The sequence below is a fragment of the Durio zibethinus genome, chromosome 2 (genome assembly GCF_047325235.1).
Source record: "Durio zibethinus cultivar Kanyao isolate XHJ-2024 chromosome 2, ASM4732523v1, whole genome shotgun sequence".
NCBI lineage: Eukaryota > Viridiplantae > Streptophyta > Magnoliopsida > Malvales > Malvaceae > Durio > Durio zibethinus.
The window spans coordinates 10,086,126-10,158,214 of record NC_143163.1 but is presented as its reverse complement, the minus strand read 5'-3'; the positions used below and the strand labels follow the sequence as shown (position 1 = coordinate 10,158,214).

The following is a 72,089-nucleotide window of genomic DNA, read 5'->3' as shown; positions in this document are numbered from 1 at the left end:
AACAAACTAAATGAGCTATTTTTAATTTCTTTGTTAGCCTAATAAAAAAACAAAAATGAATAAAAGATAAAAAATCTTTGAAACCTAGTCATTTTGTGTATTTTTTTTTTAAATAATATAAAATGTGTATTCTTGAATTTTTTTCTCTTTCTAGAAAAAGAAAAAAAGAAAGTTATGAGTTTAAATATTATTTCATCCTTTGTATTTCATTTGATCATTTCTACATACTTTTTATCATGTTTTGAAAGTTGGAAATAATAAGATATTAGATGCACTCCATCTAATGCACATCTTGATAGTAATACATGCATTCTATCTCATGCACATCTCAATAATTAGTACATGCACTCCATCTTATACACATCCTAATGGTAGTGTCAATTTCATTAGGTTTGTGTTATACATGCATTGCATTTCATGTAAACATATCTCATGGATAAAATATATTAGTGTATTTTGTATAACTATGTTGCATCAGTCATAGGTATATATCTCATTACTCATGTAGTATGTCATTATATTTCATATAAGTGGATTCATGAATGATATGATTGTGATAAAACATGCATTTGTTCAAATTGCATTTCATATGAACAAGCATCATTATTAGTATAGCATGACATTGCATTCTATGTATACACATTTACATAGATGGTACAATTTTTTGTCATTTAGGCATTGTATTTATGTAATATTAATCTTTCAAGCATTTTGCACCACTTATGCATCCATGATCATGTAATGCACATTCATCATCATATAAAGTAGGTTTGATCTCACTTCTTCTGATGAATGAGGGTTCAAAAGTGCTAATTCCTTGCTAAATCTTTTGAGAGTAGTTTTATTCATGACATGGAAAATCGTAAGGCCAAAATATAAGGAATTGAGAAAACCTAAGAAGAGACAAGGGAAATGATGGCTAAAATTCAAGAAAACTTTGATTGATAAATGGCAAAATTAAAACCAATGTTAATAGGTTTATCAAAAGGTAAATGAGATGCTAACAATTCTAAACCAAGAGACAAGGCGAACATTAGTAGATATGAACTATTGTATCCATTAAAGCAAACAATTTCACATCCCCAAACTTTTCAAGAGGTGCATCCTCCACCAACAAGCGAACAACCCTTTGTCTATATGAATATAGGTCCATCTACAAGCCAACAATCTACTATAGTACATGTTAACCCAAGATCTAATCCTATTGACCCTGTTTTAGCCTTAAATCTAGATGACCCTAGGGAATAAGAAGAACTGATAGTTATGTCAGAGCTAGGTGGAACATTAAGAAGTGAAACAAAATACCACATGTTAAAGGAATCACTTTGAATAGAGGAAAAATGTGATGTCTTTGGAAGCATTTATGCAAATGATTAAGTTGGTCCTTGACCTGATCCTCTTTGCAAAGTTCAAGCTCCTAGACTTTAAAAAATATGATAGAACTAAATGCTTGTCCCTACATCTCGTGATGTTTTGCCATAAGATGACAAATCATACCATAATGACAAACTCTTAATTCACCACTTTTCAAATAGCCTAATAGGGTCAGTAGCAAAGTGGCATGCCTAAATGGATAGAAGTTGAATATGTTCATGGAAAGATCTTATGCATACCTTTATCATTCAATATAAACATATAGTTGACTTGGCGTTTGACAGATTGTCTTTATAAAACATAGGGAAGAAGGCTAATGAAAGTTTCAAAGAGTATGCCTAAAGATGGAGAGACATGACTATTTAAGTATAGCCACCCTTTATGAAGAAAGAAATCACCTTCTATTGGTCAACTCTCTATTACAAAAGAATGATTAGGAATGTCTCTAAAAACTTTATTGACATGATGATTTTTTAGAAAAATGATAGAAAATGCAATCAACAATGGCAAGTAAGTTAAAAAATGTGACTAACATTGACAAAAGTTGTACATCAGAGAAGAATAAAGGTGAGATGAAAATAGTCACACTTGAAGGGCATCTATCCAAGAACATCATCCTATGTAGTCCTTATCCTTTTCGTTAACTTTACTTCCTCGTCATAGGCAATATCTACCACAAACCATATCTTTGTCAACCAAGCCAGCATTTAGACTTTCAAGCAAATCCTATCCTCAAATGACCACTCATGATCTTATCCCTACACTTAAGCCTACTACTCAACCAATAAGGAACCAAAAAAGACCATGAAATGACCAAGAGAAACCTCTAATCACAATTTCTAATCTTTTATTTTTGCTAAAAAAAGGTTGGTACCTTATTCCCATGCCTATCAAAACAACATCAAATCTATTGATAATGAGTTATGATTCTAATATTAAGTGTGATTATCATATGGGGGCAATTTGCCATTCAATTGAAACGTCCAAGTAGTTGAAAGAAAAGGTTAAGGATTTCATCAAGAGCGGTATTTTTACTTCGAAACTTATGGAGCAATGAAAATTGACTCTATCCAATCACAGAATATGAAGAGTTAATATATGGGAAAAAGTTTCAAGTTTTGAATGATCAAGATGGGAAAATTTTCTTTTAAACCTATGAATTTTTATTTTGTGCATGTTATTTATATGATGTTACTCGAAGATAATTAGATTAATATTACTAGATTTTATTTTAGAAAATGAATGCATTGGAGCTTTTTTGGGAAATTTGGTTTTATGCAATTGTTCATACTAAAACCCCATATGATAAATTTGCAAAATATGAAAGTTGCAAAAAAAAATTTTTTTTGAGATTTTTCTTAAATTATGAAAAGAGTCTTAAAAGAATTGGTGATCATTATGAACCAATCCCATTTTTTCTTTCAAATATTTCATAGCTAAGTCCATTTGAATGAAAATCATTCAAGAGCCTTAATATTGAATTCCCTAAGCTATGTCTTCATTCAATCATACTATGATAAAAAGGATGACAATCTTTGCCTAGGCAATAAATAATAAAGCAATTAATTTGAGATTTTTTGTATGGATTTCCTAACAAGTAAGCAAACTTAACCTATTTTAGGTTGTAAATGCAATAATTTGATATTTTTCAAGATCATGCTAGAACTTTAATTATGAAATCCACTCATTCAAATTTCTTCAAATGACTTTAAGCACATCAGTCTTTTAACTCTTTACAAAAAAATTACCTTTGCTCCATGTGTTTAGGACACATTGACCAAATAAGCAAAACCACATATTGCACTTGAGATAACTTGAGTTATGACCAATCATTCCCACTAATGGAGTGACATAAATGATATAAGATCCTAAATGAGTTCATTAGAAGAGACATGCTAAAATAGGGGCATCTTCCATGCATTGAGTTTTGGGTGAAACGAGTTAATGTATGAGTTATGGGGACATGTAAAAAAGCAAAAAAAAAGAAAAACAAAAGAAGAAAAAATGATTATGGCATCATGCACTTGAGAAATTTGACTAAGTATAAACAAAAGCTTGAAAAATCTGACCAAAATTTTGAAAGAAACCACAAAAAAGAATAGAGAACTCAGAATAAAAAGAAAAGTTAAGGAAACTAAAAAAAATCCCAAAAAAAGAAAGAAAATTTTGAAAAAAGAGAGAAATTTGAATAGGTTTTTTTTTAACCCAGAAGGAATTACTCTTCAACTTAAATGATCGTGTTTAAGGTAAAAAATGGCCATCTTTTATTATCTTTTACAAGCAAGACGATTAATTTTTACTACCCTTTTGATCCTAATGAATTTTTTCTAACCATATTGGAGGGCTAAGGAAGAATATATTCAACAATCATGCATGATGAGGTCCTATTCCAAGTATAAAGAAAGAACTTTATACATCAAGGGGTAAAGTTCAATAAAATGAGTTTCCAAAATTTTTGAACTCATTAAATCAGAAGTGGATGTAGCAAAAAAAAAATTGAAGAGAAGAAAAAGTGAAAATAAAAGCAAAATAAAAGGCAAGAAAATAATAAAAGAAAGCAAAAAAATGATTGAATGGCAAGTGTGGAAGATAAAGATAGTTATCCCAAAGGTAATCTTGCATATGATGTGAAATGATCCTTGGATTGATCACCCTTAAACACATTTTAGGCCTATTTATTCTTTCTTTCAGAACCCTAAATCTTGGCCTATTATGTTCTCTAAAAAGTCCATTTTGATCATTGCATGAATGCTAAAATTGAAAAGCTTTCCTTCTTGGAATCACTATACAACAGATAAGTTTTTTTATCTTCTTTCATTGTTCAACTACCTATTTGAATCATTAACCTATTTTGGATCAAATTTGGATTATTAACTGCATGATGAAACAATTAAGAAAAATCCAAGAAAAATAAAAAAATAATGTGGCTCCATGGTGAAAACTCCAAAAAGGGCAGTTTAGACCAAATTTGAAAACTTTGAAGCCAATCCTAATGCTTATTGAAGTAAGAGAAGCTAAAACAATACTGGTTTAAATACCTAATTTTTTCTAAATAAAATTTGACCAGTTATGATGTTTTTAAAATCTAGCTCTGTTCAAATCCAATAATTTTTAATTTTGATAAGTTTTCAAAATCAATTTGAGACCAATTTAACCCAAATGTCTTAGGTCAAACTTGATCAAACCTGATCAAACATGATCAAACAAAGTTAAACTTAGTCAAAATCAATCAAACTAAATTGAACTTGAGTTAGTTTTTCAAAATTCACATTCAAATGAGATTAGTCAGCCATGGAAATCATATTTGTGATTTTAAAGCACAGAAAACTTTGATTGCAATTTGGGAAGGATAAAATTATTAAAACGATCTTCAAAGGTATTTTTATAATTTAACCTTCTCAAAGTTGGATTTTGTAAAAACTTTTACATCATAGTTAACTATGTTTTTATAGTTTTGATGCATTGAAAAGCCTAATCGCACCTTACGAGGCGTAAAATTACTAAAATATCCCAAGAAAATTTTTTGTAATTTGGCATTGTCGAAGTTGATTTTTTACAAAAATGCTCCAGATCATGATTTTATATTAGATCATAATTTTTAGTGCATTAAAAACCTTGATCAAATATCAAAAGTTGTGAAATTACTAAAATGCCATGAAGGGGTATTTTTGTAATTTGATCTTCCTAAGGTGATTTTTTGTTAAATGTTTTAGATTATGTTTAAAGTTATTTTATGAATTTTGGTGCATTAAAATCTTGATCACACTTCGAAATGTGTGAAATTACCAAAATACCCTTTAAGGGTATTTTCATAATTTGACCTTCTTAGGGTCGATTTTTCATGAAAACTTTCAGATCATGATTTCATAATATTTAAGATTTTTGGTACTTTTAAAATCACAAAAATGAAAAAGGGTTCATTATTTTCTCAAAAAAATGGCACATAAAGGCAAAAATTTTAACAAGGGTAATTTGGTCTTTCCATAAGGTTTCAACAGCACTTAGAGCCCATTTTATGCTGGATTTATCATGGGCCATTGATCATTTGAAAGACTTGACCCAAGGTTGAAAGACGATTGCTTGGTGAATAAGCATTGGTGGATTTTTAGGCTTAAGATGCATCTCATCATAAAAGGCCATTATTCAATTGCATGGGATATTTATTCATCTTTTAGAGCTAGAAGAAGAGAAAGAGGTTGCTCAAAATTTTTGGGAGAAAGGAGAAATAGAAAAAAAAAATTGAAAGCTTGCTTGAAGGTATAATCTTCACTAGTTTTCTTTCTTGCATTTCATCACATTTTATTGCGTTTTCATATTTTTCATATTGTTTTACCATTAATTTTTTTTCTTGAGGAAATCTGTAGTTGTTCATTTTTAAATACAAGCTTGAATCAATGTTTCATCCAACTAAAACAATAGTTGTGTTTGAAACAAAAGAGATTAAGCTCTACTCTTCCATTACAACTTGAATTAAACAAATCCACCATTAAAATATAAATGGAAGGTTCGGCCAACATCAATTCCTCCCATGGCCAAACCTTTTTTGGTTTGTTTTAATGTTTATCTTGCCTTAAATAATGTATGTTGGAGTGTTTAATGCTATATTATAAGTTACATGCATGATTGTTATTTGTTTTAGTAAGATTGCATGTGGTGTTTGGCTTATGCTTATGTTGTTATGGTTTCTTCCTTTAGTAGTTTACTATATGTTTGACAAATTTTCCTTTAAAATAAAAATATTTTTATATATAGCTCTATGAGTACTAGATGCATTTTTCTAAGCTAAATAAGATTGCAAGATAGTAGAAATGGCAATGGAAACATCTAACCAAGCTCCATAATGCTTGACCGAACCTCCCCTTTGTAAAGATGGCTAGAGGTTTCTTATTGTTATGCTTGTTTGCTTGTGTTTTTGGTTTGTTCTTCAAAATTTTTATATGTTTGATGAAATTCCCAATGAATAAGAAACATTAGATTAGTATACTTTTTTGGTGATTTTAGTTTGTTTACATGAATTTCAAAACAAAAAAAAAAAATGATGGAACATGTCTTTAAATTTTTAAAACCCTTAGTTTTTGATCCATTTTTACTATAATGTTGCATGCATGTTTAGTTACTAATATATTTTTAAGTACACCTAAATTTATAATAAGTTTGTTTTCATATATGGTCCATGCATTAAACTTTGCATTTTTATTAATGGCATTTCAGTAATTTTTGACACATTACTCCCATGCATCAAAGTTTGCATTTTTGTCCATGGTTGTTTAGTAATTTTGTTACATACAGCAAAGTTTGTATTTTTCATTAATGGCATTCTTGTAATTTTTGTCACATACATTTTCATGAAACCATAAACTAAACCCCAAACGCAAACCTCTAACTACCTAAACCCTAAAATCCAAACCTCAAATCAAAACCTCAAATCCCAAACCCAAAAACCAAAACCCTAAACACTAAAACCAAAACCCAAACCTCTAATTCCTAAAACCAAACCCTAAATCGTAAATCCTAAACCTAGACCTAGACCTCAAACTAAAAACCAAACTCCAAACCCTAAACCTAAACACTAAACCTAAAACCTAAACCCTAAAACTTAGCACTAAACCCTAAACTAGACCCTAAACCAACCCATAAGCTTTAAAACCAACTTGATCCCATTCATGCATTTGCATTTTATTTTATGATCTCGTTCATACATTTGCATTTTATTTTATTTTATTATCACATGCATTTTTTAATTATCATACATTTATATTTTATTATTCATGTTTAATTGTTATGCATTCATCATTATTATTATATTTATGCATTTCATGTATATTTAAAATAAGATAATATCTCAAGTAAATATGATCTTTGAGAATCTAGCCTAAATATAAGGGGACTCTCAATAGTTATTATTTGTGCAAGGCATTATCTCGATTTTTTAAGGTAATTTGAAAATTTCTAAGTTAGAGATATTTTTGAAGCTCCACCTAAATATAAAAGAGTGAAAAAAATGTTTTGATGCTAAAGAATATTTTAATCTTAATCCAAAAATAAATTCTTTTTGCTTTAAAAAAAAACTAAAAATGATTTATTTAAAAAAAAACTAAAAATGATTTATTTAAAAAAAAAGAAAAAAAATGATTTTTGGAATAAATGAAGGAATTAGTTTTTAAATATTAAAAATCAGATCATTTTCACCAAAATTAGAGGATAACAAGTAATTAATTGATACTGTCTTTAATAGGCACTGTAGGGGTGCTAATCTTTTTCCACGTATAACTTACTTCTGAACCTAACTTTGTTTTCATAGACTACAAATGTTCTTTTATAAAACTTTGAACCCATTTTAAAATTTTTATTAAAAGGATAAAATTTTTGGGTGACCAATCACACCCTAAAAAAGATTGGTGGCAACTCTTTTGTTTTGGTATTTGTTGAAAATGCTTTTTAGCACCTGTTCATTTTCTCATTCCCCAAGTTCAACAATCGGGTTCCTTAGGCCTATAAGTCATGATAGCTTGGCGACTCAATTGGGAACACATTTTTAGAGAGTCAAGCCAAAGAGTGATTACATGTTATCCTAAATTTTGGTTTAATGGTCCTAGTTAGTGTTTAATCTTAATTCCTTGATTTTAATTTTCTTGTTTTCTTAAAAGTGAAAAAAATTGGGAAAAATTTGGAAAAAACAAATTTGATTTTAATTTTCTTATTTCCAAGGAATTCAAAAAGATTTTAAAAAAATGTGTATGTACGTTTTACAATTCATGTGTTTTTTAATTATGTCATTTATTTTAAATTGTTGTTATTTATTCCATTTTTAATAATTATGGGGCATTTTAGGAAAATGTGAAAGAATTGTATGTTTCTTTGCACGCACTCACATTGCATTGCGTACATAAGCTTTACCCAGGCTCTACTTTTTTTAAAAGGAAGTAAAGTAGCCAAGCTTTCATGAGGTGTAAAGCTCTATAATGGCTAGTGAAACATTCCCACTCAAATGAACCCTTTTTGCTCATAGCTTGTAATGGGTGCAGATCAGGGTACCTCATTAGTTTGTGATGGACAATGGTGCGAGGAATAATTTAAAAATCTTTAGATGCTCAATTCCTAGCCCAGCATATAGTAAACCCTATGGAGCTAACCTTAGGTAGAGCTGTGCCACACCTTTTGTAAAAATTACCCTAAACAAGTCACATAAAGGGACACACTGATACAATCTGTATTTAGGGGTAATAATAGTGAGAATAAGACAAATTTTTTAAAAAAAGAATAATAAAAAAAATTCTTTCAAAAATTTTTTTTTTGACATATAGTTTGATTTATTTGCTATTCGTTCAAAATGTGCATCTTCAAGAAATGTTTTAAAATAAAATTTCTTTTTACTATATAACAAAGCCAAAAAAAAAAAAACAAAAAAAATCCAAAAAACAAAAACAAAATTTTTGAAAAAATGGGTTTTTAAAATTCTTTGTTTATTAACCAAATTTAAAAAATATAAATGAAAATGAAAAAAAAATATGTAGGATAAAAAAAATGTGTTCTTGAATTTTTCTCCTTTTACAAAAAGGAAAAAAAAAGGGAGAGTCAATGTTGTTTCATTCCTTACATTTTCATTTTATCTTGTTTGCATACACTTTCATGTTTTTGAAGTTGAAAATAATAATATAGTACATGCACTTCATTTCTTGTACATATTAATAGATAGTACATGCATTCCATCTCATGCACTTCTTACTAGATAATACATGCATTTCATCTCAGGCACATCTTAATAAAATAATACATGCACTTTATCTCATGCATATCTTAATAAATAGTATATGCACTCCATTTCATACACATTTTAATAGAAGTGTCAATTTCATTGGGTTTGCATAACACAAGCTTTGCATTTCATGTAGAGATATCTCATGCATATAATATATTAGTGCATTTCATATAAGTATGTTACATCAATCATAGGTATACATCTCATTACTCATGAAGTATGTCATTGTATCCCATGCATGTGGATTCATGAATGGTAGGATTCTATAAAACATTCATTGTACGAACTGCACTCCATGTGAACTCACTACTTTTACAACAAAACATTGCATTTCTTGCATTTGTATTTCATGCGTAATGAATTTTTTATCATTTGGGGCCTTGTACATGTGAAAATCTATTGTTTTAGACATCTTTGCATTTCATGACATTTTCTAACATCATTGTCATATTATGCATTCATAAACATGTTTGGTGTGTCACAAAATTTGGAAATTATTTTGTGGCATTCATTCAATAAAGGTCATAAAATAGACTTTTTTGTCTAAACCTCGAAATAAAATATGTCTTGGTGAGTATCAAAAAAGCAAAAATGGGAGATCAATTAGAGGTAAGGATCAATGCATCAAAACTGAATTAGGAGGAATTTGGCAAGAGTTTTAAAAAATGAAACAATAGATTACTCAATTGATAGAAATAGTAAAAGGTGGTGGTAGGGTTATGTGTCTTTCTCCTTGAAGGTCTTACTCACTTCAAATTCAATCAAATTAAGATCAACCGATCCTTGCTAGGTCCAACATCCCTAGAAAAGATACTAATGCATACAATGTTTCGAGTGAAGATCAGAGTTTGATTAAGCTTGAGAAAGGAATGGATGAATTAACCACACAAATGATTGAACTTAAAAGTTTGATATCCAAGATAGTGTCATCAGGTTTCAAACAACCCTTACCAACTATCCCAAATCCATCTTGAACTTAAATCCTCCTAGTGTCTATTTCCAACCTTGTCTTCAGATGGTTAGGATTAGACCTTCAAATTTTGTACAACCTCTAAATGTCCCACACTTAAATTCATATTTTTAGTCATCTACTTGGCCTTACATTCCACAACCACTTATCTAGCCAGCAATTCTTCAACAACCTATTTAGTCGATGTCCCAAGTTCCTACCTCTACACCTTTAAGTCAATCCCTTAAACAAAAAACAAGAAAGGGTAAAATTCAACTTGACCCCATTCCTATGACATATACAAACTTCTACCCTCTCTTGGTAAAAGCCTACCTCATTGCTCTTACCTTTATAAAACCTCTTAAGCCCCTATATACCAAGTGGAATAATGATGACACTTATTATGATTATCACTATGGTAATATGAGACAATCAAATTGTATAGCCTTAAAATACAAAGTACAAGGTTTGATCAATGTTGCCTTGCTAAATTTTAACACTAAAAAGCCAATTGTTTATGGAATTCTTTACTCATCCATGTCAAGATAACATACAATGCTGTAGGCAATAGTAAAATTGGTTAACATAAGAGAAATGGGGACAAGGTGATCCTAATAAAACATGCACCATATGCTCAGTTGAGGTTAATTTGGTTTCGAATAAGCTAATCCTTCAAAACATGGAAATAAAGAGTTGCCTGATTAAAGAAAGTGATATAGATAATAGTGAAGGAAGTGGTGCTTATAAAAAAAAATATATAGTGGCAAATGGTTACACCTGAAGAGCAATTTACAGAGGGTTTTATCCTAAGCAACTTTGTTATTCTCACCTAATCATAAATAGTGTTTCCTAAGTCTACATCCTTACACCACCATTAAATGTTTGGAATCCTAGCCAATTTGTTAACCAAAAACCACTTAAGAAGAAAAAGCATACCCAATTAGATCCCATTCCCATCTAATATAGAGAATTTTTCCCCTTTTCGCTCAGAAAAACCTTGTTGCCTTTGTCTTTTAGATACTTTGAAACCTTCATACCCTAGATGGTATAATCTGAATGTAAGATGTAAATACTATAATGGGTCAAAGGACATTCCATAGAAAATTACACTAGTTTCAAGGATACGATTCATTCTTTGATCAATGCAAATCTTGTAAGATTTAAAGAAATGGTTAATGGCAATGATAGTTGAATAATGGGAGAGTCAAGGATAAAAATTCTAGAAATAGGGTAGTCTTTTAAGTTTGCATATCCTTGAGAATGCTAGAGAGGGTTTGAATGTTTGCACTGAATGAATAGACTTTGAATTTCAATTATGATGCATTGCAGTGTCTCATAAATTTGTGAATATTGTAATTTAAGGTTTTTAATTTCTTTTAAAGTTTTAAACTTTTAGGATTTTTCCTAAAAGAAAGTAAAAAGAAAAATTGTTTAATTTTGAATAAAACCCCACATAATTAATCTCCAAAATAAAATAAAAAAGCAAATACCTTTTAAAAAGAGAAGAAAAAAATAAAAAAGATGAGAGTTTTCCTTTATAATAAAAAGTGAAAGGAGTCTTAAAAGAATTGACGATCATTATTGAAAATAAACTCATTAAATACCTTCATACATTTTTCAAATTAGCTGATTCCACTCGTTAACCATAACCACTCAAGGGGCATGAACTTGAATTCTCAAACTTTACCTTTGCATGATAATGATTATGATATCAAAGGGTGATAATCTTTTCTTAGGCAATGAATAATGAGACATCCAATTTCAAAACTAAAAGAAAATTGAAAATTTGGGATTCCTAGAAAATCTAACAAACACAACATTTTTTTAAAAATTTGGATGTGGTAATTTGATGTGTCAAGGCTATGCTATAGTTTCAAAATTTTTCAAAAAATCAAAGCCACCCAAACATTTAAAATTGACCCCAAAACATACTAGCCTCTTAGCTTTATACTCAAAAATTGTTCTTTTCTTGTGTCATGGGGCATATTGACCAAAAAAGAAAAATATCATTACCCTTTAAACAACTTGAGTTATGGTTAACCCGTTCTTTATTGTAACGCAACATAAACTCTTTAACACCTTAAACAAGTTCATTCTACATGACTTTCTTTTTTTTTTTGCCTCACATTAACCTTATTTAGGGGTTCTTTAACACCTTAAATAAGTTCATTCCACATGAATTTTTTTTTTGCCTCACATTATCCTTATTTAAGGGTGATTTATCAATAAAGCATCTTTCTTGAATTATTGTAAAGGGCATGCAAAGAAAAAAAATGAAAAGGACAAAAAGAAAAAATAAAAAATAAAAAATGAAAAAAAAGAGAAACAAAGAAATCTTTGATTTTGACTTCTTGGACTTTAGGCATTTGAACAAATTTAGAAATAAAAATATCTCAATAAATTTATGAAGAAACTAATGAGAGAAAACTCAAGAGTTCAATGAAGTTAAAGTCCAAAAAACCACCAAAAAAAAACTTTTCATTAAACCTTTTTCTTGGAAAGAATTGTTTTCCAAATTTGAGTAGCTTTACTTGAGATAATAAATGGTCATCTTTCATTACCCTTTAATAAATATAGAAATTTATCCCTTGTTACCCCTTTGAGCAAGATAAAATTCTTACAAAGTGAACCATGACCCAAGATCACCCTCCACATTAGGAGGCAAAAAAAGATGTATTTGGGGGTTAAGTGCGGTAAAGTCTAAAAAAGGGACCCTATATGTTGAAAGCAAAAGACCAATAAAAGGCTCCCAAAAGTTTTAAATCCATTCAAGAAAAAGAAAAAAAAAAGAACAAAATGAAAAGGTAATAAAAGTGAAGGAAATGAAAGAAATAAGAAAAGAACAAAATAAAAAGAAGAACAAAAGAGAAAGGAAAAAAAAAAAAGGAAAAAGAGGGGAAAAATGAATGATTGAGTGGAAAGCATGGGAAAATAAAAGGACAAATACCTAAAATGAATCCTTCAAATAAAAGAATGATCTTTGGTTTAGATCACCCTTAAATAGTTATTTTGGGCCTATCCATCACTTTTTTTGAAAACCCTGAACCTTGGCCCACATTACATCCATAGAAAAGTCTATATCGGATCATGCATGGATGCTTAAAATTGAAAAGCTTTTCTTTGAGGAATGATCATAAAACCTATGAACACTTTAGTCTTCCTTTACTACCTAATTACCCATTTGGACCATCAATCCATTCTAAACTAATTTAAATTCTTAAGTGCATGATGAAATAATAAAAAATGAGAAATAAAAAAAAAACCATGCAAAAAGGCAGTCTAGAGCAACCCAAACCCGTTGAAAGCTCTAAAAGGATTAAAGTCCCTAAAGGTTTTAAATATCATAATTGACCTCTCATCTATCAAAAGGTCACATTTGAATACTAAAGAAAGTGTTGAAGATGTTTGGTTTTCAAAAGATTCAATCAATTTTAAAAAATTTTGTTTCATTTGTGAGCCTATGTTGAAAAGTATACACCTATTTTATTCTCTTTAATTAATGAAGCCTTTTTCAATAAATTGAAACCTTTATATTTTGTACAATCCAAGCCTTTTTGGAAAAATTTTGAAAAAGTTGGTTATGCAATTTGGAAAAATAAAGAAATCATGTTTAGTACAAAAGAAAATCATTAAATTATGAATCTTTAAACCATTTCAGATTTAAGGAAGAAAAATGTTTTTCACCAATGAATTAATGATGCTGAAAAAGGAAAAGAAAAGAAAAAAAAATGTTTTTAGAATGGTTTGTCTTTTTGTTTTCATAACCAAGTCCAAAACACATGTTGTATGTTGCATGTTGCATGTTTGTTTATTGAAACAAAAAAATAAAAAAAAAAAGCATGTTGAAAATGAAAAGAAAATCAAGATAACCTGTCCAAAAACAAGAAAGCTAAAAATTAGTAAAGAAAAAAGATGAAATGAGTAAGGGGATAGTAAAATGGTAACTTAGGATCATTTTGAGAAAAATTAAAGATTTGATTGGGTAGGCAATGAGAGATCAACAAAATTGAGAAAAAACTAATCAATAGAATTAAGAAAAAAAAAATTTGAAAAAAAAGGGTTTTTTTGGTGTTTACATCTATGATTGGGGGACATACATCAACGAGTTTTTGTATGGGGATTGGTAACTTTGAAATGAAATTCTACAATGGTATTTGCATCATTAAAAAAAAAAGACAATTGAACTTGCAAAATTTGCATTTGGGGCATCCATATCACGTATAAACATTTGCATTTACATTCATAAAAGGCTTTTCCATCATGAAAATGAAATTTGTTGGTGAGAAAATTTGTCATGCATTTTTTTAGGTACATTTTTGTTATAAAAAGAAATTTGCATTTGAATCATTGTAGAGTCATCTGCATGGAAAGAATATTGGTATGTGTATCATGAAAAGTCACTAGCATTTGCATTGAGTATTTGCATCATGAAAGGTTTTGCCATGGATTCTTACATTTACATAAAAACATTTGCATTAGCATCATTTGTTGAAGAATTGACATTTGTGTCATGATTGCATTTGTTAATTTTGTAAATATTAAAGAAAGAGAAAGAAAATAAAAACACTTTAAGAAAAGTAAAAAATGGAAGTTTTTAAGAAAAAAGGTTAAAAAAAGAAAGAGAAATTTAGAAAAATAAAAATGGATAAAAAAAACAATGAATACCATTTCATTAAAAAAAATGTCAAGATTTTTTTTTATGATAATACCATTTTTATTCAATGATCTCAGTGGTGATATCCAAGTTTTCTACATGTTTTTATATAATTTTATTCATTTCTCTCGATGGTGGTAGCCAAGTTTTCTACGTGTTTTATGATGATATGTGAATTTTTATAAAAACTTATTGGTGGTGATATCTGAGTTTTCTGTATGTTTTGGTGATAATATATGAATTTTGCTAAAGCCTCTCAGTGGTAATATCTAAATATTCAAAACTCCAAATTTCATTCAAATCTTGGTGGTGATATCTGAGTGTTCAAATTCTAAGTTTTCAAATCTTGATAATGATATTTGAGGCTCAAAGTAAAAAGTTTTCAAATCTTGGTAGTAAATTTGAGTCTTTGTCATACTTCTTAGTGGTGATATTTAAGTGTTATTGAAATCCTCTAACAAAATTTTATTTATATTTTCTCAGTGGTGATATTCGAGCATTCAAGTTTGAATTTCATTAAAATTTTTTTGGTAATGAAATACAACATTTTCTTAAAACTCTCTTGATGGTGAAATCTAACCTTTCATTAAAACTAACTCAATGGTGATATTTGAGCATTCAAGTTTGAATTTTAATCAAAAATTTTTCAATGGCAAAATCTGACCTTTCATTAAAATTTTCTTGGTGGTGTTATCTGAACATTCAAGTTGAATTTTCTAGGTAGCAAAATTTGACCTTTTGAATCCTCTTCTATGGTGATTTCTGAAGATATTGCATTCACTTGATGGTGGTATCCAAGTTCCTTCGGTGGTGGTATCCGAGTTTTTATCGGTAGTGATATCCAAGTATCTAAGTTTGAATTTTCATCTCTTCTTAATGGTGATGTCTGAGTATTCTTCGATGGTGATACCAAAGTCATTTGAATTTTCTTGGTGATGATATTAGAGTTTTCTTCGGTAAGGATGTCCAAAGTCATTTATGTTCACTCGATAGTAATATCTGAGTACTCTCCAGTTGTGAAATCTAAAGTCATTTGCATTTACTCGGTGGTCATATCCAAGTATCCAGGTTTGAATTTGCATTCTTCTTCAATGGTGATATCCAAAGTCATTTCTTCTTGGTGATGGTATCTAAGGTCTCTTTGTGGTGATATCCGAAGTCATCTCACTCTTTGATATTGGTATCCAAGTTTTCATTTAGATTTATTTTAAAAAATCTCTGAAAGCAAAAGCAAAAACAACAAAAACAAAAAAAAAAGTGAAAACCTTTTCACCATTGGTCTCAGACAAAATTGATGTATTTATTTTTGCATTATTTCTTATATTCAAAAATATGTAAAAAGGATTAGCTGTAGACAACAAATTTTATCCAGACAGTTTCTAGCCAATTGTAAGGCTCTTAAAATTTGACCTAGTACAAATCCAACATTATTTTTATTTTAACATGTTTTTAAAATCAAATTAAAACTAATTTGACCTAAATTCCCTAAGGTCAAACTTGGTCAAAATTGATCAAAATCAATCAAATCATATTGAACTCGAATCAATCTTCAAAATTCACAACAAAATGGGATTAATAAGGATGGGAATTAAAGTCTATGATTTTAATGCATCGACAACGTTGAGTGTACTTTGGTAAGGGCAAAATTACCACAATGCTTTGCAAAGATATTTTTGTCATTTAAACTTTTTGAAGTTGGATTTTTATGAAAACTTTCAACTCATATGTGAATATTTTTTTATGATTTTTAATGCATCAAAAACTCTAATTGCACCTCGAAAGGTGTAAAATTACGAAAATATCCTTAGGAGTATTTTCGTAATTTGATCATTACAAAATTGGTATTTTACTAAACACTCCATATCATGGTTTTATATTATTTCATGATTTTTTGTGCATTAAAAACCTTGATCACACCTTGAAAGGTGTGAAATTACTAAAATGACCTTAATGGGTATTTTTGTAATTTGATCTTCCCACAGTTAATTTTTCATGAAACGCTATAGATCATGCTTTCATATTATTTGGTGATTTTTGGTGCATTAAAAACTTTCATCCACCTCAAAAGGTGTGAAATTACTAAAATACACTTAAAGGGTAACTTAGTAATTTAACCTTCCTAATGTCGACTTTTAACAAAAATTTCTAGATCATAATTTCATTATTTTAGGATTTTGGTGCTTTAAATTACAAAATGAAAAAAGGGATTATGGTTGTCTAAGAAAATTGCATAAAAAGTGAAAACTTTCTAATATATGGTAAAATAGTCTTTTCACATGGTTTAGTAGCTTTAAAAATGTAATTTTTGGCCTTAAACATTCTGAGCTATGGGATCATATATGAGGGGCTAAATCCAAGGGTGAAAGGTGGTTACTTACAAAATATATAAGGGAGAAAGGATAGTAATTAAATGAAAAATGGATCCAAAGGCTTGCATGCATTTTGCATGAGATATTTATTCATCTACTAGGACTAGAAGAGGAAGGAGGTTAGTGTATATCAGCTAGGAAAAGAGAGAAAAGAGGAGGAAAAAAAGAAAATTTGGGAGAAGCTTTGGAAGGGATAAATCTATATCTACTCCCATGCATTTTCGTGATAATTTCTATGTTTTTCCATGTTAGTTTTCTTTGATTTTTATTATTTTACAAAAAAGAATAACCCTTTTCCATGGTGGTTTTCCTCCATAACTCCAAGTTTGATCCAAAAACTCAACCAACTAATCAATAGTTTATGGTTGAAATAAAAAGGATCAAGAAATAGAAAAACTCAGCCATTAAATCCTTTTTGTATCAAATGGTTAAATGTTGCTTACATAATGTTTGCTTGCTTAAGTTTTTTATTTGTTCTTTATGTTAGCCATGTGTTTGATGAAATCTTCAATGCATAAAAATGATGGATTAGTAGACTTTTTGGTGATTTTATGTTGTTTGCATGTGTTTTAATTCAAAAACAAAAAAAATGGTGGAACATGTCTTTAAATTTTTTTAAAATCCTTGGTGTTTGATCTATTTTTGCTATATTGTTGCTTAAATGTTTAGTCTGCAACATATTTGTAAATATGCCTAAGTTTGTAATATGTGTGTTTTCATACATGGTCCATGCATTAAAGTTTGCATTTTCATTAATGGCATTATTGGTAATTTTTGTCACCTTATGCCCATACATCAAAGTTTGTATTTTTATCAATGGTATTTTGGTAATTTTGTCACATGCATTAAAGTTTGCATTTTTATCAATGGTATTTCATTAATTTTGTTTCATGCATTCTGAAACCTTAAATCCAAACCCCGAATTCAAACCTTAAACCCCAAACCCTATAATCTAAACCTTAAATCCAAACCCCGAATTCAAACCTTAAACCCCAAACCATATAATCTGAACCTTAAACCCCAACCTAGACCTTAACTTTAAACCCCAAAACCAAAACCTTAACCTAGACCCTAATTTCACCCCAAAACCTAAACCAACTCTTAAACCCTAAAACTAATTTGATCCCATTTATGCATTTGCATTTGCATCTACATTTTATTTTGTTGTCACATGCATTATTTAATTGTCATGCATTCATATTTTATCATTTATGTTTAATTGTCATGCATTCATCATATATTATTATCCTCATGCATCTCATGCATATGTTTTATAAATGAAGTTTTTTTAAAAAATATATATATATATATTTAAATAAAATGACATCTCAAACAAATATAGCTTTTGAAATCTCACCTAAATACAAAAGGACTTTCAAGGGTCATAATTTATGCAAGCTATCATCTTGGTTTTTATGGAGCAACTTAAAAGTTTTGAAGTTAAAGATATTTTTTAAGCTCTACCTAAATATAGGAGAGTGGAAGAAGTATTTTGATACTTTGGACTTTTTCATTTTAATCCAAAAATAAATTGTTTTGATTTTCAAAATAAATCAAAAATAATTTTCTTTAAAAAAAAATGGATTTTAGCTTTTGGATAAACAAATGAAATAAAGAAATTAGTTTATAAACACTAAAGTGAGACCATTTTTACTAACATTTAAGGATAACATGTAATTAATTGGTATCGTATTTGACAAATGCTATGGTGGTACTAATCTTTCCCTAAATATAACCAATTTTCAAATCCAACTCTGATTTTTATAGACCACAAAGTGTTCTTTTAGTAAACTTTAAACTTGTTTTAAATGTTTTAGTAAAATGATACAATTTTTAGGTGTTTAATCACACCCTAAAAAAGATTGATGGTAACTCTTTATTTTGGTTTTTATTGAAAATGCTCTATAGCCCTATTTTTTCATTCCCCAAGTCCAATGGTCAAATTCTCAAACTTGTACATCATGACATTAGGCTTTAGAAAGATTCAAGAAAATTGATGCCTTGAAAGTTTGAAATCCATTACAAGGATCACCCTGGAAATTTGAGCCTTATTTTTCCATTCCTAAATGGCCTTTCAAAATCATAAGCCTATCATGGGCTGGTATTGACATTTGTGGAAATACCACATTTGGACACTAAAAGAATGCTAAAGTTCAATTGCATTTCAAAATGATTTCAAAAATTTTGATTTTTAAGTAATTTACAGATTTCAAAAAAAAAATTGTGCTTCATTCGTGAGCCTAGATAAAAGATAATTTGTTTGTATCAAGTTATGAGATATTCCTTGATGAACCAAAATAGTGATGTGATAAATGATCAACTTGTTTAAAATGAAAATTATTACCTTTTTCATCCATAATAATGAATGCCAATACTCGAGAGACTTAAAGTCCATTTTTTGAAATATTTCATTTTCTTTAATCTTGAGATTAAGTTATGTGGGGCAATTTTAATGGTCAATTCTATGTCATTTGTTAGGCTTTCTATAAATAATAAAGAGATCAATTTTGGTGTCAAAAAAGAAATTACACTTGGTGAGAATTTCACAAATACAAGGTGAGTTTTGATTTACGAAATAAAATATTTTTCAATGAAAAACCAATCTTTTGAAAAAATAAAATTTTAATTAAGAAAAAAAACAAACAAATCATCTTTGGTGAGGACAAATGAAATCAATTTCCAATGAAAGGGTGAATAAATGCATGTGGTATTGGGGTAAAAGAAACATGAAAAAAAAAATGTTTCTTTCTTAAATGAGAAGTTATATTCCATTAAGATGCATTCAAAAAGTAGCAAGAACATGATGATTTGTTCTTTTAAATTTGCCATGAGATATAGAGTAGGCACTAATCATATTATGTTGCATGATAGGGTTTGAAAACCTGAATAAAAGTGAAAATGAAAGGACAATGAGAGAAGAAGACATATGTACCATCTTCAATTCATGTATTTGCATCATCTAGTGAGCATTTGCATAAAATTTAATAGTTAGATTTATATCTTTATAGAGCGTATTTGCATTTGTATCTTGATAAGGTCTTTTGCATTTACATAATTGAAATAGGCATTCGTAAATTTGCATTTGCATCATTTTCATCAATCACTATAGTTGTTGATTTGCAAGCTTTGGAAAAAATGAGAGAGAAAATTTCTATTTGAAAATTTACAATATTCATAAAAAAAATATTTGAAAAAAAAAGGATTGTAAAGAGAAAATGAAAATGGGATTGAGATGATTGAAAGATTTGAAAGGAAATTTTTTTTAAATAAAAAGTGATGAGATATGAAATTTGAAGAGGAAAGAGTTTTAAACTAAAAAAGGAACCATTTTATAAAAATGGCTTTGATGATAAGATCTTTTGGCAAATGAAAATGATGAGATTTTTAAAATTGTAAAACCTCTATTTGGAAGAACATTCATAGATGTTAAGATTTATAAGATCTTTGGACATAATCTCTAAGTCCTCCAAACATGATTCGTAATGATTTTAAGAAAAAGAAAGGTTGAGAATTTTAAGATATTCAAGATTAAAAAGTTTTAAAGACCTTTAGGTATCAAGATGAGAAATTTACCCCTATGACCTCCAGACATCAAGGTAAGAAATTTAATCCCTAAGACCTCAAGGCATCAATATGAGAAATTTATTGCTAAGACCTTTGGGCAAAGATTAGAACGATTTGTAAGTCTTTCGGGCATAATCCCCAAGACCTTTAAGCAAAGATTAGAATGATTCATAAGTTCTCTGAGCATAATATTTTAAAATTTTTAAGTCATGGAGCCTTTAATGAGAGGAGCATTTATAGTTGTCGAGCTTTGTAAAACCTCCAAGCATTGGCTTTACTTCCTCCAACCATAATCTCTAAGACCTCCGAATAAAGATAAGAATGATTCGTAAGTCTTTTAAGCTAAATCTATTTTAGTGTCAAGATTTATAAGACCTCCAAGCATAATCTCTAAGTCTTTTAGGCATGATTTGTAAATCTTTCAAGCTAAATCTATTTTAGTGTTGAGATTTATAAGAGCTTCGAGCATAATCTCTAAGTCCTTTGAGCAAGATTCATAAGTCTGTTGAGCTTAATCTATTTAAGTGTCGAGATTTATAAGACTTCTAGCTATAATCTTTAAGTCCTCTAGGTAAGATTCATAAATCTTTCAAGTTAAATCTATTTGAATGATGATATTTTAAAATCTTCTAGGCAGGATTCATAAATCTTTTAAGCAGAATCTATTGGGATTTGTAAGACCTCTGGGCTTAATCTTAAAAAAATTATCAAAGAAATTGGAAAATAGATATGGTATTAGTTAGAAGCGTTTGTTTTTTCTAAGCTTAATTTCCAAGATAAGAAAATTTTAAAGATATTTAGGCAAAATCTTAGAGTTGTTGTGTTATATTTCCAAAAATTGTGAAGCCTCTGATGATAGGAGTTTCTAAATTTATTTTCAAAAGTTCTGGAACCTCTGATGTGAGGAGCATTCAGATTTACTTTATCAAAATTGTGGAACTTATGGCAAAAGGAGTTTCTAAATTTATTTTCATAAAGTTGTGTAGCCTTTAATGAGAGGAGTTTTTATATTTATTCTCAAACTTGTAGAGCTTACAAAAAAAGTCCACAATAAATAAAAATAGAAAAAATCCAAAAAAAAAAACCAAAGTTTAAAAAACTCGAAAGTTGTAAAAAAAATTTTTTGACAAATCCACAAATTGTCAACTTTGAACAAAATTATTCTCTATATCTTTGCACTATTCTCAATTTTTAGTAGTGTACAAAAAATGGTAGCTGTAGGTATAAATACCTAATTTTATCTGAACAAAATCTAACCTTTTATGATTCGCTTTAAATTTTGACTCGGTTCAAATATAACATCTCTTTAATTTTAATAGCTTTTTAAAATCAAAATTAAGACCAATTTGACCCAATTGTCCTAAAGTCAATTTTGGTCAAACTTGATCAAACAAAGTCAAAATTAGTCAGATTTAGTCAAATTTGATCAAATTTAGTCAAAACATATGGAACCCAAGCACTAAAAAGTTTAATTACACTTCGAGAACTATAAAATAATTGAAAACTTCCATAGCATAATTGAATATATTTTCAAAATTTTTTATGCATTAAAAACCCAAATCACACATTGAAATGTGTGAAATTACGAAAATACCCCTTCACTTCCCAAGGTTGGAATTTTTCGAAAAGCTTTAAAATGATAATTTTATATATTTGATGATTTTTAGAGTGTTGAAAACCTTGATCATACATCAGAATGTGTGAAATTACCAAAATATCCCCTAAGGGTAATTTCATAATTTGACTTTCGTGAGGTCATTTTTCGTAAAACTTTCCAAATCATGATTTTACAATAGTTGATGATTTTTGGTGCATTCAAAATCATAGTAAAACTTTGGGAGGTTTGAATTACCAAAATACCCCTTAAAGGCAATTTTGTAATTTGGCATTTTTTAAGTCAAATTTTCATGAAAATTTTTAAATCTTCATTTCATAATATTTCATGATTTTTGGTGTTTTAAAATCTCAAAACTAAACAAAAGATCACTGATTTTCAAGAAAATCACCTAAAAATTAAAAATTTTGTACTAAGGATAAAATGGTCTTTTCACATGATTTTAATTGTTGTGAAAATCCAACCTTTAGTAGTGTGCATCTTAGACCATTGCATCATCATAGAAAGGTGGATCTAATGGTGAAAGTTGGCTCTTTGAAATGAAAACGAGGATTTTTTGCCCTTGGATGAACTTCTAATTTAAAGGCTAACATTTAATCTTGGAAGATTTGTTTTCTTTTTAATGAGTGGGTTGGAAAATATGAAGAACCAAAAGGAAAAGAAGGCTAGATACATAGAAAATAAATGAGATAAAAAAAGAGGAAATAAAAGAGAAAAATAAAAATCTTTGCTAGTTTGAAGGTGTAATTCCTTTACTTGTTACCATGCATTCTCATTACATTTTCTAGAACATTTCCACATTGTTCTTTTTCCTTTTTTTGTTGTTTTCTTGAAAGTTCATAGTTAATATTTTATTATTCTCAAAGCTTGAATTAAACTCCTTCCAACTAGTTCATAGCTTAGATTGGAGTTAGAAAATTAAGCAACAAAAATTCAAGACCACCAAACACCATTTGGAACTTTGGCCAACCCCCTTTTCACCATGGCTGACCAACTTTTTGGTTCTCCATGGATGTTTTGATTGCTTCTCAGTGATGTTCATGATGATTAAATGGTAAGCTCATTTGTTACTTGCGTAAATTTTAGTTTTTACATAATATATGCATATTGTTTGGCTGCATTATTTCTTATGTAAATGCCTGTATGGCTTTGAATGCATTTTTCTCATTATGTAAATACTTCCAATGATGGATATCATGATGATCAATGCATGCTTGAATGAAATGGGATGAAATATGCTTAAGAAAATGCCATTGGAGGTTCAAACGTAGGAGGTTCAACCATAGGAGATTCTTGGTTTGCTCGAACCTTCCTTTTCATTTTGTAGATGGTTGTTGCTTAAATTTATGCATTAGATTATGTTTTTGTATGATTTCCAAGTTTCAATGTGTTTGGACAAATTTTCAATGAAAAAGTGTTAGTTTATTTGGTTATTTTAGTGAATTTTTTGTGTTGTTTGGTTGGGTTTTTTTTTTAAAAGAAAAATTGGTGGAACATTCATCCAAATTTTGAAAATTTTCATTTTTGATTCATTTTCCTCATGAATTTTCATACACAACTTGTTTGTGATTTAGTTTTGTAAATGCATAGGCTTGTAATAGTTTGTTTATTTGTCATGCTTTTGTCACGCATTATTAATGGCATTTTTGTAATTTACTTTTGTCACATGAAACCCAAAATTCCATGAAACCCTAAACCCTAAATTCTATACCCTAAATCTTAAAACATAGATTATGTTTTTGTATGATTTCCAAGTTTCAATGTGTTTGGACAAAAGTTTTAATGAAAAGGTGTTAGTTTATTCGGTTATTTTAGTGAATTTTTAATGTTGTTTGGTTGGGTTTTTTTTTTAAAGAAAAATTGATGGAACAATCATCCAAATTTTGAAACTTTTCATGTTTGATTCATTTTCCTCATGAAATTTCATACACAACTTGTTTGTGATTTAGTTTTGTAAATGCATAGGCTTGTAACAGTTTGTTTCTTTGTCATGCTTTTGTCATGCATTCATTAATGGCATTTTTGTAATTTACTTTTGTCACATGAAACCCGAATTCCATGAAACCCTAAACCCTAAATTCTATACCCTAAATCCTAAACCTTAGATCCTAAACCAAACCTCAAATCTCAAATTAAACCTTAGACCTCAAACCAACTCTTAAACTGACCCTAAACCCTAACTGAGACCCCAAACCCTAAAAACCCAAACCAACCCTCCAACCCTAAAACCTATCATGCATTTGTATTTCATCTTATTTTCCCATTACATGCATTTTTATGTTGTTGTGCATTCATTCTTCATCAATCATGTTTAAATTATCAACCATTCATTGTATTATCATATTCATGCATTTCATGCATATGTTTTCAAGAATATGTTTTTTAAAGTAAAAATGTTTTAAAATAAGATAATATTTCAAATAAATATAGTTATTGAGATCTGACCTAACTATAAAGGGACTCTCGATGATTATTATTCATTCAAGATGTTATCTCAGTTTTGTGGGGCAATTTGAAAACCCTTAAATTAGAGATATTTTTTAAACTCTACCTAATTATTAGAGAGTAAAAAAGTGTTTCAATATTTAAGGTATTTTCATCTTGATCCAAAAATTAAAAAAAAAAAGTTGTTTTTTTTCTTAAATTTGAATTGCTTTTATTTCTAAAAAAAAAAAAGGAAGAAAAGGAATTAATTTTAAACATTAAGGAAAAATATGATTGTTTTAACCAAAATTCAAGTATAACATGCAATCAATTAGTACCATTTTCTATGGACACTATAGGGATGCTATTCCTTCTCCACGCGTAATCAATTCTTAGACCCAATTTTGATTTTCGCAAACCTCAAATTGTTTTTTTGTAAAACTTTTAAACCTATTTTTAAATATTTTATAAAAGGATAAAATTTTGGGTGGCCGATCACACCTTAAACAAGATTGGTAGTGACTCCTAGTTTTGATTTTCATTGAAAATATTTTTTCAAAAATATTTTTATCCCTCATTTTTCTAAATTTCCCAATTTGTCCAGCTTGCGGGTCACCCACCGACCCTAAGACGTCTTGATAGCTTGACGACTCTGCTTAAGGTACATTTTTAGAAAGTCAGGCTAAATATTGATTGCATGATATCCTTATTTTGGGTTTAGTGGTCCTAATTAGTGTTTAATCTTATTTCCTTGATCTTAATTGTCTTGTTTTCCCAAAAAAATGAAAAAGATTTATAAAATCAAAAAATTTTTAAAAGTTTTTAAAAAGTTTTTTATTTCAATATTTTGCTTTAAAAAATTTTTCAGACATGCAAAAAAAAAAGTGTGTGTTTTACATTTCATGTACAGTTTAATTATGTCATTTATTATATATTATTATTTTTTATTTTTTCTTAATATTTGTGGGACATTTAGGATAAGGGTAGTTTTAAAAAAATGTGAAAGGTTTGTTTGTTCCTTTGTATACACTTACATTTGCATTCATGTATAAGCTCTACACCCAGGCTTTAACCTTAATTTGGAGGAAGTAAAGTTGTTACACCCTTATAAGGTGTAAACCTCTCAATGGCCAATGAAACACTCCCACTCAGAGTAAACCTTTTTCACTCGTAGCTTGTGCTTGGTGAGAATTGGGGTGCCACACTAGTTTGTGATGGACGATAATGTGAAGAATAATTTGAAAACCTTAGATGTGTTAGTTCCCTAACCTAGCATATAATGAACTTTAGGGAGCCAGCTCTAGGGAAAGCCATGCTACACCTTCTACTTGAAAATTACCCATAACAAGTCACATGAAAGAACACACTTTACCTTTTTCTCATTTAATGTTTTATTAATTTGATAATTTATATTTGTTGCTCTTAATAAAAGAAATATAGAAATCATTGGGAATAATAAAAGAAAACAAAAAAAAAATTTTTTGTCAAATTCTTTATTTATTGGCTTAATAAAAGACATAAATGAAAAAAGATAAAAAAAAACTTTGAATTGTATCAATTCCATGTGATTCTTTCTGTGTTTTTGAAAATTTCCTCTTTCTAAAACAAAACCACAAATCCAAAACCCAAAACAAACAAAAACAAACATAAAAAAAGATAGAAAGTTTGGAGTTTTAATGTTGTTCCATCTTTTGCATTTCATTCAATTTTTTTGCATACATTTTTATCATGTTAAAAAAATGGAAATAATAGGATAGTACATGTACCTCCATCTTTTGCATCCTATTAGATAATGTTAGCCTTGAATTAATCCTTATTTTAAAATAACAAAACATTAAGCTAAATAAGCTTGATTAAGATTTTTAAAAAGATTTATTTAGTACATGTTCTTAAGTTTTATTATTTTTTGCACTAAATAAATAATGTGTAACAAACCTTTCTTTGTTTTCATATTTCTCAAACCAAATCTATCTTTAAAGATTATTTATTTGAGCTTAATTGAAAGTCCAATTGTTGTTTTTAAAGTGAATTTATTCATTTTGGACTCAATACAATTTTGATAATATTGGTTTTGAGAAATAGATTAACTTAATAAAGTTGTTTTACAAGAACAAAGTTTTCCATCATTTAAACTTGTTTTTTTTTTGTTTTAATTCACAAAGTTTCAATATTTGATTTTATATGATTGGAAAGCTCTTTAAGTCTACTTTCTAATGGATCAAACAAAATTAAAATCAAAATTTTCTAAGAAAAGATTTTGAATTTTTACTAGACACTATGCAATTGTTTAAAAACTGCATAAAGGCTAGATTTGAAATTTCACTCAAATTCTAATACAAAGAATTAGATGATGAATTTTATATGGATAAAAAGCCCTTTAAGTCTAGTTTTTAAATCTTTAAACATTTTTTTATTTGGAGTTGTATAACTCAAGATAAGATCAAATTAGTGAGTAAAGTGTAAAATAGGAGACAACCAATAGCACTGTTCATCTAGAATCATTCAGTATGCAAAATCTAGCTAACCCAATAATTGTGTACCAAAGCTAATCAACCCCTACTGTAACAGTCAAAAATTGAGTGAATTTTCAAGAACCAATTAATCTGTTATCAATACCAATTTATCCTTCCATCCCAAGCAACCTTTAATAACTACTTTCAAAAGAAGAAAACATGGTTTTTCATTTTCCAAGCATTCCTAATGGCTATTTCCTCAATTCCTATATAAATTAGGCATTCCAAAACACTAAAAAGGTTGATGAATCAAGAAACCAAGATCAAACAAGTCATTTTTTTATTCTCTCAAAGAAATCAAGAATTTTAGAACTTAAATTCAATATCCTTTATATTTCTTGTATCCAAAATATTGTTGTGTTTCACTCACCATTTTCTTTGTACTTTATTATGCAAACATTCAACCATGAGAGGTATTTTAGTTTGTAAAAATTATTTGGGTTATCTTGTAAGCAAAAGGTGAGGTATACTCTTAATTGTATAAAGGTAGAGGTTTCTATCTTAAGCCTTAGGAAGAAAGAGATAGGGTTGTATTTTCAATTCAAATTTAGTGGATAGAAGCCTTGGCATAAATAACCAAGAGAGAGGACGTAGATGCCTTGAGAAGAAGGATCGAACCTCTATAAATCTTTGTATTTGATTTTTCTATCTCTATCTATTTACTTTTTATTAATTGTTATTGCTTGTGTTCGTTTTAAGATTATCAATTTAGTGTTATTTGCATCATATTTTTATATTGGTTTAATTTCACACTCAATTGTATTGAAATCATTTTTTGGGAAAAATTTAGATAAATCCATTTCAGCCCCTTCTTGGATCACTATCTCACCTATAAAGCTAACAATTGGTATAAAAGCTTTAGTCTATTTTCATAGGTTTAATCACTTTGAGTAAAGATACTATGGCTCAATTTAGGTTCCAAGATGGAGAAAAAATCCTCAAAGCTCCCATATTCAATAAATATGAGTTTTATGAATAGAGAATAAGGATAAATATGTTCATAATGGCCCAAGATTTTGGAGCATGGAATATGATAGAAAAAGGGCTTAGTATTCCTTCGAAAGATACAAAATATATAAAGCAAATAATAGATGATGCAAAAATCAAGTGCATTCTCTATGGAGCTTTAGATGTTTACAACTTCAACTTGGTCTCAAAATGTCCAACCTCTAATGAGATATGGAGGAAGTTGGATGAGCTACATGAAAGTTAAATTTCCAACTAACATGCATTATGTCTCATTGCTATTGAAGAACCAGAGGTAACCTCTAATTCTACTTATTCAAACCCTTATACTTTTGATGAGTTACAAGTTGCTTACAATGATTTAGTAATTGAATTTGAAAATATGTATTTGAAACATAAGAAAATGATTTCAAAATTAAAAGTTGAAAATAATTTCTTAATAAATACAAAGAATGATTTGGAAAAACAAAATGATAAATTGAAAATGAATTTTAAAGCCTCTCAAAATAGAAATGAAATTTTAGAAAAAGTAAATGTTGATTTGAAAAAAAAAATTAAAGTTTTGATGAATGAGAAACAAAAGCTTTTAAATAAAAGTTTAAGTACTAAAATGATTAAAATGCAATTTTTGTCATTTTCATGATATACTTGTACTATATCTTGTTCCTTTGGTACCAAAAATCAAATGAGTAATGTCTCTTGTAATGTGCTAGAGAAAAAAGATCTATAATTTGATTTTGAAAATTGAAACTCTAAATACACAATGTAGATGGGTAACCTCTAACTAAACTTTTTATTTGAAGTGAATTTGAAATTTGGTTACCTATTCTTGATTGAATACTGAGTGCTTAATGGTTATTGGTATATGCTTTGTTGATATATCTTGAATATGCCAACTTTATTTGATATATATGAGCTTGATTGATTTTGCATTTAATTTTTGCTTTCAAGTGTATGTGATGTTTGGTGAAATTATTTTTGATATATGTATATATGAGAACTTATGCCCATAAATGTTTGATATTGATGACATCATGCCTTGTTGCAATTGTTTTTGGTGCTTAATTGCTTGAGAAAGTTTTTACAAGAATTCATAAATGCTTTAATCAGTTTGTGGGATTATATGTGAATACTCTTGAATGATAGATAAATTTGGTTTATTTGAATATTGAACATGAATGCTTGAGATAAATTTTATATATGATTGGTGCGATTAATTTTGTGCTAAATTATTTTTATATTTATGCAGAAACTTAAGGGGACCACTTCAAGCTTAATGAATTTGAAATGTTAAGTTTTAATTTGAAAATGATTTTTGTTAGAGTCAAGCTTTAAAATATGAAAATTTATTTTAATAAGTTTTTAATTGCAAAAAAAATTTGAATATCTTGTATTAAATGTTTTAAACTTGCTCAAACAAAAAAACATGATAACTTGCATTGGATTACATACAAGTTTAAAATGTTTTTGGAGCTTAAAAGATCAAATCTTGCTTTTGAACATTTATGGCATAAAAACCATTTGGACATATCCATATTGTGATATTAAACTTTTTTAAATGGTTTAATGAGCTTAAATATGAGTTTAAATACATCCGCCCATTTTAGTAGCCTTTTTCAAAGAAATATAGGTTTTAAGAATTGACTTTTAGATTTCCTTATTTCTAAGGTCAATCACCACTTGAATAATTTTGTTTTATTAATTGAAACTTGTTGAAACAGCTTAAGTTGGTTAAAAATGAGCTTGACTAGTTTTGAAATTTATTAAGGTATTTTTCAAGCAAAAATGAGTTTTAAAGTGCAAAAATCAAAATCCTAGGCATATTAAGCTTTGAATGGATTATGGGTATTGATTTGTGATTGTTGAACATGCCTATATAACCATGATGTTTGAAATTGCTATGCTTCTTGGTAATGCTGGGATCTTGTGAAATATTATTTAAACTTGATTATTTTATTCTCAACTATTTTGACTCTTATTTTGTGATTCTAGAAATTGATGATCATCTTATACTCAAATTATATATATTGATGTTTGATTGTTCATCTTTTAACTTCTTATGAAATAGACTTGAAATATATTTTAATTATTTATCCTTCTTAATTCAAGAGTTAGTTTTTTCTCTTGTATTAATGAATTGATAAACTTTATATGCTTAAAAAATACATATTGATTCTTTATTCATCTATGTTTTTTGTCAAACTATGTGCTCATATGATGATTGGTTCAACTGGACCTTAATACTTGTGATTTGAAAGTGCTTAAATTGTTTATTTCTTAATTTGTGAAATACTTTTGTGATATGCTTGTTCTTGTGCTTAAATGATTTATCTCTTGATTTGTGTTTTCAAATTGATGAACTACTTGTTTTTTAAAGGATATATATTGTTGGTTCATTTATTATTCTTGTCAAGTGTGTGCTTATATGAATATAATTGAGCTTTACTTGATATGTTTGCAATATGACTTAAGTGAATGATTTTCTTATGGTGCTTATTTTTACCTTAAGTCATTGTCCATTTGGGCCTATGGTTTGTGTTAACATATTTATTCTTTTGTGGTAAAATTTTTTTAAATATGTTTTTGATGATAAATATGTCTTTTTAAGTTTTTAGTTTTCATATGACCTAAAATTTATTTTGACATATTCTTTGGTGATTTCTTGAATAAACATGATTATTGAATATGTCATCTTTGTGTTCATAAATGATTTAGAAAAATTGATGCTTTGCACATTACTTAAGAACTTTTGCCTTAGTGCCACATTGTGCTATATAATGTTTATTATGATGAGTGGTCTATAGCTTTAGTTCATATTGAATGATTTGCTAGCAAATTTTCAACTTGTGCTCAATGAACAAAATTTTCTTTTGCCTATAATGACTTAGAATGTGGAATTCATTTTCTAACAATTAGTATAATTTTTACCAATTGATATTCTTGATGCTATTAATGAACATTTCTTTGTCAAGAATATTTTTTAAGTCTATGTTAGGAGAACTTGAAATGAGCATGAATGAACCTACATTTTTGGAATTTCAAGTATAGCAAGCAAAGCATGTCATCCTCATCAATCAAGCCTAGTTTTGCTTAATTGAAGTGGATTGGAAAATTCAAAGCCAAATGAGCACAACAACAAAGCTTGATATGAATGGAAGTAAATGTATTGACTTTATGATATGATGTATGAGTTTGAATACATATACATGCTTGCTTTGATATGTGCACATATATGATTTTGTGGTTGAATATATGAACACATTGCACAAACTAATCACCAAGTCACTTGGTAGATATTGTCTCAATATTATTGAAAATTTGGATTGATTAATTCACTTCGATTAGTATTCATGCCTAGTTTTTAATTGCTTTGATGAGATTGATAGTTTTAATGCATGAATATTTAGTCAATACATGAATCTTTGAACATGCGTATGAATTAAATTGATTGATTTCTTTGAACATGTTCATTGATTAAGATTATCAAAATAGCATATACTACATTATGTCTAAATGTTTGTGTCATTATTGGTATATTACTGTATGCGATTTGAAATGTTATTGCATATGCTTGTATGATTTTGATTGAAATAAATATATAGATACTTGCATATGTTTAGATTAAGTTCATTGTTATGTATTGAAATAAATAGGAATATATTTGAATAATTATGCTTTCATTATTTATTTGCTATAGCATATATGTTCATCATGCTTGAAAAATCATGCTTGTATAATTCTTTGCTATAACATGATGATTGAATATTTGTTTTGGATAGGATATACTTATGAAAGAATGCTATTATGCATGTATTGCTTTAACTTTTCATATGCTTGAAATATAGTGTGATCCTTGAAAGTTTATGAACAAAATAGCTAACAAATTGGTATCAAAATTGCTAAAAAAGTTTTTAACTTTCATGAACACTTGTTTATGTGCCTATCCTTGATATAGCTTATACCTTTCATGCAAAATTATGTGTGCCTAAAATTGATTATTCCTTATTTAAAACAAAAAAAAAATCTTAGAATACAATTTTTCTTGGATTAAAATAATTGTTTTGTGATAGCAATTGGTATGTTTTTTTATGACATATCTTTAACAATTGGTATCCTTAACATTTAGAATGAACTTAAATATATGTGCTTGAATTTATGCTTAATTGCTATTAATGTTTATGTTCTAAGCACATCTACAATAAACATAATTTATGAGTAGGTTACATATCATTCATTATCCTTTGCTCATAAATTTCATGTAGTAAATTTGATGACTTGTGGCAAAATGCTAAATTTGGATACATTAGAATACTTTTATGCTCTTGTGTTTGAATACATGTATTTGAACCTGATTGTGAGCATCACTTGATTACATGCATTTAAAAATACTCTTGATAATATTGGTATCAAGCATTTTGTCCTATGCCTTGAATTGATCTCTCTTTTTTCTGCTATGGCAAAAGGGGGGAGAGTTTATGGATTTTTTTTATGCTTATAGCAATTGATATACGAGCTTTAACATTTTATATAAAGACCTTAAATAAAAAAGGGAGAAATATTTCATGAATATATTTGTTAATGATGCCTTTTTGTGTTTATTTGCTTATTAATATGCTCGTGCCTTTTTTGCTATGACAAAAAGGGGGAGAAATATCATATGGACAAATTTGCTTGTGCTTGATATGCATATGTTTGATTGTGCATATTTGATATATTTGAATAACATATATTTGTTAAGTTGTGTTGGATTAGGATACATAAATTGAGGGAAAGTTTTGCCATGTATTGTTTAAAGGGGAGTTTTTCAAAATATTTTTCAAAATCTTAAATGTTTCAAAGAGTTTTTCATCAAGCATATTTATCTTTATGTTTTATCATATAAAAAAAAACGAGACTGTTAGCCTTGAATTGATCCTTATTTTAAAATGACAAAATATTAAGCTAAATAAGCTTGATTAAGATTTTGAAAAGATTTATTTAGTACATGTTCTTAAGTTTTATTATTTTTGGTACTAAATAAATAATGTGCTTTTCAAAATGTAAACAAACTTTTTTTTGTTTTCATATTTCTCAAACCAAATCTATCTTTAAAGATTATTTATTTGAGCTTAAATGAAAGTCTATTTATTGTTTATAAAGTGAATTTATTCTTTTTGGACTCTACAATTTTGATAATAGTGGTTTTGAGAAATAAATTAACGTAAGAAAGTTATTTTACAAAAACAAAGTTTTCCAATATTGAACTTCTTTTATTTTTCTATATTAATTCACAAAGTTTTAATATTTGAATTTTATATTCTTGGAAATTTATTTGAGTCTACTTTATAATGAATAAAAAAAAAATCAAAATCCAAATTTTCTAAGAAAAAATTTTGAATTTTTACTAGACATTATGCAGTTGTCTAAAAACTGTACAAAAGGAAGTTTTGAAAATTCACTATAATTTTAATACAATGAATTATATGATGATTTTTATATGGATAGAAATCCCTTTAAGTATAGTTTCTCAATCTTTAAATAGTTTTTGATTTGGAGTTGTACAATTCAAGATATGATCAAATTAGTGAGTAGAGCACAAAATAAAAGACAACCAACGACATTATTTATCCAAAATCATTCAGTATGCAAATTTTGGCTGACCCAATCGATTGGGTACCAAAACCAATCAATTCCCTCTATTGTAACGGTCAAAAATCAAGTGAAATTCAAGAACCAATTGATCCTTTCTCAATACCAATCAATCTCTTAATCCCAAACAAACTCCAAAAACTAGTTTCAAAGGAAAAAAAACATGGTTTTTCATTTCCCAAGCATTCCCAATGGCTATTTCCTCAATTCCTCTATAAATTAGGCATTCTAACACACCAAGAAGGTTGACAAATCAAAAGACTAAGATCAAACAAGTCATATTTTCATTCTTTCAAAGAAATCAAAAATTATATAGCTTAATTTCAATATCCTTTGTATTTCTTGTATCTAAAATATTGTTGTGTCTTATTCACCATTTTCTTTGTACATCATTAGGCAACACATTCAACCTTGAGAGGTATTTTAGTTTGCAAAAATCATTTGGGTTATCTTTTAAGCAAGAGGTGAGATATCATTTTAATTGTATAAGGGTAAAGGTTTCTATCCTAAGCATTAGAAAAAAAATGATAGGGTTGTAATCTCAATTCAAATTTAGTGGATTGAAGTTGTAGTGTGGACAATCAAGAGAAAGGACGAAGGTGCCTTGAGGAGAAAGATCAAAACTCTATAAATCCTTATGTTTGATTTCTGTTTCTCTATCTCTTTACTTTGCATTCACTGTTATTACTTATATTTGCTTTAAGATATTCAATTTAATGTTATTTGCATTATATTTTTATATTGGTTTAATTCCACATTCAGTTATATTGAAATCATTGTTTGGAAAAAATTTAGAGAAATCCAATTCACCTCTTCTTGGATCACCATCTCACCTAAATAGCTAATAGAATGTACATGAATCCCATTTCATGCATCTTAATAGATAGTACATGCATTCTACCTCATGCACATCTTATTAGATAATAGATGCACTCCATTTCATTACATATCTTAAAGATGTGTCGGTTTCATTAGAACGGCATAACACATACATTGCATTTTGTGTAAACAAATCTCATGCATATAATATGCCAGTGCATTTCATATATGTATGTTGCAGTAGTCATAAGCTTGCATTTCATTACTTGTTTAGTATATCATGTCATTTCATGCATATAGATTCATAAATGGTAGGGTTTTATAAAACTTGCATTTCATTTCATGAGAACATTTGTCATCACCCCTTACCCTTCTCATTTAATTTTTTTTTTATTTTCTAATAACTTGTTTCTATTGTTTTTAAAAGAAAAAGAAAAAAAATTAGAAATTGCTTGGTAACACCAGCTTACCTTTTTTGCATTGCATGTGCCTTTTTAAAGTTTTCCTTTTATTAGTTTTGCCATGTTTTTGTGTTTTTTTTTTTTTTTAATTTGTTTCATGCATTATTTTTGACATAAGACATCAAGGATATCCATTTCAAACAATTTATCAAGAGAAATTTTCATGGCATTTCAAAAGTCACAAATGGGTCATTTGGTTAATAAAAGACTAAAAGCAATAGAAGGCCAAGAGCCAAGAAAGGCATACAGATGTTAAATGTTCAGATTCATAAGGTAGTCAGACAAGTCAAGGTAATGAATAAAAGGTTGGAGCCCTAAGGCAAAGGGTCACCCCTCACCAGCAATCAAAATAAACTTTTTTTGGATTTCTTGAATAAAACGAAGTGGTAATATAAGCAAGTTTGACATTGTTACGGCCTTAGTCCTAGGATGGTTTATAATGTTTAAACTTGTGATAATTTTATTGTTTATAGAATTATCATAGGGTTTTATATTAAATTCTTCTATACTTGATTTTTTGCTTGAATTGATCCATTTTCTACTTAAATGTGTTAATTGTCCTAAATGTAGGTAAAATGAAAGATTGAGAAAATTAAATTGAAAATACACTTGAAGGGGTAAATTCAAGGTGAAGTGGCTGAATTAAATAGCTAAATGTGGAGGCCAAATAGGATGCAAGATTCTTGCCAAAGACTTGAAGAAAACAAAGCATCAAGTGGTGTCAACATTTGATGGAATTAAAGACTAATTTTCAAGGTTATTTGCAATGATATTTGCCTTGAGTTCAAGGCTGGTTTTGAGCTAAGTTAGAGCTGCATTTGAAATGTTAATTTAAAGTTTAAGTGGCTAATTTGATGAGTTAAATTTGGAAGCAAACATGGTGCAAAAGCTGGCTGGAAATTCAAGCTAAACAAGGTAGCAGTGGCGTCATTTGTTAGTTGTTTTTGGGGTTAACTCTTGAAAGACTTGAAGCTATTAAATGAGCTGAATTGAAGCTAAAATTAAGCCACATTGGATGAAGCTTAAATGTTCATTTTATACCAAGAAGAATCAACAAAGAAGGGGAGAGAGAGAGAGAGAGAGAGAAAGAGAAGAAAACAAATTGCAAGTCAAACTATAAGTGAGAAAATAATGAAAAATAAATGTCAAGCATGGCTGTTGGTTTGCATTCCTCAAGAAACCATTTATGAGCTAAGAAAAGACCTAGGATAGGGCTTGAAAAATAGGACATGTGAAGGGATAAAAAGAGAGAGCCGAACCTAATTTCTTAGATCATGATTTTTCTTTTTGCATATTCCTACTTCAACGTGACTGGCAGACAGCCTTTGTGGATTTAGCCGTGACTTTTAAAGGTTCCATTATAGTTGTTTCTTTTACATTTTGGTTGTTAAAAAATTTATCTTTAATTTAGCTTTCAAGCATTTACATTTAGTTCTTTATTTAAACTTTGTTGCTACATTTTTATGGAATAAAAATTTCTAATCTATTTAGTTTTGGTTCTGCCTAGTTTTTTTTTTTTTTCCAGCTTATTTCTACCTTATTTTAGCTTGATCTTTGTGGGGAAAGGATAGCTCTTGATAGCTGGATGAACTCTTGTTCCTCAATGGCATCTAAGAAGCTTGAATCATGAGGGTTTATTTTGTTTTTGTATTTTCAGTTAGGCTAACTTCATTTCTGCCTAGGTTTTATTTTAGCTACTGCCTTGTGGTTATGATTACGATTTTTATTTAGTTTCTATGTATTTGAGTTGAGTTAAATGAAGTTAGGTTGATGTTTTGCATGTGTTTGCTAAAATAGCTTAGACAGTTTCACTTCCATGAATTTTTCATGCATTTTGCTCATTAGTTTTTGATTTGGTTTTTCTCCTAATTTTGGTTCTATTTAGATGAAGTCCCCTGCTTATTTTTATGTTCATTTCCATGTTTATTTTAATAGTTTAGGCTTAGATTTCATGTTACATTTATGCATTTTTTTATATTTATTTTTTTGGTTAGCATTTAGCCTATTAGATTTTCAATTTATGCCTTTATTTTGCTTTCAGTTTGAACACTGTTTTACTCATTTTCTGGTAAGTTTAAGCAAAGCTTTCTTGCACCTTTTTTGCTTGTTTTTATGTCTATTTAAGGTATTAAAACAGTTTTTGTAAATTCCTTAGGTAGGATTACATTTGCCAAGCATTTTAGTTGATAGGTCTTGGTGTCCATGCATTCTAGTATTTCAGTTTGCATTAAATTTTTTGCATCTTGAGTTCTGCTTTAGGGAGGGATCAAATGTATCTTTTCCGTTCATTTTTTAGTTAATTTTAAGTTAGAAAAATAGTTTTGCAACTTTCTTAGGTAGGGTCAATTTTGCATGGCATTTTATGCCATAGGTTACATGTAGTGTGCATTTTTTTATTTGGTTTTGCACTTTAAATTTAGATTTGCATTTTGGTTGGTCTTCAAACCTTTTTTCATATATCATTTTAGTTCATTTTTAGGTCTTTTTTTATTTAGTTCTATTAGTTTTTACAGTACCATATAGATTTAGGTAATTTTTATTAGGTAAAGTAGGCTAGGTTGCATTTTAGCTTTAATTAAGGTGTTTAGCAATTTTTATTTATTTTATTTGTTGTTCTACTTTTTAATGTGTCATTTTCACTAAGATTAGCTTAGATTTAATTCTGGTTGTATGCCCTAGGATTTAGGTTAGTTAATTGAAGAGTTTGCATATAATATACTAGGTGTTCGATGAAATGCCTCAATGAAAGTTGATGGTTGTTTCATCTAGAATTTTAGTTTAGCTTGTAGGTAACCTTTAATTTTTATTTTTAGGACATCATTCCATGTATTTCCATGCTATTTTCATGTTTAATTTTTGTTCCATACATTTCATGCATTCTAGGCTAAATTAGAATTTTTTAAAGTTAATTTTTAAATTAAAATGCTAATTATCCTTTTTATATTTTGTTATGTTAATATCACTTTTTATTGCTAATCCATGGTTCTATTTTCCATCCCTCTTATCTTAAATTTCAAATTTAAATTATGCTTTTAATTATGTTTAATTTAATTTTTGATTTTGTTACTTGCCATTTTTAGTAACTTGCCATTTTAAGAAATTACTTTTTTTTGTAATTTTCTTGATAGCTCTCTAACCTCCATAATTTGTAGTTTAGTTTAGGTTTTAATTATCTAGTCATTTTATTATATTAATCTTAGGTTAATTACATTTTTAAAAAAATAATTGATAGGACCAAATATACCTGAAAGGTTGAAATCTGTGCTTACCTCTAGGTTTAGAACTCATAAATCCATAAGGAGATGATATATGGAATACTTCCAATCTTTATTACTTTTGTGACCATACACTTGCAATACTCCTGATAGATAGTGACAAGTTTTTGGTACCATTGTTGAGGATTTGGTGCATTTAGGCTAAGATTAATATCAGTAGAGACATGTTAGGGTGTAGTCTGGCATTTTTGTAAATATTTTTTAATTTTTTAATTTATCTTTTGTGTATTTTCTTTGTTGCCCTACAACCCTATGGTTGGTACATATGTAGATCTAGGAGTCTCAGTCTTCTACCTTTAGACCTAAAAATAGAAAAGGCTCTTAGAAACCTTAAAAGAGAAAGATTTGGCAACCCCTCTCTACCCAACCTATGGGCAACCCACTTGATCATAGAACTTTGTGAGATTATGCTATGCCTAACATTAATGGATTCCAAGCTAGTATCTGAAGGCCAACAATCCAAGCAAATACTTTTGAAATTAAGCCTGCCACCATTCAAATGATCCAAAGCTCTGTCTAGTTTGGGGGTTTAGCTAGTGAGGACTTAAATGCCCATCTCAAGAACTTCCTTGAAATTTGTGACACCTTTAAGAATAATGGTATTTCTGATAATGCCATTCTCAGGTTGTTTCCATTTTCCTTAAAAGATAGGGCTAAGAGCTAGCTTACCTTTATGCCTTTTGGATCGATCACCACATGGGATGATCTGGCACATAAATTCATGGTAAAGTTTTTCCTCTTGCAAAGACAACAAAATTGAGGAACAACATTACTACCCTCTCCCAACAAGAGTCTGAACCTTTTTATGGGGCATGGGAGAGGTGTAAAGAGTTGCTCAAGAGGTGTTGCCATCACGATTTTCACCATGGCTTGAGATTCATATTTTCTACAATGGATTTTTGGGACACCACCAATCCATCATAGATGCTAGTACTGGCAGAGCTCTGATAAGCAAATCCATTGAAGAAATATATGAGCTGATTGAGGAGATGGTGTGATCCACTATTAATGGGCATCCAAAAGGTAGAATCCTTGAAAACCTGCCAGCATGTATGAGATTGATGCCATTACTTAATTAACTGCCCCAATAGCATCTCTTACTAAGAAAATGGACACTTTAGGATCTAACCATACTCAAAACCCAGTCCATTTTGTTAGCCCAGTTCAATCTATTAGCATTTTTTTAAGCTATGAAATGTGTGGAGGCGACTATTAAATGGATCGTTGTCCTATTAGGATAAAGCCTATCCATTCCATCACTCAGCCTAGTAGGTAACAAAACAATCTATACTCCAACACATATAACCCTAGTTTAAAAAATCACTTGAACCTTTCATAGTCAAATACTCAGAGTTAATCTTCTAATTCTAAACCCTAGTACCCTTTTGGTTTCTCTTAGCACCCAGTTCCCTAGTACCTACCACACCATCCCCCACTTTAGGAAAAGAAAATTTCATTTGAAGACATGCTCTCTTCCATTCTTTAGAACCAAAATCACATATTGATGAATTAAGCTAATCTCATCCAAGGGCAAGTCGCTACATTTTTTAGTCAAGAAACTACCATTAAGAACTTAAAGGTGAAAATAGGGCAAATTGTTAATGCCTTTAACACTCACCTTCAAGGTAGCCTTCCTAACAACACTGAAACCAATCTAAAAAGGGAAAGAAAAGAACATTGTAAGGCAATTACCCTCAGAAATGGTAAACACTTAGCTAATCATCCTACCACAGCCACAACATCCACCTCTAGTTCAGCTACCCAGTCTAGCCTTGTTAATGAAAAAGAGCAAAAGAAGGGAAGACAATCTAAAGAGAAAAACAAGTAGATGATAGTATGAGTTCTCAAATTTCTTCGAAGAGTAGTGTGTCTATTCCTTCACCCGATAAACTAGACACCTATTGATCTTCAATACCATTTCCCTAAAGATTTCAAAAGCAAAAGACTAAGCAACAATTTGTAAAATTTTTAGAGATTTTTAAGAAATTACATAACAATATCCCTTTGCAGATACGCCACAGCAATGCCTAGCTATGCAAAGTTCATGAAGGACATAATTTTGAGAAAAAAGAGGTTGGAAGATTATGAAACCATTGCATTTGCTGAAAAATGCAATGCCATTCTCTAGTGAAGCATTCCTCCTAAACTTAAAGACCCTAATAGTTTCACCATTCCATGTATTATAGATAATCTCTTATTTGATAGAGCACTCTATGATTTAAGTGCTAGCATTAATTTGATGCCTCTTTTCATCTTTAAGAAATTGGGGTTAGGTGAAGCCAAATCTACTAGAATGACACTCCAATTAGCTAATAGGTCTCTAAAATACCCTAAACGCATTATAAAGGATGTATTACTCGAGGTTGAGACTTTTATCTTCCTACCTGATTTTATGGTTTTAGAGATAAAAAATGATAAAAAAGTACCAATCATCTTAGGTAGACCTTTCCTTACTACTGGTAGGCCTATCATCGATGTTTAGAAATGAGAACTCACTATATGAGTCCAAAATAAAGAGTTAAAGTTTAATGACTTTTAAGCAATGAAATATACTAGAGACTTAGATGATTATTTTAAGGTAGACACAGTGACCAAATTAGTTCATGATGCTTTTTTAGATGATCACCCTAGTTACCCCCATGAGTCTTCCTTTGATGATAAGTCCTATGATAGTGTCAAGTGGATTAAAATCACCACTTATGGTCTTCAAGGTCGATTTGAGCCATTAGGAATGCCTTTGTTTGCCAACCCTCTAAAAACATTTTGTAGAAAAACCTCCCTTCTTAGAACTAAAACCTTTGTCTGATCATCTTAGGTAGGCATTCTTATAAGAGGGCTCTACCTTGCCAGTTATTATCTCTTCTGCTTTAGATCTTGCTCAAGAGAGTAAACGACTGCAAGTTCTTAAAATGCATAAAAGAGCGATAGATTGGTCTATTACTGATATTAAGGCTATTAGTCTTTCTGTGTACAAGCATAATATCCTTCTTAAGGATAACTATCAGGTTATTATAGAGCACTAACATCACCTAAATCCTATGATGAATGAGGTGGTGAAAAAAGAAATCAATAAATGGCTCAACATTAGTATCATTTATCCCATTTCTGATAGCTAATGGGTTAGCCTAGTGTAAGGCATGCCAAAAAAGGGTAGAGTAACCGTTGTCTCTAACGACAACAATGAGCTTATCTTCACGAGGACTATTACCAATTAGTGTATGTATGAACTACTGTAAGCTAACAAGTTGACCAGAAAAGACCGTTTCTTGCTCCTTTTTATCGACCAAATGCTCAATCGGTTATCTGAATATAAGTTTTACTATTTCCTTAACAGTTACTCAAATTATAACCAGATAGTTATTACTTAGAAATATTAAGAGAAAATAACATTTACCTATCCATTTGGGACATTTACTTTTAGAAGGATGCCTTTTGGATTACGTAATGCACCAGCTATCTTTTAACGGTGCATAATGGCTATTTTTTTTTACATGGTAAAGGATTTTCTCGAGGTTTTTATGGATGACTTCTCTGCCTTTGGAGACAACTTCAAACAATGCTTGGCTCACCTTCGTTCGGTTTTAAAAAGATGTGAAGAAACTAACTTTGTGCTAAATTAAGGAAAATAATTTTATGGTGCAAGAAAGAATGGTACTAGGCCATAAGATTTCTTCTAAAGGCATTGAGGTTGACTGAGCCAAAATTGAGGTCATTGAGAGATTTCCAACACCTACCACAATTAAGGGTATAAGCAACTTTCTTGGACATGCGAGTTTTTATCAAAAGTTCATTAAGATTTCTCTAAGATCTCCAAACCCTTATGTAATTTGCTTGAAAAGAAGGTGCAATTTAACTTTGATGAGTCCTGTATAACTACCTTTAAAACCTTAAAAAAAAGTTGACTACTGCACATATCATTGTAACTTTTGATTAAGACCTCCCTTTCAAGTTCATCTGTGATGCTAGCAACTATGCTATCAGGAATTTTAAGACAAAAAAAGGTAAGTTGTTCCATGCCACGTACTATGCAAGTAAGACTCTTTCAGGCACTCATCTTAATTATGCCACCACCAAGAATAAGTTGTTAGCTATTGTTTTTGCATTTGATAAGTTCCATTACTATCTTATCAGTGCAAAAGTGATAGTTTACACAAATCACTCTACCATTAAGTACTTGATAGCAAAGAAAGATGCAAAGCCTAGACTTGTTTGATGGATCTTTCTCTTTTAAGAGTTTGATTTAGAGATTAGGGATAGGAAGGGGTTCAGGAATCAAGTCACTGACCATTTTTCTAGGTTAGAGAATGGTGGAGTGAGTAAAATGATCATTAATGAGACATTGCTTGACGAACAACTCTTTACTTATAGCCACTCGTACTTACCTTGGTATGTAGACTATGTTAATTATTTGATTGGTAAGGTCCTCTCTTCGGACTTGTCCTACTAGCAAAAAAAAAAATTTTTACACGATGTCAAGTATTATATTTATGATGAACCTTATTTGTTCAAACAATGCAAAGATCAAATCTTTAAAAGGCGCATTCCTATGGAAAAAGTAGAAAGCATACTTAGACATTGTCATACATCAAATTATATAAGACATTTTGAAGGAGGGAGAATTGCAGCAAAAATGTTACAATCTGGTTTTTATTAGCCAACATTGTTTAAGGATGTACACTAATTTGTCTCCTAGTGTGATTAATGCCAGCGAGTATGGAGCATATCAAAGAGACACAAAATGCCCTGAACAACATATTAGAAGTTGAAATTTTCTATGTGTAGGGCATTGATTTCATGGGACCTCTCATCTCATCTCATCTTATGGCAACTTTTACATTCTAGTAATGGTTGATTATGTTTCTAAATGGGTAGAAGTATTAATCTTACCCACTAATGATGCTAAGGTGGTTATGAACTTTCTTAGGAAAAACATCTTTACTCACTTTAGGACACCTAAGGCAAGCATTAGTGATGAAATAACCCATTTATGTAATAAACACTTTGCTAGACTTTTAATGAAATATGAAGTCTCCCATAAGGTTGCTACTAGCTACCACCCACAAACTAGTGACCAAGTAAAAGCATCAAATAAAGAAATTAAAATGATCTTTGAGAAAATGGTAAATCCCTCATGGAAAGACTGGTCTAAAAGATTAGATGATTCACTTGGGCTTCTAAGACTGCCTTTATAACTCCTATAATGATGTCATCATACCAACTAGTATTTGGAAAAGCATGTCACCTTCTAGTTGAGTTGAAAGATAAAGCTTTCTGGGCTCTACAAAATCTGAACTTTGATCTAAATACAATTGGTGAAAAAAGGTTGTTGCAACTTAATGAGCTTTATGAGTTTAGGTTACAAGCCTATGAAAGTTTCAAGTTATACAAAGAATAGACAAAAAGATGAGATGACAAGAAAATCCTGGAAAGAAGTTTCAAGCCTGGCTAGTAGGTTCTGCTCTTTAATTTTCAAAGAAAAAAAGGTTGGAAGACTATTGTACCATTATACTTACTGTAAAGTGCAATGCCATTCTACAAAGAAGTTTACCTCTAAAACTTAAAGATACATGAAGTTTTATTATTCCTTGCATTATTGGTAATCTTTTCTTTGATAGGGTTTTGTGTGATCTTGATGTAAGTACTAACTTAATGCCTTTGTTTATTTTTCAAATACTAACTTAATGCCTTTGTTTATTTTTCAAAGACTTCGACTTAAAGAGACAAAGCCTACTTCAATCACTATTTAACTTGTTCATCAATCCCTCAAACACCCAAAAGGTGTTTTTGAGGATGTGCTAGTGAAGGTGGACAAATTTATCTTTCTAATCAATTTTGTGGTGTTGGATTTGTTTGAAGATAATAAAGTTTCAGTCATCTTGGGTGGACCATTCTTAGCTACTGTAAAAGCACTTATTGATGTTCAAAGAAATGAACTCACCATAAGGGTTAAAGATCAAGAGGTGGCATTCAATATGTTTAAAGCAATCAAATAACCTAGTAGTGTTGATGATTATTTAAAAGTTGATGAGTTGAATGAGGAATTACAAGAAAAGTTTAAGGAATAAAACATTGGTGTAAAGGAAACAAGACTAGTTAAATCATATTTTGATGTAATAAATGTTAGGTTCATTAAAGAACATGTACTTAGGTAAGGAACAAGCCATTATAGAAGTGTTGGAGCAATAAAATCATTTACAAGTTTTAAGCCATCCATTAAGGAACCACCCATATTAGAACTCAAACCACTACCTTCCTATCTTAGGTATGCATTTTTCAAGGAGTCATCTACCCTACCTATTATAATTTCAGCAAACCTAGATGATGTGCAAAAAGAAAAATTATTAGATATGCTTAAAAAGTATAAGAAAGCAATTGGGTTATTTATAGCTTACATCAAGGGGATAAGTCCGTCTGTCTCTATACATAAGATTCTACTTTATGATAATGACAAGGCATCCATTGAACATCAAAGATGCCTAAATCAAGTAATGAAGGAAGTTGTAAAGAAAAACATCATCAAGTGGTCAGATACAGGCATTTTTTATATAATTTCTTATAGTTCTTAGGTTAATCTTATTTAATGTGTGTCGAAAAAAGGGGGAATGACTGTGACCAATGATTATAATGAACTCATCCCAACAAGAATGGTCACTAGTTAGAGAATGCGCATGGACTATAAGAAACTTAATAAAGCAATTAGGAAAGATCACTTTCCACTTCCCTTCATTGATCAAACGCTTGATAGATTAACTAGCCATGAGTTTTGCTATTTATTAGATGGTTATTATGGTTATAATCAAATAGCCATTACACCTAAAGATTAAAAAAGGATTACTTTCCTAGGCCTCTATGCGACTTCTGTCTTTAGGATGATGTCATTTAGCCTATGCAATGTAATTGTCACTTTTTAAATATGCATGGTGGCTTTTTTTTTTTTTTGACATGGTGGAAAATTCTTCAAGGTACTTATGGATAATTTTTTTGTTTTTGGTGATTCTTTTTATTTATGCTTAACACATATTTCTAAAGTGTTGAAAACATATGAAAAAACCAACCTAGGTGTACTAATAGGTCATAAGGTCTATTCCAAAGGGATTGAAATGGATAAAGCCAAGATCGAGGTGATTGAGAAGTTGCCACCTCAAAATTCGGTTAAGGGCATAAGGAATTTTCTAGGCCATGCTGGTCTTTATAAAAGATTTATAAAAGACTTCTCCAAGATTTCCAAGCCACTATGTAACTTGTTGGAGAAGAATGTAAAGTTTAGGTTTGATGACGCATGCATAAATGCCTTCCAAACTTTGAAAGAAAAATTGGTGACAACCTCAATCATTTCATGCCTTATTGGAGTTTTCCTTTTGAATTGATATGTGATGCAAGCAATTATATGGTGAGGGCTATTTTGGGTACAGGAAGGACAACATTTTCCAACCTCAATCATTTTCCAACATTTTCTAACTTTAAAAGAAAAATTGGTGACAACCTCAATCATTGCATGCCTTATTAGAGTTTACCTTTTGAATTGATGTGTAATGCAAGCGATTATATGGTAGAGGCTATTCCGGTATAGGAAGGATAACATTTTCTAACCCATTTACTATACTGAAAAACCTTAAATGAAGCATAACTAAATTATGCCATAACCAAAAAAGAGTTGTTTGCCATTGTCTTTGCTTTTAAGAAACTTTGATCATAGTTGATTGGCACCAAAGTAGTGGCATACATTGACCATTCAACCATAAAATGCCTCATTGCTAAGAACAATGTCAAGCTAAGGTTTATTAGTTAGGTTCTTCTTCTATAAAAGTTTGATTTAGAGATTAGAGACAAGAAGGGAACTAAAAATTAAGTGGCTAACCATCTTTCAAGGTTGGAAAAGGAAGCTTTACAAAGTGAAATGATCCATCAGTCATTCTCAGATGAGCAACGCTTCACCTCCAAAAGTTTACCATGGTATGCATATTTTGTTAATTATATAATACGTAATGTTTTTCCTCCTGATTTTTTTTTAGCCAAAAACATTTCTTAATGATGTTATGTATTATGTGTGGGATGACTTTTTCTTATTTAAGTAATGTAAAAACCAACCTCTAAATTCCCATAGTGCAAGTAAAAGATATTCTAAAGCATTACCACTCAGCTGATTATGGTGGACATTATGAAGGTGCAAAAAAGGTGGCCAAGGTGCTACAATTTGGTTCATATTGGCCAACACTTTTTAAAGATGCTTATGAGTTTGTTTTTAGATGTGGTAGGTGTCAAAAAGATGGAAATCTCTTAAAAAGACATGAGATGCCTCTCACCAATATTCTTGAAATGGAAATTTTTTATGTTTAGGGGATTGACTTCATGGGTCCTTTTATTTTTTCCTATGGCAATTCATATATTTTATTAGTAGTAGACTATATATCTAAGTGGGTGAAATCGACTATTTTTCCTTCCAATGATTTAGCACAAGATTTAGCACACCAAAGGCAATCATAAGTGATGAAAGATCTCATTTTTGCAACAAAGATTTTTAAAGCTCTGTTTACCAAGTATGGGGTCAAGCATAGGATAGACAATACATACCACCCCCCAACAAGTGGCCAAGTTAAAGTGCTAATAGAGAAACAAAGAGAATTCTTGAAAAAACCATAACTCTTTCTAGGAAAGATTGGTCAACTTGGCTTGATGACTCTTTATGGGCATATTACATTGCATTCAGGACCCCTTTAGGTATGTCTCTATATCTATTAGTTTATGGGGAAGCATGTTATTTTCTTGTGGATTTAGAGCACAAGGCATACGGGTAATTAAGAACTTGAACTTTGATGCAAAAGCTATTAGTGAAAAAAGATTGCTTCAATTAAATTAGCTAGATAAGTTTAGACTTCAAGCTTATGAGAATGCCAAGTTATTTAAAAAGAAAAGCAAGAAGCTACATGATAAAAAGATTACAGAAAAACACTTTGAGGTTGGTCAACATGTGTTGCTTTTCAATTCAAGGCTTAAATTATTCCTTGGCAAGCTTAAATCAAAATGGTATGGTCCCTTTATAGTTACCTAAGTTTTTTCGCATGGGGTTGTGGTGATTATAAATGAAAAGATGGGAAAACCTTTTAAAGTTAATGGACATAGATATAAAAAGAATTTGGGAGGTTGTTTTGATTGACAAAAAAATAGTTCTCTTTTTAACCGAACCACATGAGTAATTGATGGGTACTAGTCAAGCTTGACTATAATTAATGCTTCTTAGGAGGCAATTCAAGTTTTAATTTTCAACTTTGCATATTTAGGATTAATTTTATTATTTTGGTTTTTATTAGGAACAGGTAATGCTTGTTTTGTTTGCTTTTGCTTTTATAGGAACGAGGAATAAGAAAGCTAGGATAATGTGCAGCGCATGGATAATTCCTACAATTCCATATTCAATCTTGGTGAATTAAAGAAATATCTCTCTTCTTTTTGTGCTTTATTATTATATTTTTACACATTAAGGATAATGTGTTGATTGAGCTTGAGGGAAAAAATTTGTTCCAAATGTTTTTAAAATTTTTAAAATTTTTTATTTGGAGCTTAAGTTAACATGTTTAGAACTGGTATTTTGCTACCTTTGTTTATTTTCTCATAATCCAATGATAAAAACTTTGATTGACTTTGATTATAGTTGTTAGAAAAAAAAAAACAAATGTAGTGAAAGCATGAGATTAGTTCTTGAATTAGTTTCTTCATAATTGTGATATTTTCATATTATTGAGCACTTAGTCTTAATCATTAAGATGCATGTATGCTTAGTTAAAGTTTATGTAAATGTGAAGTTACATTTATCTTTAAGTTATATGCTTATTTTAAAATTTATTTAAGCATTTCTTAAGGCAAAATCATGGACTACACTTAATTAAAAAGATGATTTAGGTCATCTTTGGATTGTTTAAGCCTTTCAAACTAACCTTTATATCGTTATCCTTAGTCACCCTTTTCAGCCTAATATATAACTTTTTTCTTTTTAAAAAAAAAAAAAAAACTATATGAAATAACCACCCTTTGATTTATTATCTTTATCTTTCTACCTTATCCTATGTTCATATGGATCAATTAATCAAAATATAAGGGCTATGTTACATTAGGAAAGAAAGGTGGAGTTAAAAAAAAAAAGAAAGAAAAAGGGTACAAAGTATGAAAGGTAGAAAAATAGTTTGAAACAAAAAGAGAAAAAAATGCTCAAGTGATAATGAATGCTATTTGCAGAAAAGTCAAGATAAAAAAAAAGAAAGAAAAATCTAGGTTTAGGGGTATACAGTTCTCTTAAAAGCTTTCTCATCAAATAAAAAGATTCTAAGTAATAAATGTATGGACTTATCAACCTAATTACCTTTAACCCCAGCCTGACATTATAAGCATAATAAAAACACCTATTAACCCTTGGTTAAGTGTGGCTACATTAGTGGAAAGAATATGCGAAAAGCAAACTTATAAAATTTATGCATGCTTTGAAGTGATTTATTAAATTTCATGTTTGCATAACTTTAATTGAATATCTTGTGTTGATATGACTTAGATTATACAAACACAAGGAAATTTGCAATTGAGAGATAACTTTTTCATGAATGATTTTTATGTTTAATTTATGCTTATGATTTTTTTCTAAATTATATTTATCATGCAATTTTGAAGACTTATAAGAATCTAATATTGAAAGCATGCATTATGATCTCTAGCATGTTTTTCTGATTTAGCTAAGTTTTATTTTACTTGAGGGCAAGAAAAAATTTAAGTTTGGGGTTTAATAACTCTATAAAATAAAGTTATTTTTAGTGCTTAAATGAGTTACTTTTGCTTTGTTTTTGGTAAAATAAGCTTCTTTTTACTCCAAATGTGCTTAATTTGCCATTTTATAGAAAATCCTAAAGAAAACATTCAATTTTGATGAATCTTGAAGAATCTTTGAGTTTCTTAATCAATCTTAGATGATTCTTGGTACATTTGGAATAATCTTAGACTATTCTTGATGCACTTGTTGATTCTTGGAAATCTTAAAGTTAGATTGATAAGTTTATACAAGATTTGCTTTACCAAACCTATTAAAGTTAGAATTGATGAATCTTGTCAAAAATTTTAGAAAATTCATGCAAGAATTGTGTGAGGGATGTTTGGCTATAATTAGGGATAGATGAGCAATTTTAAGTTAAATGCAACTCCATGGTGTTTTATATAGGTGTGTATACATGGAATTATTATAGATGACATGGCAACAAATCTTTTCTCATTGGCCAAGAGAGATAACTTGGAAAATTATGTGGTATGTTGACTTGAAAGTTCTGTTCATACTTGAAAAAGTCTAAATAGCCTTTAATATTCCTATTTCAAGAAGGTTTTCCTACTTTGACATGAAAATCCCACATTGACTTAAAATTCTTACATTGACTAGGAATAGCACTTTGTTATCCTACTTAGAATAGTTGAGTAGGAAATTTTAGTTTGTATGGGTATTTCTACCAAGGTTAGGATTTACATGAAGATAGAATAGCACTATAAAAAAAGTGCAGCATATGAGAAGAGCGCAACTCAGAATTTTACTTCTTTTTTTTCCAAGAACTCTTTAACTAGAGAAACATAAGTCCAAGATTTAAGAATATAATATAAGACTAATTGATTTCAATATTCAAGCCCAATGGAAGAAGTTGCCCAAAAAGAACCCAAAACACTTTATGGTTTGGGGCTCCCTAAAAGAAAGGTCAATTGTTCATTCTATTATTCAAAAAGGCTTAGTCCAATTCAAAAAAGGTCAATAAGTGCTAAAATCTAGTCCAAGTTGTAGTTCTTATTCAAGAAGGCTACCAAGGGTTTAAAAGTAATTACAAAACATTCTTTTTACTTGAAGAAAGCCCTAACCGCCACCTACCTATCCTTCTAACTTTAAAATTCTTCATATTCTTATTATATAAATAACTATCTTTCTTTAGAGAAAATTTGAAGTAAGGCTTTGGGTGATAGTCTAACTTAAAATAGTTAGCTACTTTTAAGTTTTTTTATTTTTTACTTTTCATGTTTTTACGTTTTCTTTTAAGTTATTTTAAATTTATGCAAAGTTTAATTTTAATTCTCTTTTAAAATAAAGTTTTGTTTTGTTTTTAATTCAATTTGAGCTTCCTTAAATTTTTGTTCTTGCTTTCAATTCAATTCAATTTGTATTTTTCTTTTAAAATTTTTTATTCACACAATTTGTGTTCTTTAAAGTCTGTTTTTAATTTAATTTGAGGTTTGAAGTTTAATTTATTATATTTAGGTCATTTGCATTCCATTAAGTTTAATTTAGATTTTGTTTAATATAGTTTTTGCATGTTTAAGATTTTTAGATTTATGTTTAATAGTTCTTACATGTTTTAAGATTTAACTGCTTTAATTCAATTTTGTTCATTGTGATTTAAGTTTAAGTTGATTAGTTTATAATCTTGCATATTGGTTTAGATTTAATTTACATGCTTTTAAGTTTGTTAAGCAAACTTACATTCTATTTCATTTAATTTAAATTGTTAAGTTCACATTTAGTTTATTTTGCATGCTTAGTTAGTTAATTTAAGTAATTATTCAGCTATTTACATTCTACTTTCAATCTTTTAGATATAATTAAAAGTGAACAATTTCAATATTTAATTCTTTTCCATATATTTCAATTTCCGTGAGATACTCTACTCATTCTATATCACTTATTCTAATTCCGTGCAGTTGCAAATTCTCAATCAAGCCAATGTCCATAAACAATTACATTTATCTCATTCCATGAAGCAAGGCTTTGCTCAACTTATGCAAGCAACATGCTCCGGTCTCCATAGAGAAGGCAACTATTAATAAGAATGACTTAGGTATCAGAAAAAAAGATGTTAAGACAACTCTAAAACATATATATAAGGCGAAACCTAAATACCTCAACTTATTTCCAGACAATTGTTTTCATGATTTATGAACTCATTGTTGATGTGCTGCTCTTAGCCTGAGAAGTAGTTGAAATGTTGCTCCGTATCTGAGAACTCTGGCTTGAGGATGACTCTGTAAAGAAGATTATGTGCTCATGATTGTCCACAAACACTTGTAGAGATCTTGGCACAGGAGGCAGGTTCACATCCAAAACCCCCTCTAGGATCTGAGCTACATGACCCATTGAAGGCCTGTGATTTTCATCATCTTGGATGCACCAACAAGCCACTTTACATATTCTTGATAGCTCTTCTACAGGGGCATCTCCATTCAATCGGGGGTCTAATAGGCTAAGGACATCACCGCCTTGAGTTATTAGGCTAGCAGCCCAAGTTGGAAAGAATCTAACTTTTCCATCTTCAGACTGTTCAGAGTTTCTCCTTCCGGATACAAACTCAAAAAGCATCATCCCATAGCTGTAGACATCAGCTTTAGCTGTAATGGCGACTCCTGAAATCCACTCTGGTGCAAGATAGCCTCTTGTCCCTCTCATAGTTGTCAGCACCCTGCTGAAGTCCCGCCCAACAAGCTTTGCCAGGCCAAAATCTGCGACTTTTGGACAGAATTCAGCATCTAAGAGAATGTTTTCTGGCTTAATGTCACAGTGAATAATACAATCTCTGCACTTCTCATGAAGATAAGCTAAGCCTCTAGCTGTACCGAGTGCAATCTGGTACCTTATTTTCCAGTCTAAAGCTTTGGCATTCTTTTCATGGAAAAGATGGGCATCCAAAGAACCATTTGGCATGTAATCATACACCAATAACTTTCTTGTACCTTCAGAGCAGAAACCACGAAGTCGCACTAGATTAACATGTTGAATTGTCCCAATTGTGCTGACCTCTGTGCGAAATTGCTTCTCTCCCTGACTGATGCTCTCAAGCTGCTTCACAGCTACGGCACTCGAGTCTGGCAACATTCCTTTGAAAACAGAACCAAAGCCTCCTCCCCCCAGTTTTTCAGAAAAATTCTTCGTTGCACTCTGTAAATCTCTATATCCGAAAGCTAGAAGTGAACCTTCAACAGCTTTTGGAGTTATCATCTTTCGCCTCCTCCATCTCAAAATTGCAAGCATTACAAGAACTAGGACTAAACCCACTGAACCAGCAACTGCTCCAATAATTATTCCCTTATTGTTGCTGGAACTTGAGAACTCAGATGCCGCTAGCCTGATATATATAGCTTTTCCATTGCTAGCCTCTTCCGCAAGTTGTTGCAGATCCAAGAGATCTCCCATCCAAACTTTACACCCATCACTATCATAAGCATAAGCAGTGCAAGAGCAATTCTTGAGGCAGGCTGATTCACATTCCGACATGGTCCCAACGGTCATAGACTGGGCATCTTGAGGCAATACCATGTTGGGGCTTTCTAGAAATTTATCACTCTTCACATTAGCAAGTGTGGGATCTTCACACTGCAGCTTGGTTTTCCTTTCACACCCATCAGAATAATCGCTCAGATTCCAATGGCTTACTGACTTTGGCTGGAAACCTGACAAACAGTTACAGAAAGGCAGAGCTTTCTCATTGCAGATGCCAAAAGCCCCACAAAAAGCATACACCTGGCATTGTTGTCTCGGCTGTGACCAAAACAAATTCCACTGCTTGCTACTTTCCAACCATGAAAGTTGCTTAATCTGGCCCGAAACATCCATAATAAATCGAGATATGGTAGAAGGATTATAAAGCGAATAAGTAAAATAACTCTCGTTTTCATTCGAAACATAGCTGAAGTTGTAGATGTAATTCAGTCTCATTTCTGGAACTAAGCTGAAAATCCTTGTCTGTTCATCCCAAGTACCACTCGTCCAGTAATTTTCGGATCCATTCCATTGAATCAAATATTGATTGGTACCAGTGGGGTCTAGCTCAAGGGAAAAGAGACCCGGAGCAGGATCTTCTGAATTTTTCCATGAAGTAAGAAGTTGGCTTTTATTGGTTCGTTTATTTAAGCTAAGCTTACCACCGGGAAGCCATGTGTGCGTGGGATGATCAAGACTTTGCCATAACGGCGTTGATGAATTGGGCCCATCTCTCAAAACAAGATTCCCTCTATCTTCAAGAACTGCTACTACAGAACTTGAGCTGCTAGAGCTAATATTTGTGGACCAAATTGGTACTTGGGATTCATTGAACAATTCTAAGTTACCATTAGATATTTTTAATTCTGAAGAGTATATATCACGGACTGGTGTCTCTCTGTTTGCAACCCAAACTGGGGTCTGTTGAGAGACCTTCCCGTACCACATGCCTATGTAGTAGTTGGAAGAGTTACCTGGTTTGAAGAAGCCCAATACGAAGTTTCCACCCGATGAAACAATTGTATGATTTCCGGACAGAGATTGATTTGCTGACATGGTGTCAGCTCCAAATGAGAGTTGGCAGTTGAGAGAAAAGCACATGAAGATTAGTACGGAAAGCATCATCCATGGATTATTCATTTTGTCTATGGCTGTCCTGTAAGAGAATTACTGACAGGAGAAACAAGACAGATATTTCAAAGAGCAAATCAAAAAGCTGTTTAAAATACAAGACGAGGCAGAACAAGTCTCAGATTGCTAAAACAAATCAGGTCTGAGGTAGCGGCCGCTGTGGGGCAGTTTTATTGTATCTCAATCAAACCAAGCTTGTTGAGATGACAACTATGGCCTTTGTTTGCTCCCCGCAGAACAAGGGCGCTTTCGTAACTTGGAATTGAAGAGCAACAATGTCTTTCAGGTGCTGCTTTCAATCATCCTCAATCTCGTGCGCACTTATAACTAGAATTGGCGAAAAGTCAAAGCAATAGTATCTTTGAATTTTTCTGTAGAAAAGTTAGAAATGCAAAAACATATCCGAGGCCAGAACAGCTCCTCGGCTGGGTCAACTTTGAACATTATTGGACCGCGTAACGCCGTAACCTCTCCGTTTCGCGAAGCCTTGTCATTTATCAAATGCTGGTGGATTTACGCCTGCGTGCTAGCTACTCCTACCATAGACGACGCCCGACGATCACATTTTCTTTTTTAATATATTTAAGTCATATTTGATATACAATATTATCATAAAATAAAATAAAATAATATTATAAATTAAATTAAATTAAATAAGATTATTTAATTTTATATTTGATATATATAAAAATTATAATAAAATAATTTATTAATTTATCAAAATTATTTTTTTTTAATTTATATAATTTAAATTATTAATATAATTTTTAAAAATATAATTAAATATATAAATGTAATACAATAAATTAAAAATAATTTTCTCAACTTGAAAAAGATTAAATAATCTTATATCAAAAAGATATTAATCTTCCTTATAATTTATATCTTTTTCTTTAAATAAAAATTAGATATGATATAAAATAATTATTATCCAATCGTATCAATAATTTTATACATCAAACATAACTTTAATAAAAACTATACTCATTCGTCTAATATGTCTAATACATATACATTCACTTACATTTTATTTTCAAATTTGTTATTATAATAAAAAATTTTAATAATTTTCACTTAAATCTTTAAAGTAAAATTTAGAATAAGTGAATACATTATTTGAATACAATATGTTTAGTAATAAATCTAGAATTTTTTTTAAATATCCACTTATAATATATAATAATTGAGTCAACATTTTATTTGATTTTAAAACACGGTATTTTATCTAATTAAAAACACATCATTTATTTAATTGAAAATTATCGATAAATTAAAAAATAATTGACATTTTTTAAAAGTTTTAATTTTAGTTTCCGGCTTGCAAATCCATCGACACGTTTAAAATGTCGGTAGTTTTATCCATTTTTTATGTTCATTGAAGAATTGTTTATAGATTTATTAATTTTATTGATGAAAAAAGTGTTTAAAGAAATTTTTTGAAGTGTTCAAAAAAATATTTTTATTTTTTTTATTTGTCATCTTTTGAATATTAATGAACACCTTATCCTAATATTTGGATCCTTCGATAAATAAATTAATTAATGCAAGTAACACTATTCTTTTATTTATATTTTTGGATTTGTTAAAAAGTTTTTAAAATGTCTCAAGCAGACACTGTTATGGATTATTTCTAGTTTATAAATATCATTTTTTTTATTTTATTCAAATATTGATTATATAGATTTTTTGTTATCTATGATAGACCTTGTTATTATAGCAATTACTTATCAAAATGTTTATATATGATAAAATTTATTTTTCTAATAATCATCATTTTAGAACATATTTGTTGCTAATGAATAAAAAAACATGTTTAAGTTATAAGATGAGTGCTAGTAAGTGAATGATTAAAGAATTAAAATGAGAAAAGTTTTAGGAATAATAGTGTCACATCTATTTACTCGATTAATAAGCTCAACTCTTTTAGTTGCCTAGCTAACACATACTCAATTGTCATGTCACCATCAATAAAGGTCGACGTCCAAATTTTTTGATAAAGAAGTGACTCAACCCTTGCCAAAGAAAAGCTCACATGATATATCCATTAATGTCTTATCAAGACATCACTACATAACTAGATACTTGGTCTCTAACTTGCCTAAAAATATTAAATGTAGCACACGCTTGCATGGGATTATTAAATGGATTTTGTAATCACCCACGTAGACTCTCCTCAAGTTTCATGTAAACTCACATCAACTATCAACTATTTCAGTCATGTTATTGCCTTTCATCTCATATATAAAGTAAAAAAAAAAGAACCAAATATGTAAAATTTAAGCATTCCTCTCTTTGAAGCTTTCTCAATACTTTACCTTTTTCCTCATCAAATTTTAGATATTTTTATTGACTTAAGTGTCAGAACACGTCTCGAAAAACCAACTACGGTACCTTTTTACTATGTTTTCTAGCCACAAGTCTAGGTCTTCTTACTTTTAACCTTCGGTCAACTTCCCTCCAACTAAACACCTAAAAGCACCATCAACAATTGGCATTTTTATGGGAAACAACAACCATGTCTCATCCTCATTCCTATGACACAGCAACACCAACCATGAATGTAACCCCTCAATCTATAACTATCTTTGACACAGCAGCCATGCTAACCCTTACACAAATCCCATCACTAAATTTTCATTCATGGAACTCATGGTATGACCCTATTTTCCTATTTCCTAGCAGCCCAGTATCATTAAATGTATGGACTGCACAATCGATTGGGTATTATCAAAACTTAATGTGAGTTTTATCTCCAAACATGACCTTAACCCCACATTGGTTCATATTGCTACCATTGGATCTTCAAACCTAACCTCTCAACTACCTCATTTACAAGTTTAGTCTTCACAACCCATTAATGCTACTCATTATAAAGTATTCCTCTTGCCATATCCATTATGCATGTTACACTATTAGCTCCATAGATCCCCATATACCAAACGAACATTCAACAACCCCCTTGAGTTTTACCATGCACCAATGAACTAGATCCAATTATTAAATGCCCAGGTGGCCACTCAATAAAGGCTACTTCAACAGTACCAACAAGCTACCTAACAACTCTCATATGAAAAATCCCACCTAAAGGAAAACTTTACCTCTTCTTTTTAAAAACCACTACAAATCCCCACCCAACCTAAAGAAAGTTGCCCATAACCCATCCAAGACAATGCCTATCTTAATAAACCCATAATATAAAACCAAACTCTCATTAACCTCAACCTAAAAAATGAACTGGCAGTGCAAGTCGTTACTATACAAAAAGAATTGGTTGATATGAAAAAAGAAAAAAACAATAACCTACAATGGTTAGAAGATAACTACAACCCTTTAATCAATCTCATTAGACAAGCTAATATCCTTACCTTCATCAAACTCTCCAAAGAAACTTATAACAAGACCATAGATCCAAAAAATCACTTGGATCATTTTTGAACTTTTATAGACCTTCACAATGCCTTAGATGTAGTCAAATGTAAAGTTTTCCCTACAACTTTATAAGATAGAGACCATGCAGTTATACTTGATGGCCTCAATGATTATTAATGGTTTTAACACACTCAACATGCAGTTCGTAGCCTACTTCCTCAGTCACAGGTTTACAATATGCTCTTCTACAAGCTTGTTTGCTGTAAGGCAAAATCCTAATAAGATTTTGCAATAATACTTGAAAAGGTTTAATGAGATTATCTTATAGATCAAAGACCTTAATATTAATAGGCCATTCAAGCATTTTCTTTTGCAATAAGGCATGATCACCCCAGATACTTCTTGAAAGAAAACAAATTTAAACAATTGTAGTAACTTTACAAGATAGCCCAAAAATTTATCGAATCTAAGGAGTTTTAAGTTACAAATAAAGCTGAAAGGTAAGAACAACACCCTAATCATTTGTGAGATGATAGTAGGCGTATAGAAACCTCTAGCCAATGATTCCACACAGCTGTCAATCCTACGATCAATCTAAGAGAAAAAATCGGTAACATAGCACTAGTCAAAACTCCTAACAATAACCCAACCACTATCAAACCATAAACCAATCCCCTAATGCCATTACTTAGTGACTCGTCTAAACTAGCCAAAGACCTAACTAGATGAGACCATCACCTAGAAGATCAAACAATCAATCCCCACTAAAGAGACATTACAATTATTACTCAACAAGAATCACTCTACTAATGAATGCAATGCCTTCTAGAAAGAGATTTAAAGATTGAAAGGCTTTATTAATAGTTAGTCCACTCACCATGATAAACACCAAAATAACCCATCACCCCGTCCATTAAAAAACATGTTCGTCTAGGAAGAAAAAGAGTTATTACCTTTTTTAAAGGTTTTTTGAAGTGCCATCAAATTCAAATGGGATGATTAGTGTCAAAAAGTCTTTGAAACATTGAAGCAACATCTTCATTCACCTCTCTTACTTGTCAACCTTATCATAGGTAAAGCCTTATCTATTTACTTGGTTATATCAAATGAAACAATAACCGCGGTGTTGGTTCAGGAGGAAAATGAAAGCCAAATCCTAGTATTTTATGCCAATAAGGTGTTATATAATGGAGAAGTTAACTACATGAGGTTGGAAAAGATTACCTTTGTTTTGGTAGCAGCCACTCGAACTAAGATAATATTTTCAACTACACATTATTATTATGTTAATTGACAAGCCTTAAGGAAGTATTACATAAGATAGACACTTCTGGAAAAATGATGAAATTGAATGTTAAACTCAGTGAGTTTCATATTGAATACAGGCCCAATAAGGTTATCAAAGCCTAAGCCTTCACTTACTTCCTTATTGAATTCTCTTTCATACTTGAAGCTAAGACATTGCCACAATATGATGGCAAGTCCCATTCCTAACCGCTAAAGCAGTAAAAAAAAAAAAAAAAAACAAGCCAACTGATGTTTCCACCTTACCAGTAACTTATTTAATGCCCTTCTGATATAAGATCACCTGCCAAAGCAAACTTAGATGTTGTATGTTGATGGTTCTTTAAGAAAAAATAGTTCTAGTATAGGAATTTGGTTATTACGCCCTCATAGGCAAGATGCCAATATGGTCTATCTTTTGGCTTCTCTATCTCCAATAATGCAATTAAATATTAAGCACTAGCTACAATGCTAGAGTTGACCACTAGCCTAACATAGTTGGTTGTCGATCATGTGAATAGTGAATATGAAATAAAAGATCCCATGCTCACTAAATATCATGCCATCATCCATTAACTCAGCCAGCGATTGACGACCATATCTCTTGAACAAGTCCCTTGTGCTAACAACACCAAGACTAACTCATTATCCAAATTGACAGCCTGTATTAAGATAAATGAGCAGGGAAAAATCTTTTTGAAGTATATATTGATGCCTCGATACTTACAACCATCCCATATTTTATGTATAGAAAAAGAATATAGTTGGATGACTCCCATTAAAGCCTATCTCAAAAGTGAACACCTATCTGACCCCATAACAAGCAAGAAAGTCCAAAAAAAGTAACTCAATTTGCACTTTTCAGAGATACTTTCTGCAAGAAAGCTTTGTTAGTCCCCTCTTAAAGTGTCTGTCACCATCAAAGGCAGAATATGTCTTAATAAAATCCATGAAAAGGTGTGTGGTCACTATGTAGATAGGCAAGCACATACATTGAAAGCATTACGATAAAGTTATTACTTGCCCACCATGAAGAAAGATATAATTAAGTTGGTTAAGAAATATGACATGTCAAAGATTCGCCAAAGTCTCGTGACAACCTATAGAAGCACTCAACTAGATTTTTAACTTATGCCTATTGACATAATGGGCTATTGACATCCTAAGTCCTTTTTTTGTAGCAATTGCCCAAAATAAGTTAATGATAATGGCTTACTACTACATCATTAAGTAGATTAAAGCAGAATTTGTAGCCATTATTATTGTCAAAACTATAGAAGATTTTATGTAGAATTATGTGGTTGCAAATTTGATCTCTTTCATACCATTGTGGTTGAAAATGGAACATAATCCCATGGTAAAAAACTGAAATGGTTCTGCCAAAATTTTAAGATAGCTTTATTACACAGCTCGATAGTTCATCCCCAAACTAATGTTCAAGTAGAGTTTATAAATTAAAAAATCTGAACTGCCTTAAAAAATATGCTTGATGAAGTAAAAGAGGTTAGAGTTTGTCTTGGTATACTTTGGGCTATTAAAACCACTAACCACTCAATAATAAGAGAAACACTATTCACTTTAACTTATAGGACAGAGGCAATGACACTTATTGAGATGAGAATGAACAAACTTTGAACAACACACTTTAACCTTGAATAGAATGAAAAAGCCCTAAAAGCCAATCTAGATTTGTTACAAGAAACCAAAGACCTAGCCAAAGCCAAATGGTCGTCAATATCACCAGGTACTATAACTCTAAAGTCAAGCACAAACATTTCAAAATAGGGAATGTGGAACTCAAAAATTGTGAAGCTAGCAAGTTAGTTAAGGAAAGAAAAAAGTTATCACCAAACTAGGAAAGATTGTATTGGATCTCTGTTATTATTGGATTTGAGGCATATAGGTTGCAAAACATCAAGGCAATCCTATACCAAAGATGTAGAATGCCATCCACCTAAAGAAGTACTACATCTAACAAGCGTCCACCACTAAGTTATCATGTTTTTTAAATTTATTACTTTTTCAAAAGCACTTTTCATTTTTATATGTGTATTTGGGTTTTACTAGCTTCATGTATAAGAAATTTTAATGAAGAAAGATGGTGTCTTATCACTTTACTCCATTCACACTATGCATTGTAAGAATCTTTATATTGCGTAAAGGCTTCCATGCTAACACGCTCAATACACTCGGTGCATCATCTTTACATCGTGTTAAGGCTTTTATGCTAACACACCCAATGCACTTTTCACATTACCTTTATCTAGCATTAAGATTCTTATGCCAACACAACAAAGCAAGGCTTACACGCCACACCAAAAATACAAGAGAATAACCATCTGGTAATGAGGTATATATATTTACTAATCTTAATAAACTACTTCTCAATGAAGCAACTATACTTAAATACTATTATGCTATAACTCTTATTTATCAAAGTTTCCTTTCAACTTCTTCAATGTTACAACACCCCTATATAAGATAAGTAAGCAAACTATTACATAAGTTAGAAGAGACTAGCAACATGGCCTTTATGGCAAACAAAAAACTCATCATATAAAACTATTTAAGTTTTCTTAGATTTTTAAAAACATGAAAACAAGTTAGCTCAAAGTATGTGAACCTTCATAACTTAAATTTTCTCATAATGACTATTCAAGTCACTTAATGTCTTTATGAAGCCAAATTGAACTTAGCCTAAATTTAGCAAACTTTCGCACTCATAAGAAACTAATATTCCTAAAAAATTTAGAATTTGGAAGAACAACTAAGTTCAAAACATAAACAATGGTAAAAACCAAACTTGCTATTGTAATGCTAAGTTCATAATTGTCATAAGCAAGTCAAGACATCCAAACAACAAGGCAAAGTTCAATTACTAGAAATCTATAGTTTAGCAATCTCACACAGACAAGCACAAGGCCTTACCTCGGTGATTATTACACAATTTTACAGTTAACTAACAAAAATAATATAAGTGTATAAAAGAATTGCTGTAAATTTTTCAATATTTATTAATTGTAGTTGTAAGCACAAAAGCTCAAATGGAAAAAACATTTACAAAGGAAAAATTACTAAAGAAAATTTCAAAATTGTACAAAAACTTTAAGGAGCAATAACAAGAAAAAAGCCACTATCAACACCAGAAGTTGGAATAGCCTCAGTCAACATGATGACAAAATCACTTGAAATAAGGGTAGTCACATCAATCTCGTAACCTACATGTGCATGCTTAGCCTTAGAGTTGCTAGCTTAAGTATCCCCAATAAGAGCTGGTAAAGCATTCAAATTAAGGCCTACCAAGATCTTGCCCATTCTTTCAAAAGCCCTCACCCTTTCTAGTTGGGCTAAGTCCTTGGAGAACTCCACTTTAAAGCCTTCTAGTGGAATCTTCATTTATAAGATGTCCACCCCTCTAAAATCCAATGGTTCCAACTATAACTAAACCTGGAACAAATTTGACAAACAGTATTGTATGCTAGTGGCTAGCCAAACCCCAGTCCACTAATTTTTTCACTCAATCAGTATTTTAGAGAACTCTACACACTCTCTCTCCAATTTTGTCTTCACTTTGGTTAGCTCTTCTTCTAATCATAGGGTCAACACTAGAGCCTAGTCCCTTTCTACTTACGCTTAGTTGGCATGCACAGTCATTACCACCTGTTCCTCTTGAAGCTTATTTTTTTCTTCCTCTACTTGTTTCAAGTAAGAACTTATAGCATTTAAGCATTATGGTAAAGTAATGTTCCTCTCCGTAGTCACCTTCATCTGACCCTTCAACTTTTCAATATTTCTCAGTAAGAAGGTATCCAAGGTATCCAACCTCTCAATAAAGGCATCTTTTACCTTTATTAGCACATTTTAGTTAGCCTTATTCTATACTTCTTTTTACGGGTCTTCTTATTTGGCAAGCAACTCCTCTACCAAAAATCTCACTTACTTGTAGAGGCCCACTTTGTTCACTAAGGTTTATAAACAAACTCTAATAGTAGTCACCTTTCTCACACAAATAAACAATAATCATAATATACCATAATCTTTCAAACACATACCTCAACAGCTAAGCACAGCTCAGCCTGTAAGTTACTGAGGATTAGGAATCATTGCACCCTCTCTCTGACAAAACATGAAGGCTAATCATGGCCCATGAGCAAGCAACTTTAGCAAGAAATAAAGTGATGAGTCTTTCATTGATGGTGGTAAAGCTAAAGGAAGACATTTTGTCCAACCTTTTGCCAACATGGTAGCCCTTAAACTGACATCTTACTGTTCATTTATAGGTTTGATGGCCTTGGTACTAATCATAATAGATGGAGTGCTAACAAATGGTGAAAGAGGCAAGTAGTATAAGTGGTGGTGCTAATAGTAGCAATAATTGTTAGAGGCTTGGGCAATAAAAAGATTGGTACAGTAAAACCAAGATGTGGTACACTTGCAGTTATGGTAAAAGATACCAAAGAGGCTTGAACAGTGGCCACAAGTTGAGGCTTAGGCACGATACTGCTTGGCATGTTAAAGCTTTTTACTACTTATTTTTTCATAAAAAAAAAACTATCAAATAGAGATATCTTCCCCCTCTCATTCTTTTATTAGAGAACTTTTTGTAACTTTGAAGCACGATCCATCTCTATAAAAGAAACATACAACAATTAGAATCAGTCAACAGCAAATAAAGTCAGTAATAGATAAAATAATTACCCTCAGAAGCCACCTAAGGACACCCTTACACCACCCTTCTCCATGCTCATACTTGACCCCCCTCAACACCCTATATACTAGTAAAGACAATTATAACTGGTCTTTCCTCTAGCATCTATCATACACCATTAACAGAAAAACCCTCTTAATGAGCCATAAAATTTTTAGGCTTTACAGCTACCCTTTTCATTACAATACCAAAATAAGTTCACAATTACCATCACAATACAATTGACAGTAGTCCCACAATTCTAACATCAATCTATAAGCAAAATATCATAGATTACTTACTTTTTTGCCTTAAAGAACCCTTTTATCCTTATCCTTAGCTACTTCTTTCTTCTTATCACACCCTTTATGTAGAACCTCCTAAACAATAGTAACCAAGTCCTGGTCTTTACCTAGGATAAGGTAATAGAACTTTCTCACACGTGACCAGATCTTGGTACAACACCTTGGCATCTTTTAAGGCATTCACTTTCTTGGCTTCATTATTCCCACCCTTAGAAACCTTTTGTTAATGCAATGGCATAGATCATTTGATTTTGAACAAAAATTATATGCCAAATAGCTTGGTCCACATCACCATATGTTAGTCATAAAATAAGTGGCTATTGGAAAGCAAGTTTACCACACATAATCACCCATGCATTTAGAGGTAGTAAATCTACCCATTAATCTTTCTAAGCATATAGAGCACAAGGATGACATTCACAAAAGGCACCAACTTCTTCAGCCTACAGTAAATGAAATAGATCATTATAATGGCACATGCGTTCAACACTATCAAGATGTTACCAGGTTGAAACAAGGTAGCACTAAGTGGAAGAAGGATATAAAGGTAGATGGAACCCATGTCTGAAGTTATATAAGTAAAACTTTGCCATTTTTTCATTATCCCTAATTTAGTTGATAAGGAAGCCTGTCAATGGCATGAAAACAATGTACATGGCATTGTTGTGGTTAAAAGCCACATGGTCTAACATCGATTCTGTCATGGTTGACATCATGTTAGAGTAAAGATGTCAAGTGGTCACACCCTTAGAGCCAGATCCTTGAGCTCCTCCACCACCTTTTTCTTACCTTTTTTTTCTTTACCTTTATTGGCAATTAGAGTATTAACATCATATAAGAGAGCATTTATTTTCTTAATAACTATGCTGCACCCAGGACCTCATTTGCATTGACTCCTTTAGCCCCTTTTTCTTTTACTTTGAGCCCCTTCTCTTTTTACCCTGCCATACTTTAACCTTACCTTTACCCCTAATATTTGAGATTGGTACTCTAGTACCTTTATAATCGTAGGAACTCTCAATCATTATCTTTTTTTTTTTGGTGTTATCTCTATCATAAAAACTTAATAAAACTAAACAAAAAACCTCAAAAAAATTGTTTACAATAGAAACTTTCATAGAAAAACAAACAAATAGCTAGCAATAATGCAATACTCAAGCAAACCATACTTTTTTACTTAAAAATCACAAAAGTAAGTTTGAAAATTTTTTAACTTTCTTATTTATACTTAGCCAAATGACACGAATGAAATGACATTAATATGAACCATTTCAATGCCAAACAACACTAGTGAAATGCTACCAATTTGATTGTTTTAACCAATTATAAACGGTCAAAATTAATTTCTTTTAAACCCAACCCTTCAATTACCTATTTTTTCAAAAAGACACATTCATTCCGTCTCAAAGAATTGGCACAATTAAAATTTACACCCATTAGTTATATTTGATAACTCGAAAACCCTATTGTGCCATGTGTCCTGAACAACCACACCATTTAAAAACACAAGCGCGTGCCTTACACTGCTTTAAGAAATATGCTATGCCTAGTGCACTCAGCCTAGTGAATTAGTATTTCACATTAATTTTTTTTAAATGCTCACCTACTATTTCTTGTACCTCAACAAAACACATAACTCACCAAAATAACACCTCTCATCTTGCAAGGACATGTCATCAACATAGCTGGCCAAAAAAGCACCTCTCGCATTGCCAAGACTTGCCACCAATATAGCTTGCCAAACCAATTATTACCTCCCTGACAAGCTCATTTTCACAAACTTTTGTTAAATGGTCTGAAGGTAGTAACCTTATAACCCCTTTACACCTAAAGGGCAATTATTATACCTATTTACTTGGTCAACAAAGTCACTTCTCTTGGCCCTTAACCAACATATGCCCAACTATTATATCCTTATTAGTAAGGGTCAATGTCCAGATCTTTCACTATAAAATAGGCTTGTTCTTCTAAAAAAAGTGCTCACTTGACACCTCCACTAACGTCCTACCAAGGCATCACTTTATAACTGTACACTTGGCTTTCAATTTGTTTAAGATCATTAAATGTAACCCATGATTCCTGGGATCATTAAATGCAATTCATAATCACCCACGTGAACCTTCTTTGAGTTTCATATAGACTCAATATCAACTATCAACTATCTTAATCATGTTACTGCCTTTAATCTCATATATAAGGTAAAAAATAAGACCAAGTACATAAAATATAAGCATTCTTCTCTCTCTGAAGCTTCCTTAATACTCTTTACCTTCTAGCTTACCAAACTTTAGACATTTTCACTGATTTGAGCATTGGAGTACGTCCCAAAAAACCAACTTCAAGACTCTTTAACCTTGTTTTCTGACTGTAAGTCTAAGTCTTCTTACCCTCAACCTCCGATCAGCTTTCCTATAGCTAAACGCTAAAAAAACACCATAACAAACCAAAAAAGTACACATAGTCCAACCCTTAAGCCAATGACAATGATAATAGAAGCATGTAACAAAGAATATTAATTACTTTAAATTGATTAAATCAATAAAAATCGATTATGTTCAAAAAATTTGAATCAATTTGGTCAATTTCGGATATATATTGTTTATTTAATCAATTATAGCGGTTTCATCCATGGGCTCTTATGTTAGATTTTGACATTTAAACCAACTGAGAAAATTGAATTATAATAATTAAATTAAATAAATATATTATAAATATTTTAATATTTTACCAATTTTATCGATGAAACTAAATGAAATATAAATGAAACATAAGCCTAAATGTTTTTCTTCTCATTTCATTTGCTTGGTTATAGCCTTAGATCACTTCTTGACAATTGACTCTTTTTAACAACCACCACCCATAAACCACCAATCTGCCACTAGTAACCACTAACCATCTTTTCTCTCACCACTAGCTAGCCTATCGTACATTTCTTTTCGAGTTTCAACTATTTTTTCTTTTTTTTTTTTTGTTTCTCTAAATCACAACACAGAAAGTTATTTTCTTTTTCCATAGCTCCCTTAGTAAGTCTAGCACTAATGATAGTTGCTTAACATCAAAGGTTAATGACCTAAACTTCCAAACAATTAATTTTGTTTTATTATTTATTTTTTCTTCATTTTATTTCTTCAGAAACTCATATATTTTACAAATTTTTTATTTAATAAAATTTATGGATTTTAGTTTTAAACCTAGGTTAAAATTTCATTGATTATGTGGCTTTTGTTTAAATAAGGTTAAAGGAAGATTTTGGATTAGAAATTGTGGGAAAGTTCAAGTTTTTGAGGAAAATAGACTTTTTTTTTTAATAATTTTCTTAGATTAATATTTTTTGAATAGTCAATTTTTCATTGATAGAATTAGTATATCAATGAAATAAAACAAAATTAGTTGTATTCTCTTTTTTATATTAACATTAAAAACACAAATAAAATAAGGATAACCGACCTTAACTGATCGATTTAAATCGGTTTGATTACTTTTTTATTTCCCTTAATTTTGTTGGTCGATTATATTTTTAATAAGATTAAATAAATTTAGTTGGTTTTCAAAAATTTACAATCTAATTAACCGAATGGATATGCTTGCCTTAGTAGCATGCATTTATTAGCTATTAAATTCACCAACACAATGAGAAATGACGTCATTTGTGGGTCCAAAATCCCAATCCAATTTTTGCTCTTTTCCCTTTTTTGAGCATGAAGTTAAAGGCTTACAACAAGTTATAACCTACACGAATTTATTCATCCTTCAAAGCAAGTGAGTGAAACAACTGGGAAACAATTTTCGGTTTTCACTTTCACAACTAAGGTAGCAAGATGGCAACAAGGGTTGGCAATCGAATCCATACCCATCAAGTTTCAACTCGACGTGATCCTATAAGTTTTTTTTTTTTTGAAAATTCAATTTTAGGTCGAGTCTAGTTTTAGAAAAAAAAAATCAGGGTTAGGTTTAAGGCAAACCCGCCCCACAACCTAACCCTATATATATAATATTATTTTATTATTTATTTAATTTTATATTTATATTTAAAAATAATATATTTATTAATTTTTAATTGGATCGAGTCGAGTTTTGGTATAAAAATAATATACAAGGTTAGGTTAGGTTCGAAACAAGCTAAAACTTACTTCAACCCAACTGGTTGCCATCTCTACTAGTAACTAATTTATCAAGGTGATAACAATTTGGATTAAATTTTATTCAATTTTTTAGATATTGGATAATATTATGAATTATTAAAATTCGATTAAAATTTAAATCGCATTTTTATACAATTTGATTGGAATCAAATCAAATTTTACTAATTTGATTTATCAATTTTTAAAATTTATTTTTTTATTTTTTATATATTATTTTAATATAACATTTTAATATACTTAAATCAATTTTAATAAAAATTTATTATTGTTATTTTTTAAAATTTTAAAATATATATTAAAAATTAATAAAAATATATAATTCGATTCGATTTAATTTTTTTATTAAAAATTTAATTTAAACTTAATATATATTTAATATCTAAATTTAATATAAATTAAATAAAAATTCTGATATAATCTAAATCAAATATTATAATTTTAAATTCTTTTATTTTTTTTCCTCTGATTTACAATAAAATATTCAAACTTACCTTAGTCCTCCACGACATCCTGCCCCAATAATAGAAGGTGTCCTTCGCTACCTTTCTATTAATTAATCATTGTACGGGTAAGGGAAGGCTACTCCAATTCCCTGCAGATAATTTGTCAAAATGCACTGGTTGAATAAGAAGATTTGACTCCTGTTGAAAACTGATCGACACAGACGTGTAAATACTCTGTTCAAATGATAATAAAATTCAATTCAAGATCTAGAAGCCGTGACGGTCATCAATTCGCATCACCTTTCCTCGAATCATCGACGGCAGTCACTACAAGGTAAGAAAGAATTAAGGGTAAAAATCTTACCTGAATTCCAAATTAAATTAGAAAAAGAAAAAGAATGATTCAAGGTAAAAAGTCCAAATAATTTACTATAACTATTAAGCTATTTCTTGTTTGAACCAAAGAGTACGTGTTTGAGCACCAGAAATTGACTACCCACCTCGATCATTGATAATGAACTGCTTAATTGTGTAATCTAATTTAATTGATTGATTAACCAAGCACGTCTTTGACTTTGTTGACCCCGCATCAAACTCAGTTAAACAAGTTTTGATCATGATTGGCAAACCTTCAACTAGGGATGCATGGCAGCAGGCATAGCATATGTCTGCTGGAATACCCAGCCCAATGAAAGCGGTTTAAGCTCCAAAAATAATGACACTTGTAGTCGAAATCGATTGGATTATAGAGCAGAACGTAAATTTACGGCCAGGGTTAACCTGATTTACCATCCTATGAGCCCAATCCCCAAGGCTTTGGATTTGCAAGATTCCATAGGATAAAATAAAATTCATACAGTAGCATATCACTTACAATTATTAAATTATAATTTAAAATTATATGACTTATTAAAATTTTTTATAAAATATACATTTATAAGTGATAGATCTTTATTTATGATTTAGCATCTCAATAAGACTATCATCTAAAATATCATTAAGAGGTATGATTTTTAAATTATGTTTAATGCATAAGATTATTTATAAGAGAAAATAATAATAATCTTATATTATATCAAATTTGTATTGAACTAAAAAAATAAAATTGTAAAGATAATTAATCATTCTCTTAACTTAAAATAATTTAATCCAAAATGAAAGAATTATTTTTAATCTATTAAAATAAACTTATATTTTTTATTATACTCTTAAAAATTATATCAATAATTTAAATTGTATAAATTGAGAAATGATAATTTTGATTAATAAATAAATTATTCTATCATAATTCTTACATGCATCAAACATAAGATAATATAATATTATTTAATTTAATACTAATTATAATATTATTTTATTCTATTGTATCATAATTTTATATATCAATCTCACTCTTTGTTTTTGCAACTGATTCAAAAGTCGAAAATAAATAAACTGTTCAGTCCCCCAAATAAAAATAAAATATATCATATCTAACAACTTACGACAAATGATTACAAATCGTGCATTCGAGATGATCCAACAAATAACCGCTAACAAGACTCGAATCCAAGACTTCTTCGTCGAGAAAAACGAACTTTAATCGATTGAACCAACCATTTGTTGGTCAATCTCACTCTTAACAACTAAGAAAATATTCATTGCTTATTCATGATCTAGCTTCTATAATGTATAAACAGTAAGATGACAAATCCATTGTCCAAGCTCCATACATCTCTACGGTGCCAATATCTCTTCAGCGTTTTTAATCTGACAGTTCGTGGAGCCTCAAAATACACGAGCAGCCACTTATCTAGAGTCTACTTACCAAAACCCTTAAATTTGGCACAGCTAACAGGGAAAAAACCAAAGCTTTACAGTTTACACCAACTCAACCAATTCATGCATTCTACAATTACATTTCTCAATTACTAGTAACAGTCAACATCATTTACAGCATTGCCCACTTACTAGATATACACCAATATTCAACAATAGGCCCCAGTTAATCAGAACACTCATTTTCGGCAAGCTTTACACCTCGCCGAGCTCGTCTCAGCACACTCACCTTGCTCTTATGAACTCCTAAAAGATCAACCACCCTTTGCCTTTTCTTTTCTACCTCAGTATAACTAACTCTTCCTAACTTAGAATTTGTACGGGCAGGTACAACTCCATCCCCACCCTCTTTCTTTTGATGTTGGTGGTGCAACCTTTGTGATGGTTGGTTTACACCGCAAAGGCAGCCAAAGTAATAAAGAGGATCAACATAACATGATGATGAAGATACAATGCCTTTCACGTTAGTTGGCTGCACAAGCTTTATAAACTCCTCTATTTCCAGATAGCACGAGTGATCAGAATATTGGACTGAATATATGTACCTATGAAACCTTTTTACAGATCCTAAATTGCCTTTGATTTTATCATTCTGTTTGCCACCTTTTGAACTCACTTTGCTTCTGCTGTAACGAGAAGATAAAAGAGAATAAAAAAACTTGTCATCTCCTTCAAGGGGTTTGACCACCCACGGAAGACCAGATGGTATGATTCCTATAGTTGGGCGCATTGTATTTAATCCCTCTAAAGTCTCGATGCTAAAACTGTAACGAGGGACAGCTCGCACCCTAGTAAGAGATGTTTTGGTTGTGAAAATGTCATGGAATCCAAGAAGATGCATGGTTTGGAGGCGCTCCGGCCAAACCCAAATCTAGAAGAATCCCAAAGAAGATAAAGGGAAAGAATGAATAACTGAAAGGAAATGCTTAAAAATGTTACAGATAAATCATCATTAATCTTCAAATATAACATGCTCTCCATATTGACAATTGAAAAACTAAATATTAGTTTAACCATTCATTTCTTTACAGTAAGATCTTCTGTAAGTGATGTATGTGAGAAAAAAGCCAAAGCAGCACACACTTAACATGGTACATGAGCAAATAGCAAAAGCCAGATTTATCATTGCAGCTCAAATAATTGTAGAATTGAAGCAGTGAACTAAGCTATCTCTGGTTATAAAGTGTAAAAATGATATGTTGGCGAAGGAATTAAATCAGAAAGGAATGGCCTCTCAAGTATCTGCCTCAGTGATTTGTCAAGTTAGAGCAATCTCATTCAACTGAATATGCCAAGTTGGCAACTACTAGACTAGGTCATAATCAACTTCAGCAAGTAGAAAGAGCAAACCTTTATATTAAGTGCATTTGAGATGTGAAGCAAAAGATTTTCTTTGCCCAAGGTATCAATCCCAATGATGATGTCATGTTCTGGATGGGAAGTAATGATATCAACAACCTGTTATCAGCAAGAAATTTAAGCAGTAAGAAAATCAAATCTGCTGCCTTCAGCTCCATAGTTTATCTTATAATAAGCCTGACATTAGTAAAAACCATATTTTGATTGTTTGTCCTCAACAGATATAGCCCCATGTCAAAAATTGACAATTTCTGCAAATATGATTCAAGACCATATAACCATTATTGTGCATTAAGAAGAAAACTAATAGCAGTATTTCAGACTGTTGTTAACAATTGTAATTAAACTTTCCCTCCTTTTCATCCCTAGGAATGCTTCATATTTATACAGCATATTTTCTACTAAAAATCAACAATCAGAGAAATGTCCTAAGTTTAAAAAGTTAATTTTAGTTCATGAAAGGTAAAAACAAATCTCAACCCCCAAACCTCCAAAAAAAAAAAATAATAGAAAAAAAAAACAACAATAATAATAAGATACAAGTATCCAAATAACTTAAAAATACTAAATAATAATCAATTGTTTTAATCTACCAGTCCATATCAACAGTTGATCTCCAATTCAAGATATCATCCCAAAATTTAAAATTCTATGGTCTTAATATCTCAAATAATTTACTATGTTTAACCAACAGTATAGCTGCCAGCAACAGAATAACATTGAATTTGATTGAGATTCACTCGGAAGAAAAGGAAATATCAATTGGAAAATTTGAAGAGCACCTGCTGAGCAGCAACTTCCCTGGGAGGAAATTCATACGAAGGATTACAATACGTGTTGTCCAGGTAAAGAACATCAACCGCATTATCCTTAAGAGCATTCAGCAGTGTTTCCCTTCCTAATTTTGCCCTCTCGCTGTTC

The 72,089-nt window shown here is 30.4% G+C and overlaps 2 protein-coding genes and 1 pseudogene across 3 annotated transcripts in view; 1 reads left to right on the top strand and 2 right to left on the bottom strand.

The window, feature by feature from the left end:
* The first annotated feature begins 38,966 nt into the window (after positions 1 to 38,966).
* Positions 38,967 to 47,731, top strand: LOC149519975 (uncharacterized; annotated as a pseudogene).
* A 3,347-nt stretch (positions 47,732 to 51,078) lies between these two features.
* On the bottom strand, positions 51,079 to 54,318 carry LOC111309253 (G-type lectin S-receptor-like serine/threonine-protein kinase At2g19130). The gene has a single exon (XM_022908264.2). The coding sequence runs from the start codon at positions 53,768 to 53,770 to the stop codon at positions 51,311 to 51,313; it is 2,460 nt and encodes an 819-aa protein (XP_022763999.2). The 5' UTR covers positions 53,771 to 54,318; the 3' UTR covers positions 51,079 to 51,310.
* Positions 54,319 to 69,339: 15,021 nt separating this feature from the next.
* LOC111308427 (uncharacterized) overlaps positions 69,340 to 72,089 on the bottom strand; it is a 3,446-nt gene continuing 696 nt past the window's right edge. The window contains exons 2-4 of one of the 2 annotated variants that reach the window (XM_022906750.2): positions 71,951 to 72,089; positions 71,160 to 71,267; positions 69,340 to 70,680 (exon numbers count right to left, since the gene is read on the bottom strand). The exon at positions 71,951 to 72,089 is cut by the window's right edge and continues 70 nt beyond it. In XM_022906750.2, the coding sequence (XP_022762485.2) occupies positions 69,976 to 70,680; positions 71,160 to 71,267; positions 71,951 to 72,089 (952 nt within the window). In that variant the 3' untranslated portion in view covers positions 69,340 to 69,975. The remainder of the gene's footprint in view (positions 70,681 to 71,159; positions 71,268 to 71,950) is intronic. The other variant, XM_089749819.1, reaches the window with a different exon arrangement.

Excerpts from the sequence above, each read along its gene's own strand:
- LOC111309253 (XM_022908264.2), bottom strand. The coding sequence starts at position 53,770 with ATGAATAATCCATGGATGATGCTTTCCGTACTAATCTTCATGTGCTTT.